The sequence below is a fragment of the Plectrocnemia conspersa genome, unplaced genomic scaffold (genome assembly GCF_051122295.1).
Source record: "Plectrocnemia conspersa isolate PC_06_02 unplaced genomic scaffold, ASM5112229v1 ptg000013l, whole genome shotgun sequence".
In the NCBI taxonomy this organism is placed as follows: Eukaryota; Metazoa; Arthropoda; class Insecta; order Trichoptera; family Polycentropodidae; genus Plectrocnemia; species Plectrocnemia conspersa.
Window position 1 is genome coordinate 26,913,876 of NW_028277177.1, and position 63,767 is coordinate 26,977,642.

Below are 63,767 nucleotides of genomic sequence, written 5' to 3' on the forward strand. Positions count from 1 at the left end.
AATTGAGGGCTTATGATTAAAGTGAAATCTAACAAAAATCTAGCAAGCAACGTTCTGCTATATTTTTTTATCCATGCTTCCTAAATATTTGTTAATATAACCCAAAAGAAAATGAATATAATATATAACCCCGAAATATTTATTTAGTTTTTAAAAAGTAAAGGGACTTTTGGCCCAAACTGTACATATATATTTTTGCATTGTTACACTAATATTTAAACTTATATTATAGCGCCATTGCGCTTTTGTAATTAATCAAAGGCACTATGGGTATTCACCGAAAACCCATGGCCATGGAATATAAATCAATATCTGCTGTTTTTTATAAACTTATTTAAAGTTTCTAATTCAGAGGCATGCCAGATTAACAAAAGTCTTCAGGCTCGTTTATGAGTCAGTTTTATGCGAGCGCAGATGAAATAATAAAATTGCGCCCGCCACCCTTCTATCCATAGTTCAGTGGTGGGTCGTTAAAGTGGATGTTTCTGCATCGATGACAACAATATCCACTGGCGGGGCGGCAGGGGAATGACCGCATCGGGCCCTCCTCTGTCTCTTTAACGACGTAATGGTTTATTTATTGCTTAGGAAGACTCTGACTTCGACCCTTCCGTCTATCTGCAGTGCGATTTTCAATCACGATCGTCTGCTCGTGTGTCTGAATGATTTGGGTATATGGGTATATGATAAATGGTATTTTTTTTAAATTTTATTTGAATGTACGTATGGAACTGCGTAGCGAAAAAATATTCTATTATATATATTTTTCAAAAAATAACGCAATAAATCTCGATTTTTATTTTCATTAAATGGTCTGAATCATTAAGTAATACCAGACTTATTTATATAATAAAAACAAAACGAAAATTAATTATTTCAAATAACAAAAACAAAAGGAGTAGAGTTTAAAGTTTTAAATGAAAAGATGGAAAGGATGAGAATTATGTCAAGTATGAATACAAAAAAATCTACAATTGTATTATATTGCCCCACTTCAATTATTGTCCAACAATAATTGAAGTGGGGCAATAAATATAAACTATTATTACACCTATTTATATTTTATTTTAAATATTTATCACAATATTTATATGTAAGATTAGGAAAATCTAGGAAAACAAAATCTGTGATGATCGTGTGGAATTATAATTATAAAATAATTACTAATTCTGATCTCTCAGACATGATACAAGTCGAAAACCAATAAGGTCCATATAATAATTGGTTCCAGGTATGTTATGTATTAGTCCCCGACGTATACTACAAAATTGTATTTATTATAACTTTAGTTAATTTTTTATTTATTATAACTTTAGTTAATTTTATGCCGCCCCCAAGCAAGTGCTGCCCCGGGCGGCACTTGCTTGGGGGCGGCATATTCGCGATGGAATCGTTTAAAAAATCTACAATTGTATTATATTGCCCCACTTCAATTATTGTCCAACAATATTATATATGCTTAATAAATTAAATATAATGATGTTGTAATAATTACAAAATAGACCAATGAGAATAGTTTTAAATAAAAATAGACGTTTGTTAAGTTTTCATTAGGATGTAGGCATTCCGTATTGTGCGGTAATGTCTTTCCTCGTCGAGGTCTAAAACTTTCACTGTCCGACCGGATATGGCAGGGGGAATTGTATTCTTAAAACAGAAAATTTCCATAGACGGGTCACAATTTTCTTTTATACTATATATATTTATTTAAAGCTGTAATAATAGTTTATACTTAATTAAATATTGTAGATGCCACTCAATTTCATACACTGATTACAGTTAATTATGTATACCCTGTTGAAACACATTGGGCAAACGTCTGTCATCAAAGGGTTAATAAATTTAATGTCTAAATGATTTTTTATTATAAATATGCGACTTTGTTTCTTGTAAAAAATGTATGTATATTCCACACTTCAAAATCTCAGTCCATTTTGAAAATTTTAATGCTATAGAAAATATGATTCTGTATTGAAAACTCTATTTTAAAGAGGACAAAAAACGTTCCCTAATTTAATAATGTGTTTGTTTGCTTTTAATTAACGAAAAGCATTAATAATTCAAGCATGAGTTGTTATTGAATACATTTTTTGTTCCAGTGTCACGTTCAAAATAATTAAAATGACAATCGTTCATGCGAACCCCTGGCAAAAACTAGCGATTTTCGCTCGAAGAAATAGAAGACTCGGAGGGTTGATATTCGGAGTAATAAATCATCTTTTACTACTGTGAAAAATAAGAATTTTCATCGTAGACATGTTAAAAACTTGATATATCGCCCTCCGTCCTGCGAAAGTCTCTTTTGACATTTTATTTTTCTTACAGATACTATAGATTTATTAAATTATATCCAATTGGGGTTGGAATCTGTGTATGGTCACCGTCAAAATAACTTGTGGTATTCTTCAATTATGGAATATCATTCGCGTTCAATTAATGCTTCTCGTCTGCAATATAAAACGTCCCGCCGGAAAATACATGAAAAAACGCATTCAATTTATCAATCAAAAAGGGAAGCTTAATGGTAAAGGGATACGGCTCAGAGGACATGGCTTGCATTTCCGTTTCCAGACAAATGCTGACGCATTTCCGTTTTCCGTCTTGCGCTTTTCATCCACGAGTCACTTGTGCACATTGCCAAAACTCATCTGTCATTCATTGTCTTCGAAGCCGAGTTCATCTGCTCGCAAAAGAGAATGAGCATAATGAACAATTATGATTAATGGCGAACGGGGCGAAAAATAAAGCACGCCATAAAATCATCCCTCGACGAATTCAACCGCTCGGCGACTATTACTTTTTTGTTTTTATTTATTTAAACACAGATCTAGTTTTGAGGGGGTGCAGAGAGGGCGTTCAAGGGTTAACTCAAATGAGGGGAAACGTTAAGTACTGCCAACAGTGGCCCGCTAAGTGTATGGGCGAACAAATTAAGAGTTACGATGCCCGAAACGTCGACAGAGTGGACTTTCCCTTCGACAGAATAGGTCCATAAAGCAGATTACTTAATCCAATAAGCAGCAAAGATTTACTGACGACTATCGTGACGTTTGCGTGCATAAAGATTTACGCTTAATGTTTTCAGAAACGGTGGATACGGGGGAGGCGATTTTAATTTGCAACATTTATGAAATTAATAATAAACATATAATTTTTGCAAGATTCGACGCTAAGATAGACGGTAATTCGAAAATCCTCCCCTCGGTAGCGATATGACCTCAACTTTATGCAATTCATCCCCATTTCAACCCCAAACTGTATCTAAAATACGTTGTTACAATTTATTGATATTTTTCCCTATGCATTACATAGAGATGTTTATCTATTTATTGCGCAGAAGAATACCCTCAATTTTTGCCGAGAAACAATTTATCATGTTTTTACGAATAAAAATAATGGTGCATAAAATAACTGTTAAGATTGTATATATATTTAAAAAGCATATACAGTTTGATAAGCAGTAGTGCCAACATAACATTGCGATTCGAATGTTCTAATGAAGTTTATTATTCGACTGTAGCAAAGGAATGCGCATGCGTAGCACGCGATATACGCATACCGCAAAATGACATCGCGAGTCTTTACCATAAAAGGAAACTTCTCCGTTACTTCTACTTATAATAAAAATTCAATCAAAATTCGACCATAAACATGACAGGACTTTTTAAATTTAATAACTAGGCCAAAGCACAAAATTTAACGAGCTTGGCTTTATTCTATAAATACTATATTCATTATTTTTATATTTGCTTTTTTTACTCAAAGGAAAAACTTTTTTGTGTAGGCGAATGAAATTTATTCTGAATTCCAAAGGTGAACGCGAATACATAATTATAATTTGTAAATGTATTAAAAATACAATCATTGGAATTGTTGAATCGCCATTCTTAAATTAACTCATACTTCATAATATTTGGAAAGGATAAATTGTCGTATTCGTATTTACGGGTTTTTTAAACCACATCCTTTCAATATACATACATATCAATGCATATCGACAGTATTTACTTTGTGTAAGCTAATTATGTGTGAAATGATAATATAAAAATGGTAAAAAAATTCAATATTATATTTTATTAATTATGAGTAATCAAGGCGGACATTATAGTAGTAGATACAATATACAATACTTACACACAGCAATTTTTTTGCTTAAAATTACAAATGTGTTAGTTGTCGAAGATATAATATAAAATTCTAAGCATTTCGCAGTCGTATTAAATAACACGCTAATGGAATTTCACGACCAAATACAGTATAAAAATAATAAGCTTTAGTTGTTTTGAGAATGTGATGTATTTTCTCAATTTTATTATGAGTTAATAAGAGTTGCAGAGTCATTCACTTTACTTAACTTTATGTTCAAAGCGATACATTATTTAATTAACCAGAGTATGTATCACATTATATCGTATTGTATATATTTAAATAGTATTTTAACTATTCTGTCTCTTGTGTCACAGTCGTATTACACCTAAAAATATATGAATGTGTATCATTTACGATTTTACAATAAAGAAACCTTAGTGCATTCGTTACAAACATTGTTAAATATTTTTTTAAATTAGCCGTCAGTTACTTAAAGAAATATTTTATGTTCTTGAATAATAATTATAAGGTATATATTATTTAAAGTCGCGCTTGCGTATTTATGAAATAAAGGGCGAAAAGCACGCACTGTGGGGTCAGTGTCAGTGTTTTTATTAATAAACATCAGTGTTTGCAACAACAACAAAAAATAATTATACCTTCTATGCAGATTTTTTTAAATTGTTCTTATTAATGTTGGCAAGTACTTTTTATGAATTTAAGCTGATATTTATATTTTAAAGTAAAATATTTTATATCCCAAAAAAAGTCACATCAAAAGCAATAAACCGTGCCTTTGCCGCCATAATATGAACGACCTGCTAGTACAATACCGAATTGCATTCACAATTCCTATGGTGAAGGATTTCTTAAAACTTTTTATTTTATTTTCTGATATTAACATCAAACTCTGCATTTTCCATGTATTTTTTTATTACAGTTCAAGGCTAGAATTAGACAGAAACATGCTTTATAATATATACATACATGCTTTATAATATATACATACATGTAAACACGAACTCTCTGGACTTTAATGGTAAAATTCATACAACTTCCAGGGAATGTATTTCATAACATTAAGAGTAAATTTTTTTTCTGTTCAATTAATTTATTTTTGGTTGACGACAAAATTTATCAGATGCAAATTGGAGTGACAAAGTATTCACTAATTTTATTCTAATTAAATGTTAAAAGATTATCTAATAATATTGCATTTAATAATTAAAATAGTGGAATTTTAACCCGATATAAAATTATTTTTAACGTCTTGAAATGCTGCGAGTGTTGAGAACGTTGAAAGGGGTGCTGTATAAACCAAGCAAATGGTACGAATATAATGACAATTTCCTCACTATTGCTTAACGATTTTGTCGAAACATAGTTTTTGTTAAATTTTTGTGAATACCATGTCAAGTTTTGAAAAGTAAAGACTTTCGATCGATTCTCAATTTTTTCAACGAATTGATTTTATTATAATTGATTAAACTTTATTTTTATATTTCAGGAAATACATAATTCCCTAAAACGTGTAAAGAAACATGTAGAATTAATGATCTTCGTCCGAGAATAAATTTGTCGTGTGATTGGTGATGTGAGCGAGTGTTACATCTTTTATAATGGTTCTTGAAGGAAGTTTTGACTAATGGAAGATAATGCAAATTAAGAGCAAATCACGTTAGTGTTTGTGTTAGACTCCGCCACCGATACATAAGATAGTGAAAGCTTTACTTAAAAAATGACCATTCGTGGGTGACCGTTCGATAATTACAAATGGTACATACAACAATGATTATGTGCTTTTTCAGTTGAGTTTCGAAGCTTATGAAGAAGAGAGTTAAATACAATAAGTCTCGGGATTTATAATTCCCGGGACTCGAGACTTTAATTGTTTTCCATTTGAATCATAGAAAAAAAGACGTATTTTTTTTGTGGGATAATTATTTGGAGAAAATACCTATTATTTCTGGAAAAACATGGGAACATATTTATTAATTATACTTATTTAATATTTCGTTGTAATCTGACAGGCGTAAACCCAATGCATTACAGCGGGGTAAATCTGTACCAAACGAGTGAGTCAATCAGAAATAATGAATATCTACAAGTATTAACCACCAGATAAAGTCTGAGAAGCCGTGACATCTATATTAATAATATTTATGAATTATTATATTTAATATAATTTATAACAAACAGATGTCACTGTAACTGGGTCCGCTTTTTTAAATTATAACGCATTTTTTTATAAATAAAAATTATAATTTCAGTTACTAGTCTGTAACAACGATATTCCGCCCTAAATGTACATATTTTTATATTCCCGGGACAGCGAAAATTTCGAATTCCCTGGAATAAATTTTTAGATTGTCTCACTACAGACTTCTTAAATACAATACATTAGCAAATGAGACCACATTATAAGTATCAAAATTAAAACGTTTTTTAAACAACACTAGGCAGTTTTGATGAATTTGCGTAGTGAATAAAAGTATTGAAAAATTGTTGATTTTACTTTAGATTTAATTTCTACTAACTCCTACTCCGCAGCCTTGACTCACGTATCTGAAAACATTTTCGACTCTTATGTAAATGTTCTCATTTTTGTTAAATATTTTTTTATATAAATAATAATTTTAAAGTAAAATAGTGTATTTACTCACAAAAAACCGAATTGACGATCATATAAATATAAATATAATCATATTTATTTTAACATAAAAAAACATTGCGTATTGTACGTTCGATATTACCCCCCGATCGTTTGGTTGTGCAAGTTGTCGAAACTGATTATACTTACAGCTTTGGCCGCCAGAGGCGCCAGTGTTGGGAGGCGGCTGTCACGGGGTGGGATCCCGCTGACTTCGCCGCTCTGGCGATCGCGACTGATCGCCATTATCTCATCGGTGAGTTTAACAATCTAATACGAAAGATAGTGTCAGTCTATTACCATTCTCCGCACTGATTTTGGCACGCCATCTTTATCTTTGGCTTCAAGCCCCTCTCCCTTCCCCGCGCCCACTGAAAGAATATCCTGTCTCGAGACGCCGATGGAGGGCGTAGCGCCCCACGGAGTCGTTTTATGCTCCGTGCGAATAAAATGCTAGCGTTCTGTTGAATCGATTTTGGTTAAAAGCTGCGTTTACGCTTGATACCGAATTATCGATTCGGTCGTACGTACCCCCTTTTTCTTAGCGTCTCTCCAACCCTTATTGGCATGAGCTTAGATTTGATCCGCGTTTGGTCGGTGACTCGGAAGCTGCTTTCGAGGTCGCGGCTTTACTATTTAATTTAGTCTCCGAAGATGCTCGACTGCTTGCGGCCGCATGTCGCTCGCACCGCTCCTATCAACGCCCCCCTTTAATAAATCGAACTAATTTCGATCGATTCTGCAAGAGTAACGAAGAAATTCTCACGTGAGTAAAAATCGCCGTTCAAATCCGCATAAAACGAGTCTAAAGGTTAGACGATCGATCGCGATGCGATTTGCGCAGGGTGACCGAAATTGATGCCCGAAAAAAATATCATTAAGGCCAAAATTTTTAATCGCTCTAAATTAAACGGTAGGTGCTGATTATTTTTAAACGTTGGCAATACTGTGCGAATGTCGTTTGTTTTTATTGGACTTCATGGTTGTTATGGTTTTATTTTTCGGTAACATCACTCCTGAAATGAAAAAATAATTGAGGTTATGTAGCGTCAGATGTTCCCGAAAGACCACGCCCTCTTTGTTGTCATTTCTCAGTACGTAAATATATTATGAAAATGTTTCTCGTCTGAGCAGTGTTTATTTGTGAACGCATGACGCTCGTTAGTTAGTAATCAATTCAACGGCAAGAGTGACGGATCAGACTTATTACGGAACAAATAATAATGAATCACTAAAGGATTTTATGACGTGACTCATTCGATGCCAGGAACTGAGCCAAAAAGTATTAAAAACAGAAAAAAATATTAAACATATAAAAACCAGTGCTGCAAAGTCTGTACTATGTAAATTATTTCATAGATGGATTTCCATGGGCCATATGATGCAAAACAGCATATAGTGATAACAGAGGTTAATGATATACGTTTGTATATAATACAAGGCAGAGAGAGAGAGAAAGTGAGATGTTAGCAAAAGACAGCATTTTACTGGCATTTCACATGAAAGAAGTGTCAAAGTTCAATTGGTCACGCAGAGTGCAGAAATAACCAACAAAATTATGAAAAATATGTGGAAACAATAGAAATTGCGTTATTTTTTTTAATGGCATTTCTTTAATTGAGTATTACATTTTTTTGCGCTGCATAGACAGGTCAACGTCGATATATACCCTATATTCTTTAATTATTATGTAATTAGCTAAATATATTAATAATAAAAAATAAATAATATGCTATATTAGCTAAATAAATTAATAAAATAAATAAATATTTTGTAATTAGTTTCATAACATTTCATACAATATTATTGTTATAATTTAGCATCGTTACTTGGATCAAAGTATTAACAAAAATGGAGATAAGTAAACGCTAAACAATTATTTACCACTTATATTATAGCATTTTTTTTATAGTAATGATATTGCAGTTGTTGCATTTTTAACTCCCACCAAATCATAAATTCTTAAGTCACTTTAATTCAAGGCAAAAATGCCAATTGTAAAATCAGTAAAACATATAGTTTCTATACATTTTTATTGTAGAGATTTACAGCTGATATAATAACGCCCTGCTAAAAATAGCACATTTTTTTTATTAAAATAGGATAGTTTTGATGAAATTCCATATTTTTTTTAAATCAAACTTAAGGCCTTACAAATTTCTATGCTAATAAATTAACTCACAACGCAAAGGGTTAAAGCTAAACATTTTGTTCATTTGCATTTAAACAGCGATGCGGCGACAACGCTCCTTAATGAACTCCCAGTGAAAAATAGATTTTTTACAAGTGACGTCATTGGGGGGGGGGGGGCATCCTCTCTTGAATTTGCCCAGAAAATGCATGTCATTTAATGAAATCGGAATATTAAACAAAAAACACCACTGTCTATTTTTGCCCCCCCCCCCCCCCCCAAAAAAAAAGCTAAAATGACGTTCCTGATTCTAAACAAGTAATTAATATAATCTAAAATAAACTATCTAATCTATTCAGAAAATATTTTTTTATGTCATTTTAGTGAAATCATATAGGAATACATTTTCACAGTTAGATATATATTTTTACCAGTGAAAATATAATTTATCTGGCGGGTGCTAATAAAATTATATGATTTCATCTTTTATTAATATTTACATGTAATGTATAAATGTTACAGTGAATATGTATTTTTCGGTAATTTTATATTTTCACTAGCTAAGTCCAAATACATTTTCACCCGTAGATATATATTTATACTAGCAAAAATATAATTTAACTGATAAGTTCTAGTGAAATTATATGCTGTTTTAACATGTCTAATTGTTGGTATTTGAAGGCTAATATGCATTTTTTTTATATAGATTAGTATAAAAATGATGTATATTATTTTTATAGCTTTGTTTTGAATGACTTGAAATTCTGAAAAAAATAGTATTACTGGTGTTAATCCACACCGGAAAGGCATATGTTAAAATGGGTCTAATTAATTTATTATATATTAAAATTTTATTTTTTATAGCTAGCGCGCTTTTTCTTTTATTAAATATTGGTCTAAGAGCCGCAATAGCGGCAAATCCTTTAATAAAAATATGAACGCTATACAACCGAGCGTTTCCGCTGCGACGACGATGGCACGTTTTTTATTGCTTTTGTCGTGGATTCTAAACAGGGACATAATTTTGGTGTATTTGCCCCCCCCCCCCTTGAATTTGGCTACAAATATACAAGTCATTTAACCACTTTATGCTTGGGTTTTTTTTTTACAAAAGAGTCAAAAAACCTCCTTTTTTGTGTTTTATTTAAAGTTTATATACTTAATAAATACTGTGAATCTTTATGAAATCGAAATAGACTGGCCAACTTTTGCCCCCTCTCTTTTCCTTGGAAAAATCTGAAATACACTTTCGTTACATGTCTTCTAGCTCTAGCAATTCCAATTAATTTTGATAATGAAAGTTAATTATTTTCTGCACCACTCACAATTAATTGCCAATTGTGCAGTGTCATAGAATCGAATAGTATCGTGTAAACAATATGTTGCTATATTGTGTATGTTTTATTTTTTTCTAAATTAACTCGAGGATTCAACATCCCTGCTTTAGTAGGTAGAGAGCTCGCATTACGTAATGGGTTTGGCGACCACATATCTAAATTGATATGTCCAAACATGTCTTAATTTTTAGATTCAGTACATTTCTACAGTCTCCGACTTTGATTAAAACGACAGTAGCGCCCCAAAACATCTGTGATAACAATCTGCGAAATGTCTCAAAGCAGTAGGAGAACGAGCTTGTGCTGCGTGCTAATTTGCATTTATGTTGTTTGAGGCGAAAGATAGCGGATGTGCGGAATGTCAGCTGAATTACGCTGTTCGACGCAGGCATTCTCAATCTGCGCGACGCGGCCTTTGATTACTCACCTGCAGTAGTTGTCAGACGTCAGCTAAATCAACCGTGTCCTTTTATGGACACATTAGGACGCCTACTACTCGGAATGCTTCATTCATAAATCGGAAACTGTAATCACACTAACCATTAGATACTATAAAAAATAATTAATTTTATTACTTAGCTTATTTTAAGTATAAATAATTGTACTTAGTACTTTATGTTTTGTTATGTTTTCTGGATTTAAGTAGTTTTTGGTTTAGATGAGATCCGTCTATTTAGAATATACAAAAATAAAAATGTGTAGGCAACGATGTAAAAATTATCATTTTTTTTTAATATCTGAGTTACAGTATTTATGTGCATTTAAATTTCTGCTTGTGCTCTTTTCTCGTTTCGCTGCGTTTTATCCGATCACCAGAAAAAATAATGTATCATTAGACTTGGCTACCGCTAAAGTATTAATATATTCCCGAAAAACCCACTAAAGTTGAATTTAGATTTTCATTTCGGATGACCGATTTTCTACTCCTGCTATTTCCCACTAAGGTTTTATTTTAATCCTATAAAAATAAACAAGACAGCGGACATATCCAAATACAAGTAGAAATCACGTAAACAACAACAAACCAGTGCCTATTTTTTTACATTGCATCAAACCAATGTTGCATTACCTTCGCCGGTGCATCATTTCCATCGAACAACCAATCACAAGGTAGAATATAAAAATAAATCCGATTTTTACTATATGACTTTTTAACCAGTACGATAGACCAATGTTAACATTCGAAAGACTTGGACTAGAATCTTATTTTTTTGTTTTTTTATTATGCCTTAGTATATAATTATAATTTCGATCGATCAACACAGGTTAGGTTTTCATAGATTTTCCTAATCTTGGTCTTTGAAAAAACTAAAATAAATGGTAAAGTAAAGCTCATTGAAATAGGAACAAATTAAACGATCAGAATTTAAATCAACTTTGGGTCAGAAGAAAAATCAAATCTTGGTCAGAATTTTATTAACAGCTTCGTCATAATTGTATTATTCAGGATCAGAATAAATATAAAATAGTTAAGAATAAAAATAGCATACGGTCAGAATAAAAATATGGGACGATCAGGTGAATTAAAAAAATATTATAACAGTTATAAATATAAATGGGCAATAAATTATTTATTTTAGAAACATCTCGCTTGTACCAAAACTATTGAACAGATTAGGTGCGAGTGAGCGAAAGCGTTGGTCAGAACATTAAACACCCCATTAATAACTTTCAACCATTTGTATGTAGGACACGAAGGTATTTAGAGCAACGAACGAAGCTGGAATAACGATAGAGCGGCGGAAGGGAGCACGCTTAGCCTCTTCAGTGTTAACATCTGGCAATGTTGCGAGCCTAACCAAACAAGTTTGTTCTAATACACCAAGACAATGACCATGTATTATTTTGCTGACCATCTGCCAATATAAAACTGCCATTTATGTTAAAATACAGATCATATAATATGAATACTGGCTATTCTTTATAATACTACCCAATAAATTGTAATAACTAATGACTAAAAATAATGATTATGACCATCTGTTAAAATAATTCTTACTATTTAATATAAATTCTGACCATCTAATATTTATTTTAGTCGCTTATATTCTGACCACAACCGTATTAAAAGTCTGACCCGTAAAATACGAGACATTGATGTAACACACATTTTTTCCACAACACCAATAATAATTATAAAATACTCGTATATTTTCGGGCCACTCTGTATATTATATATCGTGGAAATGCTGTTAAATCCTGACCTTTTGTAGTGTGATTGGCACAGTTCCCAAAACGTCCATTCGCTAACGAAAATATGAGTAATTAATTTCGTTACATGAATAGTGAAAGGGATATTAATGTACTATTTAAAAAAAAAAAATACGGTACAAGATCTGAAACCGATCTCGTGTTTACATTTGCAACTATTTATAGCTACTTCTATATTCCGCCATGAATCATTGTATACCATTATAAGTCGGTATGAAAGTTTTATGTTGACGATTATTTGTGTATTTTGATTTCTTGGTTTTATACGAGTTCCATATTTAACCAAGGGTCGCTTGTTTGTCAACACTTTATTTATAAAACAAACACAGCTGTCAAAGAAAAGCAATGATCGCCTTTTTTCGGTCGTGCTAAACTGGAAACCTTACACGAATTCTGATTTCGGAACGAAGGAATGTTATTTAATTAAGCAATTGTATAACCTCTGCGAATGTATATTTTCAATAGGAGTAAAAGTTATTTGCAACTTTACATTTCAACAAGCAGCTATTTTTGGCATTATGGTAATACAGTTGAATTAATGAATATTAAAACACGCTTTATGTTGCAATTCTTTCATTGGAGTTATTTTTACAAAAGGCAACAATGTAAAGAACAACTGAAATGAATTATGAATACTAAAATATTATGTGTATACATTCATCTCCATTACAATCGATCATGAGGCAAGAAATACTCGATCATTTCTCGCTCTTTACAAATATTTAAGTATTTTTGAGAGCTTTTCTCTTCTAATACAAACATTGATAAGAAAATTGCATAAGAGATTACATATTGTATATTTGCATTAATAATACAATTTGATTTATATGACCTTTTTAATGCTCAAGTTAGCAGTAATTTATTATTACCAGATCATAAAATAAATATTCGACATTCTAAAAAGAGTCTTGACACTTAGATAGATTTATTTATTATTTTTCTGGTACTGGTCGTTTTTATATCGGCCACCATGTATCAAATGTTTTGACGTATGGGTTCTACATATGTTTAAATTATTTTATCAGTGGTCTTCAGTCTGTGGATCGCATAAGATCAAAATTAAAATCATAGATTTGCTTTATTTCTAGTTAAAAAACATACTTACAAAGAAACTGAATATTTTGAAACTCTATAAATAAAATTAAAAAATGCTGGTTTTTATGGATTAGTTGATTCCACGAAAAATTATGTGTTGTGCGGTGGGTTCTGAAGGGAAAAAATAATATTTAAATTAAAACTTATGTTCATTTTTTAGTACTTTTATGTCTAGAGGGGTCTAGATTATTATAAAAAAATATTTATTCATTTGCTTAAACATTATATTTACAAGTATAAATGATATTTTTTAAGTAGATTCTTTGCAGGGTTATTCATGGGGTGTTCACTGTTCTGACCAACGCTACATAAATTCGTTTTAAAATTTAAGCCAGTTAGGTGCAAATGAGCGACAGCGAGTCAGCGTTGGTCAGAAAGTACCGAAAAATTAACTTAATAATTATTTTATTTAAACCAAATTTTACTACTTCTTTATTTTCACGGCATCACGCTCAAATTTGATAGATGCGAAACATTCATTTGCTGTTCAAACCCAAACCTAACCTAAAAATTACAATAATATTATATTATTCCATTTCAATTATTCAAGAATAATAAATATGTTTAATAAATTAGATAAAATGAAGTTGCAAAAATTACAGATTTACTAGTTTTATAAGTACGATTGATAGATTGGAATGATTGCATATTCAAGAAATATTGAAGATGCATGTTTTAGTATTTATATATAAGCTAGCAATTAATATGTTATTGGAGTATTTTTATCAGTATTTAACAAGAAATAAAGATGTACATAGATTTAATACTAGAAATAGAGACAAATGTAGGATAGCCAAGTATAAGAAAACGAGTACTATCAGGGGTATATTTTACGGAGATGTGAATTTGTATAATGTGGCGGGTTTCCTCAAAGAAATTAAGAAACACTCATCCACTAATAAATAAATTATAATATTAAAGTGTTTAAAGTCTGCTTTAAATAAAGTTGTTTAGTGTATGAACAATTAGCTATATTAGCTAAATAAATTATTAAAATAATAATAATATAACGTATGTAACTATACCAGTCAAAACGTTTGATCAATTTTTGTTTTTTTAATTCTTTTTAATTCAAAAGTTATCATCCTTTTGTTGTAAGTCTTGTGTTGCGCTAAGTTCTCACGAAACACATCACGCAATGAATAAGTTAATATGACTTTTGCGAATGCGCCAGATTGCATCATTATACGTGTGCAAACGCGGCGGTGGCCGGTATAAAATCGACCAGTACCATCTTTCATTGTTCCGTAAATCGCAATGAAAATATTTTTCTTTCTTCCTATTTATTTTACGTTCATAGTGACTTAATGCTCTTATAATGTTCTTCATTGGCTTTCTAAGAGACATTGCGATTCCTCCTTCGGTCTCATATTTTAAAACCTTGTATGTTTATAGTTCCTTTGGTCCTTATATTTAAAGAATCCGAATTAGTCATGTGCGCATGCAGGTTTTAACCGAATTAGTCGCTAAATGTAATTATTCGATTAGCAGAATCTTATCATTTAAAGCGCATCGTTTGTCTTGTACGCGCGTGCCACAATCGTCTTCGATTCTACGATCGTGTGCCGATAGGCAGCGCTCTCTTGAGATTTATGATTGCAATTCCCCAGCACGCGCGTGCTGGAGACGGTCAAATGACAAATGGGTCCGTCGTTCGAAAAAAGTCGCGGAAAATCGATTTTGCGGCGCGAAAAGACACGGTGCGCATGCGCACGACCGTTTTTCTTTCCCGACATGCGAAACTTGATCCGCGCGCTTCCGAAAAGCTGTTAGCGTATATACACCGTACGGGCACTTGTCCCTATCGTTGACCAGGCAGGCGGAAGACAGCTCTAGCTATGGACAGTTGTTCTGGGAAGACAGGCGTCTTCGATCTCGCGCCCACATTCGCACACGGAGGACCGGTCGCATTGTGACCGTTGTTCGATTATAAAAGTGAACCAAGGTTGTGGCATGATGGCATCCCACGCCGCGACACGTTGGTGTATCGCACTTAGATCGTTTTCTGATCGAATCTGTCTTAACTAGGCCCGTCATAATGTCCGGGTTTAAGCCTAATACGTAGAAATACCAGTGATGACCACTAAGTTCCGAGCATAACTCAATTGCTTTCTTTATAAATCTTGATGGAAATTCGCGTTATATATTTAACCTTTAAACCAGTCATAATCAACCTTTTTCTTCTGGGCCAAATATAGATGTTTGCTATGTTACGCGGGCCGCAGCATAATATAATGATGTAAAAATAAAACTCAAATAATTTGGAGTATTATTTTTATTTCTCACACACATACATATTTTATATTTATATACAGAGCCGGCTCTTAATTTGCATTTTTTTATTATTTGTTTTTAGTTGATTACGTCTTAAAATTGTCATGGGTGCGATTTAGCAGAGAATTGTTTTAAGATATATGAGCATTTAAATAAATACTTTGGTCCATAAAACGAATTGTTTGTGCATTACAATAATAAAAAATGAACATGAAGTAAATATATATGACCGATACAAAATATTAGATTTAGCAACATTTTATTTGTAGTGTGACCTAAGACTAATAATATGTGCATTAAAATAAATAAGCAGCATTGGGCTTGGTCGGTACTTGGATGGGTGACCGCTTGGTGATACACTGGGTGCCGTTGGCCATAATACGATAAGTTACTAGTGAACTATAACGAGTCTTTCATTTAACTGTTGGATTGGTTAGTTCCGGACAAGCGGTAGCGAAGCAGTGAACACTCCATAAATAACTCTGCAACGAATTTAAAATATTGCAAGGTATTTTAAATCATTTGTGTTAGGTAAATCTTGTTGCCAATTTATGTAATTTTCCTTTTAAATAGGTTCGTTTCAGAACTTTTCATGGGTTGTTCACTATTCTGTTCAACGCTCGCTCGCACCTAACCTGTCCAATAGTTAATAAAAATGTTATAGTTAACTAGCAGCTAGTCGCGTTATGGCCAACGATACAATATTTTCTGATTTTTTTAGTCTCTCTTTAGACTTCATTCTTATTTACAAATAAAAAAGAACATCGTGTAAATTTTACTCATTCAATTAACAACAGAAAAATCTGTTCTGTTAAATCACCATCGATATCTTAGATCTGGTGTCTAAATCACTGTAGATAATCTTCAGCAATAGTAAGATGCCATCGATTATAAAACTCATAGAGCAAAATATATTAATAATTGAGTAAATACATATTTCATAAAATTAATAACGTTTTTGAAAAATAACTTATTTTGTATATTTCGTGTAACAAGCTCACGTCGGAGAGTTCACACATTTATTAGTTAAAGCATACATAATGCATGCATTATCTAGTGAAAATATACACAAAATGTAGCATTGTAAGTTTTAATTAAAACTGTAACATAGATGATCTATGTTCTATGTTGATGTACTTTTTAAGCTATTTTTTCCTAATAGCTTATTACCTATTCGCTTCAATGAGAAAAAAGTTATTTTGTTGAAACAGCATATACGAATACATTTTTAATTACAAGTAGTTATGATTTTTGCGTCTTTCATATGGCATATTTTCAGAGAAATAAATTGTGTTGTATTCCATATTGTGTATTGAACACGTTTATAGAGTGGATTGTGTGGCATTCACAGTGAAACTCATTGAATGATTTATAAACAATCCAACCCGAGACAAGGTCGCCTATGATCTAACGGGAAATTACTACTTTGTTGTGCAAGTTCTGGTTTATATGTCGCAATGAACTCGTTCACTCTTGGTTGATAGATTTATTGATAAGTAATCGATTATTTTGACGGCATACGATGGTAGTGTCAAAATTAAATTGACACCAATAATGACGCACCACTAATATACATAATAGTATACAATATGTTTCTGTCGTCGCGAGACAACATTGAGTGGCTAATGGAAATTGAAAGAAGAATTGGTCAAGTTTTCATTTAAAACAAATAGAGTTTTTAACATAATGCTGCTATTCAGATGTACTTTGGGGCCTTTTTTCTGTATTAACAAAAAAGTAATGAGTTACTTTTATTTAAATTTACATAGTGTTTTTCCAGACGGACTAGTGTGTTTGTAAGGTTATCAATTTCATGCTATCACTAGATAATAAAATGTCGATATACTTCACCCTTTAATAATCCGTTCTATTTCAATGTCGTTGGAAATTCTGTGTTAGCGTTTTGCTACTACTATCAAAATAAAAATAAATTAAAACATTTGCTATATTTATCGCTTATCAATGAATTATGTGAACGTGTTCACACAATTATTAATTCGCAAACAAAAATGATAAGCTACTGCAAGACGTGTCATCCAACAGTCTAGGCAGTTTATATAAAATAAAATAAAATATAAAAGATAAAGCATATCGTACGGAAACGCGCGATAATGACACAAAGAGTGCTACTGTATATACATATAAACTAGTACACTTCATTCTAAATTGTTTATTGGTGCCATATACACATTCGTCTATTTTACAAGTAAGCGAAAGTATGGTGAGGAGATTTCCAAAGCTGTTTTGTTAACCCTTTAATTGCCAAAATTTTGAGATTACTGATTAAATATCTATATTTTATGTTAAAATATTATTTTTATATGAAGCGATTACTATACAGTTCATTAAAAATATATCCGATTTTTATTCGATGATGACGCTGAAGTAGCTAAATCAAGATATATCGGATCTCGGCAACTAAAGGGTTAACCATTAAACGCCAGCGACTCTTAGTGAGTCACCTGCTATTTCTCTTCACGCTTCTGTATCTCTTTTTTTAAATAAATATAAAATACTTGGTTTACTGAAATTAATAAAAAATATTTTTTAAATAATTCATAAACTTGTTTTAAAAAAATAATCATCAAATAACGCACCGGTGAGTCGCTGGCGTTTAAATAAAAACAATTAATAATAAAGTTCCCACGAAAATTGAACATCTAATTTAAATGTACATGGGAGCTAAATTTAATTTAAACCAGAATAGAAAAAGTTTATGGATTTGCTTCAAGACACATATAACGCTTATCTAAGTTACCTCACCGAATAGTAAATAGTGTATTATCTCGTTTCACAATATTCAACTTTTTTTAGAAGTCTGAGATGACGAAACTGTAGAGCACATAATAGCGCCTGTCGTTCAATTCAAAGCATCGCCTTGCCTTTAGTCGTTTACGTATGCACGCGAATGTGTTTAGCGAAACGATCGTCCGTAGGAAGTATACGTGACGCATTCGGCGGATGTGGACAGGTTCTCGCAAACCACTGCAAACGCGATTACAATCGACCAAAATATTGAAATGTCATCTACTCCGAAAATACGTTCACTTTCGACGGGAATAGATTACAGTTAATAGCTGAGTTACAGACTTCCGTGTGTACTATTAGTTGAAAATTATTATGAAAGTAAAGAATAGTTCAAACCTGGTCTATGGAAGATTACTGTAGATAATCTCTCAAAGGGCTGCTAATTAGCGTATAACTATTTCGCGGTGGGCGGCCACGCCTTTGACTTCCGCCAAAAGTTTTCTACGAGCCAAGAACACGGGATGTTGATTTTGTGTCATTTTAGAGATGATTGTGTTATACAGGATGTTTATCGCGTGTTAGAATATCGCACGATATTTAAATGTATTTTTAAGCTGAACTAAGTTTGATTTTGCAATATCTCATCTATATATAATAAGAGATAATGCACAAAGATAAGATTAGATTGATTGATTGCTACATACATATATGTAAAACATTGCAGATAAAATTTAGCTATTTACTTATATTTAAAAAATATGATTAATATTTTTAAAATATCTAATATATTGGATTTTATATACCATATTTTTGTAATTCGTCTTTTTACAAATTTATTAAAATACACTGTTTAAATTAATTCTATAATATCCATATTTTGGTTGGAATAGCGTAGTTCATAAGATCACAGACTGGTAACCCAATGGCCGCGGGCTCGAGCCATGGCAGCAGACTCGAATTTTTTCAAAGTGACATCTATTGAATATTAATTATATAACACATACTAATTTATTATTAATCTGTCCAATGCATTGTTATGCACGCGTTTATTTTTGTAAATACAAAGCTAATTATAAAATATTTTTAAATCATAACGCCGTAAAAATTGTGCAATTATGTGTGCGTCACAAAGAATTTTATTCGTCTTTGAAGATCGGGTTAATCTCGTATGATTCCGGTGACTACTTAGCTGGACCTAGTTTGACGTGAAAGTGGAAAGCGTCTGCTTTTCGGTTTTTTAATGGTCGTCTCGGTCGAAACTCGGCGTAGCTCCGCTTAATGTGAGTTCATATGAACTCTTGTTTCGGAAAGTTCGGAAGTCGGAAGCGAAGTTATCAAGTTCTGACTGAAGTGTATTCCCGGCGGAATTTAATTCATTACGGCAGTGTTCAAGCTTATATACCCTTTTGGAATTAGGGGAAATTCAGTGCCTTATCAATTCTCGATTGTCTGACCAATATTCGGAGCGGAAACAGAATATGTGCTATTTTATTTTTCAGCTATTACCCCTAAACATATTTACTTAAACCGATATCACTCCCTGGAGTTAATAGTAAAATATTTATACATTTTTTTTATAAAATTAGGGGTAATTTATTCTTTATCGCCGAGCACTGAGTTAGACTATTATTCAAAAATCGATAGAATAGTTTAGGTGATTCGTTTAGTTTAAACATTAAATGGATGTTTCGCAACTGTCAACTTGAGTTTCAATGACAGTAGGGCGACACGTCACTTTTTAAAACCAAAATATGCGTTTCACTGGTATTGGAATTATAAATTAATTGGTTGATTCATTTTCACTGGTCCTAGTTAGTGAAATTATATTTTTACTGGTGAAAATATAATGTAGACAATAATAAAAAATGCGCATTAAATAATATATCTATGTTCAATAAAAAAATATTAGATTGAACAACTAATTATTTGTAGTGTGCATTAAAACGAATTATTTGTGCATTAAAATATTGAAAAAACAGCATTAATAAAAAATATTTTCAATATATTTTTCAATTGGTAGGTTTGGGTTTGAACAGGACGTTTCGCATCTGTTACAATGATGTTATATTTTCATAAGTATAAATATTTTATTAACTAATGCTTTTTTTTTAAATATTTCAATGCACAAATAATTCGTTTTAGTGCACACTACAAATAATTAAATGCGTTTATAAAAACATACATTATTTATTTAATGCTTATTTTTATTATAGTAATGAAAAAACAATTCGTTTTGTGGAATAAAATATTTATTTAAATGCACATACCTATCACACCCAAATATAATTTCACTAAAAATACTCACTGTAACATTTACAATATTCGACCACGTTCTTTTTTTTTAGTAAAAGTTTAAATTGTGAGTGATATCCAGTACAATATACGAGTTATAGAAGTCGCTGACTATTGACCTTTAAGACTTGGGTTCAAATCCCATATGCACCTTAGTGTTTTTCAAATTCTATCGTATCTGGGAGATCGGAATTAGTGATTATTATATAATTCTAATTCCGACCGATCATCACAAATTAAGTTTACCTATATTTTCATGATGATTAATTAAAGTCGTACTAGGTCGTACATATTATGTATTGATTTTTTTAATAATGAGCTACTTCAGCTCATAGAAAATATCCTATATGTATGCTACAACAAATCTGTTTACTTTCTTGAAAATGCCTGAAATAATAATTGTCCTCAATCCACCCGCGAATAATATGGAAACAATTTTTTCTAGTAGAAGGCTGGGGCGAAGGAAATCAAAAAAAAATTCAACGCAACAGATTTGTTAAATAAGATTATTATAAACTAATTAAAGTTAATATTACATTTTTAATTAAAGATAAAGTTGCGGTTCCCATACACTCAATATGCTTTTATAAATGCGCTCATCTTTCCTTATTGCTTCTACTATGATAATTCCATTGATACATAAACTATCCTCCGAAATAGAAATACGACCGAGTTCGATCAACACGAGCGTTTTCCTGCTTTCTTGGCAGTCTAGTGATCTCATCACACGATCTTCTAATTTTTAACACCGCAGATGCGATCCTCGATACGAAAGGTATAATCATACAGTTGCCTTTGGAAAAGCTGAGCGTCGGTCTGGACCCGGCGCCGGGTTCGGCGCTCGACCGCTCGTTCTTCTCGTTCATCTCGTTTTATGCGATGCATTCAAAGTACCGAGTCTGTAAAATAATTTTTACTGTCCGAACATATTTTAGTTGACGTCATCCGGCGATGACGTAAGGCGGCCATCGGACGCTCTGCGTTTTCCCACTCGCCGTGTTTGTTTCTCGTCAATTGTGCAATTTGGTGCTGCCGTGAAGTCACTGGTGGGCGAATGTTGAACACGTATGGCGGAGAGTTCTTGCCTAGGACAAGATTTCGTCCGTTCTCGTGTATGTGTTAACAAATATTGACTGAATTGAATCACGTTATTATATCAGTTTATGACTTGTAGTATACCTGCGAGAAATAACACACTGGCCTCGAGCTAGTCACTTAGAGTGACCAACTAGAAAATGACGCTACTCATGCTATACCCTCATATAAACTCACAAATAAATACAGTAGAATGTAAAATATATATCGCATTATTATACAAACCATATAATATAGTGTGAAGTTTGTTTTTCAATGGATTGACCAGCTACAATCGATTCGCTAATGTCACAATTTCGCCTCTTACTTCAAGCGTCTTTCTCTTGGGTAATATATGTATATATTTATGAGTAATTTGATGTGTTTTTTTCACGCAATAACGTAAAATGATATACGCTTAAGAAATTTATTTGATTACGCTATTAGATTATTAGTATTGACCAGAGGAGTGCTCGCTATCGCTCGCGCCGTATCTAGTCTGCCGGCTTATTTTGAAGCGAACCTAATTTCGTGTTTCACGCTTGTATTTTTTTATAATTTCCCATTAAAACACATTTTATGCGTGCTCATAATTACAACCTTCAGTTGATGAAGTATTAAATAACAGGTGTTTTATACAAAATTTATTTTCATACGCACACGCACCCGAGTTGCCGCGTATCGTCGTCGTACAACGAAGTATATTATTATTTGATTTGTTATTCAATAAAATTTAAAATGATTACTTGGTTCAATAATGAAAAGCCGAAATATATGTTCCAAATAGTTCATAATCCAACTCTAATTATCCCATTTGATGATGCTAAGAATATGGAAAAACTAATCTTAATTTATTGATTTCTCTAATGATCTATTTGTATGTTGTTATGTTAAATCTGTAGAATATAATATGCTGTATCAAACAGTTACTAATTATACTTACGTTCTAATTAAGTTTAATTATTATTATATTATTCATAGTTATTTGAGAATATGGTATGATGTGTAAATATTTTGTCAATGGTTTAAGATTTCATATATAAAAAAATTCAATGTATACTCTATAAATATAATAACATATAAATATTTTTCTATTGCGACCTCGTCGATTAGACGTTAAGGTACTATTTAAATGTAATTATAAATTATGAATAAATTTAGTTTTCCATAGTGAGAATACAGTACTGTGCAAAAGTTTTAGCCACCTGATCCAGTAACATTATTTTAATATTAAAATCACATTATTTCTGAGTGTTTATTATCAAACGGTAATTCTTCGTTTTTTTATGAGTTAGAAGACTTAATTGTTTAATTAAAAAAAAATTGTTATTTAAAATAAAAATTCATTTGTGTTTGTATCTTCATATATTCAACAATGCGTGAAGAGCTAAATCAGGGGTTCCAAAAAACCGTCTAAAAAATAAAAATGTTTTTTTACAAATCAAAAAACGGTTAACCGGTTTTAACTCTCCTCGGAAAATTAATGTATGTTTTAAATTTTTATTTAAAAAAATAAATATGTTAATATTTGTTTAAAATTATGTAAAAAATATATATAATTTTATTGCTTATAAATATAGTATTCCTGGTAAAATAACCAGAAATATATAAAAAAAAGTATGTATTATATTTGAGATTATATTATATATAGGTACATTGGTTATTTAAAAAAAATATTATATATTCGTCTGTATCTACATATATCGAATCGAGATGATTAGCTTGTAATTATATTTATAATATCATTTGCATAAGAAATTCTGGAAGCTTTGAAAATATATATTTGAGTTGAATTAACTACTGTTTTAGGAACAATCGCAGTTTGTAAATATTGTAACAAGTAAACTAAGTTTTCATTTCACAACTAATTGTATATTCATTATTTTTTAACTGTTCAAATAGAAAATCAATTACTTCTTCCGCCTGTAAAATTGTAATATCACTCTTACTTAATTCTTTAACGCAAATTTCTAATGGTTTTAGAACGTCTATCACGTTAACTTTTCGTTGTAAAATTAATTTCATTATACAAATTTTCCCAACTAAGATCTAGCAAAGCTTTTCTAATGCATTAATCTTAAGAATTTACTCATTGATTTTTGCGTTATTTGTAATTTTCTGTGTTTATTTTAAAATTAATTATAAAAAAAGGTTAACCGAATCAAAAAAGCCGGTTTTCTTTTTTCTTAAATTACTTTTAACCGCCTGGAACCCTTAGAGTTGTTATTTTTAAATAATTAGCTGCATTGTCGTCAATATTTCTTGGCCTTTCGTTTTTTTTTGTCTTTAAAAGAACATATTTCTGCAAATTTTTTGACTACGTTGCATTGCGTGTCTTGAAACTTTGACTTTTTTACAATTTGTCGTTGACTTGATCCTTCTTTATGATAGATTATTATTTGGCATCTTTGGAACATTGATATGCTTCCTATTTTTCTATAAAAATGTACAAAAAAACATACAATCAATTTAAATAATGAAATATATACATTCATTTTTTGTCAAAATATCTTATTTTTCTATACATTCGGCGATAATTAAACGATATTTAGCTCTCCACTCGTTGAATAGATGAGAACTCAAATACAAATTATTTTTCTCCAGAATAATTTTCATTTTTTTTAAAAACAAGCAATTGCAAGATTGGGCTCGGCCGGTCGTAAAGCGCATTTTTCGTATAATTTCTAAGAAAACACCAAAAGAATCCGAGATGCTGTGATGTTATTATTTAAATAATGTTACTGTATCAGGTGCCCATAACTTTTGCACAGTACTGTATACATATAATAGAAAGCTTAGTACATTTTCGACGAGCAATGATACTAACGATATATATTTTTCAGTTGATTATTTTAAAAGCAAACATAATCATCTAGCTTAACCGAATTTCTTCAGGAATTTGAAATGTAAACATTAAATTAAACTAGGATGTATTGTATATTTGCATTTAAACTTTTTGAATACTTGCCAATTTCTGTTTCAAAGCAAATATAAATACTCTTGCTTTTGAACCATTCTATTGTTTTCAATCCATTTTTCAAAGCTTAATGCTTATAATGTCATCGATCGTTCGAATACGGCTAAAAGTGTAATTGTTAAAGGAGGATCCGTCGAATCATTCAAATCAAAATTGACGTCTTCCGCCTTTACAACTTCATGTTAACAAACATGAAAATTTTGACTTGTTTTCGCGTTCAGTTGAAAAACGGAGACCGGGCGCGTGTATGCAAATTCCGCATCGGATCGGCCAGCGGTAATCGAGATGACATTATCTCATCGATCTCAGGGTGGCGGGATTAGATAAGAAGGACGCGCGTCCTGGCGGCTATCGGACGAAGGGCGTGGGAGGGTGGGCGGCGTCGTCGGAGGCTGCGAAGGCGCCGAGACGGCGGGCGCCGGCGGCCGGGCTGGCGCCGCGGCGCTCCCGACTCTCCCGGCGGCGAACATCTCCTACCTAACCTCCCCCTCGGCCCTGATGAACCTTTTCCTTCTCCCGTGTGTGCTCTATGAGGCGAAGAACCCCGAATTCGGGGATGATTTCAGGCTATATTAAGATTTTTCTATGGTTTTAATTATATGTTTACACGTTATTGACATTGAGAAATTAGTTAATACGACATATGTGACGTATGTTCTAATAAATTAGACAACCCCTAAATCCCATAGGCTCGAGAGACTACACGCTTTACTATTTACCTCCATGTGAGGCATATGCAAGTATTATTCGTGCAATTTCAATTTAAAGTCGATTGTCATCGTGTGACAATTTCAAAGAGAAAATAAAAAAACTTATTCAGTATTTATTTTCTTTTTCAGTAATAATGAAAAAGCTTTTTCACATAGGTATGTTGTCACATAAGATCATTCGATGACCTTTTTGATAGCTTTTTTAATTGTCAAATGTTGTTTGTTTTTTCAATTGTGAAATACTGCGATACTATTTTATATTTAATTCTACTGTAAAGGGGTTATTTTATCTAATGGGTAATCCAACTTCAGTTTCCGAACTTTTTTTAAATCAATTTTTTAATATCTTGAATATAAGCTGAAAATTTAAAAAAAATCCACAAATTTAAGGATATGTTCAAATTTTTTTTTATTAATCGAACATTTGATTTTAAAAATAGTTGGGTAAGTAAACTTGTGCACCCTTTAATACCAACCAATTCTTATCGAGCTACTAACATATATGTAATTGGACTTTTGTTACTCATTTCAAACTTTTTATGCGTGCAGATAATTAAAAAATTAACCAATTACCATAAATTTAAAAACAAAACACAGATTTTTATATAGACTTTTATCAATTTCTTTTTAATCCATGGATTCGGCTATAATTGCATCAAGATCGGGATTTTAATCGCACGAATCCATTTTTGAGTAGATATTTTTATTTATTTATTCACTTCCTGTCATTAAAAAATCGAAAAATGCCGCTTTGTATAAATTCTAACGAGCCTAATATATTGATATTTCATTGGTTGTAAAAAATCTTTCTAGCATAAAAACATGTTCATACATCAAAAACTGTTTTTAAACTTTTTTTTTTAAAAGTTTGTTATACAGAATTAAAATGTTTAATACATTTTCCTTTAAAAAAAGAAAAGAAACCGACATATGTTAAAGAAAACACCCAAGTGTAAATAATTATATGTTTTTTGTAATGAAGTTCACTAAGATCTACAATTACTATTAAAATCTTTCCGCGAGAAAGCCATTGTATTTCAGTTTAATACATTTTTACATATGTACTTGCTGTCATATAGTGGGACAAAGTTACAACATTATAACTTATTCCACAATTCAAAATGTTCATTTTTGACAAAATCCAATATCGTGTTATATATAATATATATATACTAGTTAAGTATGAAAAAACTTTCTGATGATAATATTATAAAAATCCTAAAATTAACGTATGTAAATTAATTTTTCACCTCCTGTAAAGTTGACTATTTACGTATTTAAGACTTACAACGTTGTTTACTTGTCACGAAGATTCGGATGCGAAGCAAAAAATTTTCTCATAAGTACTATTTCATTCAACACAAACGTAACCTAATATATCTTTACTGTTGACGTTTTGCCTAATTCTGATAAAGGTTAAACTGTATAAAATAAACCTAATGCTCGGTTATTATTCGGCATTAGTACTTTCCGGTTATTTGCATATACATATAAATCTATTCTGTTTATACTATGTATGATTTCATGTATTATTTTACCAGGCACAATGAATTAATGGTATTAAGTCATTGTTTGTCAATTAAAAAGCCATAATTTAAAATCTCTTCTTCGAAAAATAAATGTCTATCGCTTCAGATTAGTAAGTTTACTGTACTGCTGTTGCGACTTTTTCAACTAGTTACTAACTTGTGCCAGGTGTCGACACACTGAGAATAATATATTTACGTTAGCACCCTCGACATCCATCAAATATATATGTATTACAGTGAATGTGTATTACCAGTAAAGTCTTTTTTTTTACTAGTATAAATATAATTTTATTAACTCAGTGAATTAAAATGTATCTAATAATTGATTTACAATTTCACTGCTTAGTATCAGTAAAACTGTATTTGCTCACTAACGGATGATATGGGACGCGTATTTCTACAATTGCGACGTCACATTATAAGACAAAATACTGCAATATTTAAAATAACCAAATGAAAGTTCTATAACTATAGTTAGTTATTACGTTATTAGGTCAAATTTAGTTTATTTATTTTCATATTTAATTTCATTAGCGCATATCAATTAAATTATATTTTCGCTAGTAGAAATATATATGTACAGGCGGCCCTCGACTTTCGTACATAATTGGTTCCTGAAAATGTGTGCGAATGTTGAATGTACGAAAGTCGAGGGAAGTAAAAAAAATTGAAGTTGTGTGTATTTTAAAATATTTATTTATCAAGTAAATATAATATGTTTAAGAGGCGTTTAAGAGACAGGTTAAAGTGGGGTTTGCGGGTATTTCCTTTGAAAAGTTATCAAGAGTTAACTGTTTTCCACTATTCTTTTTCTTTTCTTCATATAGTATTTTATAACATGCTATGTTTTTATTGATCGCCCCACGCACTTGAGATATGCGTTCTCCATTGGGATCATAATCTTCCATAATATTTAAAAATTTGTCAAGGTGCGTGAAGGCTTCATTCATATTTTTCATTGTTAAAGAGTTTTCCAAAATAAACCTGTCTCATCTACATTAAATATTTGGCTAGAGGAATATTCTAAATCTTCAATAATTTTGGATAACTAGGAAATAAATACTTTTGCAGCATCTTTATCTGCATCAGCCGATTCTCCAGAAAATTTAATATTATAAAAAGAATACCTCATTTTAAAATTATAAAACCAACCGTTACTTGCTTGAAAAACCGTGTTAAAATATTTTTTTAATCTATCCTTCCAATCTTTGTGCAAACTAAGAGATTGGAAGGATAGATTAAAGCAAAAGATTCACCGCTATCAAAACGTTTTTTTTTTAAAAAAAATTTAAAACAACTGTTTTTTTTAATGTGCGAAATAGCGAATTGTGCGAAAGTCGAGAGCCGCCTTTATGTATATCTATCAGTAAAAATGTATTCGGAATATGATTTCACTGAAACGCCAGTGAATATATAACTTCTCACTGTAACATGGTACATATTATCCAACACAGGCGCACGCCTGTGTTGGATAACATGAACCATGCTTAATAAAAAGGTAACCATTGATACACACACACGACAGAGGTCAAGCGAAAAATGAAACAATTGTTTACGACTCGGATCGTAAACAATAATAATTATTGTTCCTACCTTCTGAGACCTTCGCTTTATTTTGGTCCCATACGAGAAGTCTTATTGATCCGAGTACAATTTTGTCGAGTTATAAGATCCATTCATATTTTTCAATGCAAGATTAAGAAAACTCCCACCAAATAATTAGCAGCGCGTCCCTTATTATGCTCGCGTGTTTTTTCTTCATCCCCTCCAATCGGTCCATCCTCCCGTTGATGTGCCGCTGCACCCCACTTTTCCGGGCGTCGTCCCGGCGGGGGGCCCTCCCCGCTACCCCGACAAGGACCCTCGGGGTGTTTTTCCCGCTCGGCTCTCTGGTGGGGGTAGCAAGTCCCGAAAGACCGTTCCGCTGGAAGGCTTCGCTCATTCGACGTTCGACCTCCGAGGATCGCGGACCCGTTCTCTCTCACCCTTCCGGACCTTCCCGGATCGGCGGCGTAGGAGACATGGGGCGAAAGCGCGGTAAGTCCCGCGGAGATTACCGAACCTTACCTCGCCCATCTATTACCATTTTATCTCCTCTCTGTGTTAATCCGGATATTTATCTGTCGGGATTAACGGTATCGGCGTCGATTATGCGAGCGTGGGAAAGCGGGCCTTTAAAACTTTTCCGGGGGAAAACTCTTAAGGGAGGACTTGAAAGTTTTTTCGACGATTGGTGGCGAGTCGCGTGAACTTTTCGATGCTTTAATATAATATATATTATATAACGCATGCTTAAGGTAAAATTTAGATTCAATTTGAATATACACGGTTTGATAAATTATTTAAATTCGCTTTTAATTCAACTAGAATCATAACCGTGCGTAAAAGTAATACAAATAACCTATTTACATTATCTATAATATATATATAACAATAATAAAATACCGAAACAAAATTTCAGGGTATCATAAAATATTTTCAAAGCATATCAATTTTGATTCGGACGACCTTTAAGCTCCCTAATCGGAGACCAGATTTTTTAATGTAATAAAATGCATATTTAAAAAGATACAATTTATTTTCAAGAGTTAAGTAAATATATTTGCTCCGAAATAAATGTGACTAAATTTTTGGTAAAGTTTAAAAAAATGGTTTAGCTTTAACGTATGATATCTTGTTCAAATATTTGATTAAGTTTGTTGTTCAGTGGCTGATAATGCGATATTTTATTTACTATCTCGGTGTATTGACTAGTGCAAACTAATTTTTATACAATATTTGCGATTCTGTAACTGAATCCAAGAAGTACTTACCATTTTGCCTCTTATGATATCAATGTAAGTTTTCATATCTATTTTTACTATATAAATTGCTACATGCAAAAATTGTTCTAAAATATATATTAAATGTAATTTTAAAGAGCTTAGAAAGATTGACAATAATCTAATAAAATAGTTCGTGTAAAGTTTGATAATATAACGTATCGACGCACAAACAACTCAATGTTTATATAATTCGCCTGCACTTGGTTTACTGTATACTTCATACGCATGTTTGATTTTTTCGTATACCTCAACTCGAATCTAACACGGCCCGAATTGCATCATCGTAAGATGCTATAATTATACAAATCTGACCTTGTGGGAGCCAGTAAAAGGTGATGTTCATTGTCATATTACTATTTTTAACAAAAAATACTATCGTCTTCACTCGATTGCCAGCTTATCATATCGCTCGACACAATTCGTCCTCGGTCGTCTTTCAAATAATGCAATCACTCGATTTTTTGGCCTGGCAGAGCCCACGCATTCATTTTATTTCTGAGAATGACAGAAATTGGCCACGTGGGCAACCAGCGAGCGAACTAGCGATTTCGGTTTTCCGATGTGTATATTATGTATCGCCCACGTTCGGGCTTTCGTTTTTAAAGGCAATCCGTTATGCAACCGGCAGTCGGTCTAGCTCTCGTTCTCTTTCCGAGACGCCACCTATATAACTTAACTTATAATAATAAATGGAAAACAGGTCTATTTCGGTGGCGCTGAGACGGGCGGGGCGCCGTTCTGGCGTCGTTTCGTCAAAACTGGCGCGATTTTCTTTGCGTAGAATGACGCTCGATGAGCTATGTTAGGTGATGCAGTTCACATAGACATCTTTCTAATGTCGTATAGTATAAATCAACTTGGCATTATGTATAAAATGTGATGAAGTCGACGATTATAACATAGCTACGTAACCACACTAAAGCCCCCTCCGTTTTTTTTTCGGGTCCCCTTGAAGAAGATAATCACCGACATTAAAATGACGATGAATATAATCTTTAATTCATATTCATTATTTTTGTATTTTTTTTTACAATAACCATGATAACATTACATAAATTAAATAGATGCATTTCTTTTGGTCTTATAAAATGGATAGTTACAGCTTAAATCTCTGCCTTTATCCGTGATCCATTTATTAAAACGACGAAATTGTATTTTTATTTATTTTTAATTATTGAATAAATCTTGCTTTTTGAAAAAAAAATGCTACGGTGCAGTATTTAAACTTTAAAAATCATTACATATACTGACAAAGCTTACCAATGGAAAATACTTTTGAACTGCTCGAAAATCAGAGTGTATGTTATTATATACTTACATATACACAGAGCTACTCTCAATATGAAGTAAAATTACTTTATCATATTTACATATATCTGTATTTTTTAATTGTGGCTGAGAAAAAGATTCAGGAGTTTAAATTTTAAATTCTGTCAAATCTCTAATATAATAGTATCATTAATAATAGAATAGAATGCGATATATAGACAAACAACTTTAATATTTATTATTTCACTCTCGACTAATATAACCCTTTGGTTGCCGAGCCTTTTTTGTTGATAACTAATAATATCAATGTATTGCATTTTTATAAAAATGTCATTTATACGCCTGAAGCAAATACCTTACAGCCCATTAAAACGTATCTGATTCACAAATTTTCGTTAAAGTAGCGAAAGCCGATGTATTTGATTTTGGCAACTAAAGGGTTAACACAGCATGCTACAATAATTTGAGTATTTTCTATACCATATTTTGTCTTTAATACGATTTAAAAGACGCGTTATTTTATTACACGGAAATAATGGTAAATTTCTCCCTGATCAAGTTGTATCCGAGTCTAAACTCATATTCAGAAAATTTCAATAAAATTTTAAAGTATCTCATTATATTTGCTCACATTTTAAAACTTTTAGCAATCAACTTTGGCGACCAATGTACAGTTTCTTTTTCTGTATATATACATAGTAAATCTGATTCATATTTAATTTCACTTTCAAGATATTTTAAAATATACTTAAGAAAAAAAATATGCAGTTTTAAAAATACAATTTAATAAACTACAGCATAAGCTTGCTTATGTTATTTTTTAACGATTATATATATAGATCAAACTACTTGTAGATTTACGAATATGGAATTAACCGATTGATAATCGCAGGAAAATCATCATTATCATTAGAATTTCATCTATTGCTAGACCGTCCGTATTCCACTCGTTCCATCCACCTCATATTGGGTCTACCAATTCTACTTTTCTATATAATAATGTCGGATAAGCTCGTTTAAGCTCCAAAATAATTAATTTCGCTGTTGATTTTGACCAAGATCCTTGATGTTTTAATTATCTATAAATATATTTAATTTTATAAATTATAAAATACATTTTATTTATTTTGACTTTACATAAGTATTTAAAGCTATTTTAATGCGCTTTTTATTTATTTTATTGTGTTATTTAGTTAATATAACTAATTGTTTATACATACAAACATAAACATAGTAAAAAAAGACAAATATTATAATTTATTTCCTAATGCACGAATGTATTTCTTTATTTCATTGTAGAAACCCGCTACATTTTTATTTTTGCGGATTGTCATAGAATCATACAAATTTACACCTTCGTACAATGTTTCCCTGGCCGTACTCGTTTTTTTTATTATACATATCTATCCTTAAATTATCTTAATTTCTAGTATAAAATCTATGTACTATTATTAAATACTTATTAAAATACTCTGATAACAAATTATTTTCTAATTTATATATAAATACTAAAATATTAATCTTCAACATTTCTTGAATTTACAACTATTCAGGTTTATCAAGCATATTTCTACAGCTAGTAAATCTATTTTTATTTAAAACTACTCTCATTGCCCTATTTCGTTATTTTTATAACATCATTTTACCTAATTTATTAAGGATATATAATATTGTTGCACAATAATTGAAGTGGGGCAATATAATAATATTGTAGATTATTTATTTTTGTATTTATATTTAAAATATTTCTCATCTTAGATAATATACATATTTTTCTACTATTTTATTTGATGATGTAATTACAATGTTTTATCTACAAATACTAAATATTTTATATTATCAACTTTTTCTATAATAGAGTTATCTATAGCTATTTTTATATTATTATCTAACATATCTTTATAATTAATAAACATACATTTAGTTTTATTCTTGTTCAGCTTAAGTTCTTTCTATTCTATTATATTTTAGTAATATAGTTTGCCTGACAAGGTAACTAAGCGTTCATGTTTCAATATTGTAAGATTAAATGGTTTTAAGTAATGCTTCTTCTTGAGAATTTCTTGACGAAAAATGTAGAAGTTTAATATAGCATTTTATGTTAAAAATTCAATTTGTACGATTATTTTTAAATGTTTTATAAACGCTGCATAAAAAGGGTGGGTCCGTGCCAGATGTTTGTAAGTGAAAATGTGGTTGGTCTGTGGCAGATTTGCGTGCATTGTATTAACGACAGCAAATGTTTATGCTATTGCCGTATTTATACGGATATTGGAAACTAGGTTTAATACATAAGGTACTGTATTAATAAGACGTAGCCGGGGGATTCAATTTTCGTAGTTGAATATCGATTGATGATTTTGCCAGCTATATTACAAAATAGTTGTTAAATAATTAAATATTTATTTTCCCTTACTTAAGTTTCACTCTAGATTTTTGTTAAAAATAGGACTGCTTATTTGAGAGTTCAAAGCAAGTTGGATCTATAAGGCTGAAGCTATTTCCGAAAAAAAATTCTTGTCAGATAAAAAGTTGTAGGATATTTTTCATTAAAATGTAGCATTTTGTATATTATATATAGTCATTTGGCTGCACAGTGAGTTATTCTAAGAAAATGACACAACTTATTTAGTCGCGTAGCGAGAAATCTTACGAAATTTAATCAAACTGCGATTTTATTTTATTAAAATGTTGACGGAAATTTTTGTACTGACTCCGCAGTCCTGGTTACAGTGCTTACTTTACTACTCATATTTGTTTGTTACCCCGTTGTAACGCATTATACTAGCGTTTTTATAAAACACATTTCCAATATACTCTCCGTTGATTTTCAACGGGTACGATACTCTAATAATATTAATCATAAATAACTCATTCTTCACACTCAAATCTTTCAATCACGCAGAATTAACGTCTGGCGTAGTTTATTATTATTTTCAATGTACGTAAAGTCCGACCCCGTGTGCGATATTTAAATTTTATGAGCGGCGAGGGTGAGAGTGCGAGCGGGATGCGCACCAGGGGCGCTCAACCGCCGCTCCCGAGCGCTCTCGCGAATACTTTTTCTCATCCAGATCGATCTGCCTTTCGAGCGGGCCGCCGCCCCCCGACCGATCGATTTAGCCGGCCAGACACTCTGGCGCCGCGTTTCTGCGATAATGCGGCAAAAATTTGCGCGTGAATCTGCGCAATGGACCGACGCGCAGGCGGGGTCGCCCTTTCCCCCCCGGACGCCCTTTCTCGGAGGGCGCGACCGCGCCTTAAATCATTCGATCATCCCGGAACTGCGGGATCACTCGCTCTCGCCGTCGAGCCGATGAACTCTGCCCTGATTCTAAATATAAATCTGGTGCATCTGGCCCGGTGCGCCTGCTTCTGTTTTTAACTTTTTGTACGCTCGGTAGAAAAAGATTTGCGACACCTGGCCAGCTATGACCGCGCGCATGCTAATGCGAATTGGCGACGCTTAAAAATTCTTATTTGGTAGTAGGGTGACTGAAGGCATTAAGTTGTCTAGGAGGGCGTTCGCAGTGCTCTCGTCGCACGTAGAGCGTTTTAATTGTGATCAAATTGCTTTATTAGAATTTTCGAGGCTTGTATGTCTCGCGACTTTCATCATAAAAGCACCGGACGTTTATCCTGAATCGATGCGTGAATAATAACACATCTTTTTTATATTGACGACGATGAACCTGAAAAAACGGTCCGAGATTATCTCAATGCCATTGAGTTTTGAAGAGTAAAGAAGGTTTTAAAAAGCCTATCGACCAAAAACTTTCTTTCACGTATGCATTGCTTAAAATTATATGCAGAATAAACATAACCGTTTAAGAAAAAGTGCACATCTTCGTTAAAATAGGACAGCATCGTGGAAGACCTTTTAACAGCTTAAGTTGCAAAGTACGCACACCATAACCCAGAAAGGATTCAAAATATCCGTCGCCTTGAAAAAATATTACGCGTGCATTCGGGTTTGCCCTTGAAACGGCCGTTGCTAATCTATTCTAAATTTAGTTAAAAAAATTCGCAACCCTTTTGTATTTGGTCATTCTACCAAAAGAGGCGGAAAACAAAATCCCCTATGGAGGGGGCTATGGATATAAATACGTGAACGCAGGCAACCAAGAATCACTTCCCTTCAGACACTTCAGAGCTCATGAGCTCTCCAACTTGGACTAGAGCCAACTTCAGAACAGCGAAGATCGCAGACGCCGCCGCTTCTCTCTTCGCATCTTCTAATCCAGCTCGACTTCCGAAATCCAGAGTTCAATCCGCTTCGGAAACGCCTGGAGCATATGGACACACCCATGGAAAACATATTATTATGTTGCACAACATTGATAATTGTTGTGAAACATAATAACAATACTGTCTTAACAAAATTAAATATATTCGAGAGACACTTACGCTCCGCTATTTTCGCGAAATTTTAAATGTTTTGACAAAGTGTGACTTTTATCAAAATAGTAATAAATATATATATTTATTACCAGCTTAAATCTTCTTTACCTTCATACAATATTTTTACAAGCATAAGTTTGATTATTTGTGAAATTGTTGTTGATGAATCAATTGTCAATTATATTTTTTATTATTACATACAATCCTAAAAATACATATATTTATTATATTGTGCCCTATTATGGATCTATATTATAGATACATAATAGGGCATAGTGACATTATAGTTTTACTTTAATTTGGAATATTCATATAGTTGTATAGATTGTTGCGATACATTGTTCATGCAATTCAACACGATTATATTACTTGCTGATAATTAACTTTTACAAAAATGATATTTAACATAGTAGGCAAAAAATTACGCAAGGGAGAAGATGTAACCTATAGATTAATGAATATTATAATATTTGCATGGAAGGAAACTTAAATTATCATGATGTGCACTACGCCTGACTTATCATATACATATGTACTATTCCTATATAACCTTGTGAAAGAAAAACAAAGAGGAGAATTTTTAAAACTTTGAAAATTGCTTCGAGAAATATATGGTGGACATATAAAACCATATATTAAGTATGTGAATATATGGAAGTAATTGTAATGCACATTGAATAGTTTTTTGCTGAATTATTTTCATCTACCACCACAGGTTTGGATGTTCCATTCCATAATCTTGACATAAATTGATCATGAGAGAAGCATTCATCTCACATTGAGCGACTTATTTATTGTCATGGCGAATTTTGAATTGAATCAGATTGAAGCAAATGAGCAATTCGCTAAGAATAAATATATTTTCGTCTTTAAATGTGCTAATCTTATTTATTTATATATTTATATGGGCAATATATAAAATAATTGTTTGTGCATTACTGTTGGACAGATTAGGTGCGAGTGATTATCTGCAACGAATCCTTTTTCGAAGATTTACCTTATATAAATGCGCAAATAATTTATTTTATGGAACAAAGTATTTATTTTAATGCACATATCTCTCAAAATAATTCCCTGCTAAAAGTAGTATATTTCGTTCCAAATAAAGTTCATATTGCTTGAAGTTTTTAAGAATTGTGATATAGTTAAATTAATATTCTTTTACTGATACACTACTGAAGCCATAAATAGCAGATCATTAAACTAATAATTGTTTTTATTTACTCCACAGATACACGTTTGAATACAAGACGGCAATATGGCGACCCTATCACTCAAGATATCGCTGGACGACAGGGCCGTGATGAAGACGATGCAATTCGACCCGTCCACCACCGTTTTCGACGCTTGCAAGATCATAAGAGAGAAGACATTGGATACCAACTTGGGAGAACGTTAGTATTATGCTATATTACATATTTAGAAAATCGTGTAAAAAATACTTTTAACACCAGACAATTTTTTAAATATAATGCAAATATTGTAGATGATTTAAATTTTTGTATTTTTGGACTTGAGATCCTCATGTATTGAATATTAATTACAGCGAAAGACTACGGACTTTTTTTGTCATCTGACGAAGATAATAAAAAAGGCGTGTGGCTCGAGCCGGTGAGAAGTTTGGAGTATTATATTTTGAGAAACGGAGATGTAGTCGAGTACAAGAAGAAGATGAGGACGCTTCGCGTCAGAATGTTGGATGGTATGTTTCTGCTTTACGGATCGTTATTTCTTTCTGCGAATGGAAACTAATCTAATTTTTTGATTCAGGTTCTTTAAAAACTATGCTGGTTGACGACAGTCAGAACGTCGCCAATCTCATGGTGGTGATATGCACGAAGATTGGAATTACAAATTATGACGAGTACAGTTTGGTAAGAGAGGATATCAAAGAAGAGATTGACAATGTGGACAACAAATCGAATTACAGTACGTTGACGCTGAAACGAAGACAAGCCGATAAAGAGCGAGATCCCAAGATGGATCAATTGAGGAAAAAATTAAAAACGGACGATGAAGGTATTATTTTAATTTTTTATGAATTGTTTTTTAGTTAGTTTGTTAATCACATTTTTTATTACAGTTAATTGGATAGATCCATCTAAGACTTTGAGAGAACAGGGAGTAGACGAGAGCGAGATTGTTCTACTGAAGAGAAAGTTTTTCTTCTCGGATCAAAATATAGATTCCAGAGATCCAGTTCAATTGAATTTGCTGTACGTTCAAGCGAGAGATGCAATCTTGGACGGTACTCATCCCGTAACAGTTGAAAAAGCTTGTGAATTCGCCGGTATTCAATGTCAAATACAATTCGGAGATCACAAAGAAGACAAGCACACTACGGGATTCTTAGAGTTAGTATTGATTAAATCGATAAAAACTATTTACATTCTTCAAATCATAATTATTGAATTGAAATTTACAGTTTGAAGGAGTTTTTGCCCCAGTCATACATGAAAGTTAAGGGCATCGAAAAGAAAGTGTTCAAGGAGCACAAGCAACACATTGGTCTTTCAGAACTGGAAGCAAAAGTACAGTATACGAAAACGGCGCGAGCTTTGAGAACTTACGGAGTCGCGTTCTTTTTGGTTAAAGAGAAAATGAAGGGAAGAAATAAGTTGGTGCCCCGTCTTTTGGGAGTGACTAAAGATTCTGTCTTGCGACTCGATGAGAGAACCAAAGAAATTTTGCAAACGTGGCCTCTTACAACGGTCAGAAGATGGTGTGCCAGTCCGAACACTTTCACACTAGATTTCGGCGATTACAGGTACGATAATAATATAAATACATTTTTTATAAACGAGAAATCGTGATGATGACAGTATATCTATTTCAGCGATCATTACTATTCGGTACAAACCACAGAAGCCGAACAGATCCTTCAAGTAATCGCTGGTTACATTGACATCATTCTCAAGAAGCAGAAAGCCAAAGATCATTTCGGAATCGAAGGCGATGAAGGTTCAACGATGGTCGAAGATTCAGTGGCACCTTTAAAGTATGTTTATTACATCTATTTATATCATTATTTTAATATGATAATTAATTGATTTATCTTTCAGAGCGACCATATTCCAACACGAGACGTCCAAGTTCGACAAAGTGAACACCGAGTCTCTCGCCAAACCGGCCGTCATGAGAGCAGGCCCCGAAGGTGAGTTTTTAACCGCATTATTATCATAACTCAGGGATCAGGTGTTATTTTTTGGTTTATTTTATTTTATTTTATTTTATTTTATCCTTTATATTTTATCCATAACTTCAATATAGGCGCAAAAGTATACAGCCAAGGACACATGGCAAGTGCTCAATTCACGACAGTGTCAGGCCAAGTCAATAAGGGTCATGCTCCACAGACGGTAATTTTGTTTCTGATATATATTCAACTAGGAGGGCCTATGTTACTAATTAAATCTAATATTATAAAAACTGCTTTTATCAAGCCTGAATAATAACTAAAAGCATAACTTTTTTATTTATTTAATATATTATATATTTTATAACAATATTAATAAGTAACTTGTGTTATATATGTATTTTTTATATTCTTTTCACGCTTTCCTTACGCTCAGATTGGAATTCCAGATGCAGACGTGTAGGTACATATGTTATATTGCGCATGTGTAAGTTTTTATAGTAGAAACATTTTACTAACAATATAATAGTACTAACATGCAAGTTATATACTATTGAATATATCAATGCAGAAAGGGCTTTATCACAGTTTTTCATATTGATTTACAGTGAAAAATACGGAGTAATCACTTTGCTCTTTAAATGTTGAACTACAATAATTTTACATTTTTTTGGCCAGAGATAATATGCAAAATTACACTGATTTTATCAATATCATTAATTATAGTCTCATATAAGCACTCGTTTTTTATATATTATTAAATAAGATACATAAAATATTGCAATTTTTTATACCAATTTTTAAATTAAAACGTTTAAAAAATCATAACATTAATCATAAGAAAGCCATGAAAGTATTTCATTAAAGCAAAAGTGTTTCAAAACCATAAATTTTACTGTAAATTAAAAAAAATAAAAATCGAGGTCTTACAAGAGAAAACTGATATAATTGAAATCAGCATATAATTTCACAATCAATTTATCTCAAAAATCTCATACAGAGATCTTAAAGACTTTTCTGCATAGGAGATACTTATCATATTTATATAAACTACATTGACGGCATGAATTTTTTAGACCCAACAAACCAAAGTATCGTCAGTGATTAGCGAGCCTCAAAGAGCTCTTCTTTCGACTATATCGTCCGGGCAAGAAGTCATCAGACTGACTGAGAGAGAATTAGTTAGAGCACAACTACCAGAACTAGGATCTGATCCAGCTTCCATAAAATGGAAAGAAGTTACTCTCGACACGAACAAGCAGAACGTATCGTCGCAAATCGCCGCGATGAACGCCGCTACGGCTCAAGTCGTCACTTTAACGTCCGGTAAGTTTAGCAATATAAAATTACATATTAACCTTTATCCGCAAACGCACTGCCCAAACATTTTTTTGGATTATCGATGTTGAAAATTGGTCAGTTATAAAAATAACTATATTTAGGGAAAATAACAAGCATTATAAAAAAAAATTGTTTCGAATTTATAACAATATTACTTTATTACAAACACAAATATTAATTTTTTTATATAAAAAATTATATATTTACATATTTTTTCGGGTGTACCAATTCTAGAAACATTTAATCAATTTGTAAACTTAGCACATGTAGTCGTTTTTCTCTCAATATACCCTAGTGACACTTCTTCTCAACAAAAAATGCATTTATGCCTTCGAAAAACATTTGTGAATAAAATGTTTATCGGTGTCTACTATGACCGAAATTCGCAGAATTTGAACGAAACAAAATGTTGAAAAGGACCACTTTTTATTACTGTTCAACGCTTATCTCAAAAACAGGTGTGCTTTGCAAATTTTTGTGGAGTTCCTGCTACATTTTTGTATTTGTTGTTTCAAGACTCAAAGATTTTATTTCTAATTTAAATATAAAAAAAAATTCAATTAATTGAATCGCAGCTGATCTTAATTTTGGTGATTTTAAAAAGCTGAAATGATGTTCCTGTTCCAAAATTATGTAACAATAAATTAAACATTTCCTTTTGACACCCTCATTGATCAGTAATTTGCACAGGATTGTACTATGCATATTTTATAAAATTCAAGAAGTTTAACGATTATGAAATTAATTAATGATTAATTAAAATAATTATTTTTAATTAAATAATATTTTACAGGCAATTTATTGATTTTATTTGTACTAATAAATTAAAAATAAATTAGTATATATTCAAATGCTTCATCCATTTTTATTCAATATTCAAATAGCTGAATAAAAATGGAACCGAATAATTGAGAACCAACCCTAAGCACAACCCTCGAGTACCAAAAAACATCCCTTTTGGTAAATGTGTTTTACCATGCCCAACAATTGTTACGCCAGCCTTGGTCTACATGCTTTCTAATTCTCAAAACTAAAATTTCAATCACAGCTACATTGACAAAATAAATTCATCCCGAGAATGAAAAGAATAGGTATCCCCATCATCAATATATGGTGCAAAAAAAACCTGATTTATTAGGTTCTGGCAATAAAGCACAACACTACGAAGTGAGTAGTCAACCTTGAAACACAACGTAAACATACTCATTTTAAATGAGTCATTTAGACGTAAATAGTTATTGAAATCTAAAATAAAATTATGATTCGTTATGTTGTCTAATATATATATATATATATATATATATATATATATATATATATATATATATATATATATATATATATATATATATATATATATATTTTATACTATTATTGTAAATCAATGTAATCTGATCTTGAAATTTACCATATTCGCTGGTCCTTCAGGGACCATTGGGCAGCGAACAATGAAAATCCGCAGTCCTTACACCTGGACTACTAAGCATTTAAAACTCAAATACTGATTTTTATTATAATTTCAGGCCCGACTGACGAAGTCGATCACAATGCCGTCGGAGCTGCTATTACCACGATCGCTAGCAACTTACCGGAAGTGACTAAAGGAGTTAAGATGATTGCCGCTCTGATGGACGATAACGATAACGGCGATAAGCTACTCGACGCAACTAGGCATCTTTGCAGTGCTTTCAGCGATTTGTTGAAGGCTGCGGAGCCTGAGACTAAAGAAGTATATTTTTATAATATATACATTTATTCTAATACATATAGTCAATTTTATATGCTTATTATGATTATCTTCAACAGCCGCGTCAAAATCTCCTCAACGCCGCCTCTCGAGTGGGAGAAGCCTCGACTCAAGTCCTACACACGATCGGAGAAGATACGGACGAGAACAGAGAGATACAGGTAAATCAAAATAAGCCTGATTCGACTAATGATTACGAGATCATTTCCGGTGGTGGTGGAGGTAGTAGATCATCGACAAAAACCGTTAAAAAATCACAGTTTTATAGAAAGTTCAATTATTGTTATGAAAACTTTTATAATGCATTTTTTAATATGAATCATGTGAAGCGAATCGGTTCAGTTTTTAAAGGATCCGATATCGATTTGAGCGTCGGTGATGACGATATAAAATCTGGTGATCAAGCTAATAGCATATTTTATGACGATGTTTACGAACCTATATTGCAGAGATGCAACGAAGCTAAGAATCATTGTCCATTAGCAAGCGAAGATTTTAGTGATGATTTTATTGATGATGTAAATCCTAGTCAAGCTGAATATGAAAAATTTGTTTATAAAGTCAATTTCGGCGATCTAGATCTGGATAATTTAGAAACGTACGATGATGATAATTTATATGAAGAAGTTGATACAAACGCTTGGAAAAACGATCCGTATAATATTAAAAAGAGAAGTCTTGATGTTATCTTGGAGGATGGAGAGAGTGAATATTACAGAAACTATGAATCAGTCACTCTGAAATCTGATCAAATACCAGAAGTGAAAAAAGATAATGTGAATGATGATGATTATGAGTTGTTAAAGTATACGATTGATAACGATGCTGTGTGCAATGAAAGTAGCTCTATGTTCAAGTTGTTTAAGACTAAAATGAAAAATTTAATTAGAAGATCGGATTCACCGAAGATTGAATGTTACTGTATTAAAAATAAGGTCTATAAGACAGATTCGAACGTGGAAGTATTGGGGAGCTTGGATATGAAAGTTTTAAATAATCAACTTGTCGATAACGTTAAAGTGAAGTGTCAGAAGAAGAAGTTTGAAAACTTCATCAAGAAAAGTGAGTCGTTTTATGGTAAATCTAAAGTGAATCTTGAGCATGATAGTAATTTGAAAAAGGTGACAGAAGTTCGGATATTTTACAATCCGACTTTCGATTCTAAGAACGTTAAAGTCGATAATAGAAGGAGAGCTGATGAAGCTTTTGGAAATGTTCAATGTTGTAGTTGTGGTGGAAGGAAAGATAATGTGGAACAGAATAACACTTGGATATTCATATTTTGCATTGCAATAGTATTTTTTTCCGTTTTATTCAATAACTTCTCACAAGGATTGAAGAAGTAAACGATAATTTATATTTGAAGACATTTTTCATTATTTAAAACGTTACTAAAAAGTCACTATTTTTAAATACACTAAATTTAGGCATACAAAGATAAAATAACTCAATTTAAAATTGAAAGTCGATGCATTCTTTTTCTAGAAATATTATTATATTAGACAAGATTATAACAAAAAAATATTAATACTGATATACTGGTATTTCCATTTAATCAATAATCTTTGTCTCAAAATCCTGTTGTAAAGTGTTATTATTATTATATACAGGAGTTTAATATATTAATTATAAATAACATTATTAATCTAGTCTTATATTTATTACTGATGTATTATATAAATTGTTTTTGTTTGTAAAAGTAGTAGTGTTTGTTGATTTTATACACTGAAATGTTTGGTTTTTTTAATAAACACGTTGAGTTAATACAATCTTTGTATTTATTCAACTAACATGTACTAAAAATAAATTGTATATATACATTTTTTATAAATATGCATCAATACTAAAATTACCCCAAAATCACATGAAACGTTGGCTCTTTTCAGGATATGTTGCTCGCATTAGCAAAGGCAGTTGCCAACACCACAGCCGCACTTGTCCTTAAAGCCAAAAACATTGCGGCTACTTGTAAAGACGATCAGCAAGCTCAAAACAGGGTTATCGGAGCCGCTACTCAATGCGCTTTGGCCACTAGCCAATTAGTGGCATGCGCTAAGGTAAAAAATATAACAAATTACCACATATTTTTACGAAAAATATTAATAATAAACAACATAGGTTGTTGCACCGACGTTGTCGAGTCCGGCGTGCAGAGAGCAGATCGGCGGAGCCGCTAAGCAAGTAGCGGCAGCGGTTCGGAAACTGGTCAACGAATGCGAAAAGGTAGCTCCGTCTCCGAATCCAGCGTTAACTGATTTGGCAACAGCCGCTGCTGATGTAACTCGCGCTTTAGACGATTTGTTACACCACGTCAATGCCGGTATATAATTCATTTTTATAATATTTTTAAGATCGTATCATGTATAAAAAATATATTCTGTGATAGATCGTCGTCAAGTCAAAGAAACGATACACGAAACATCAGTGGAATGCATCATGACGGCCACCGATCGTCTCTGTTCATCATCTGGGAACACGGTCGAGATGGTCAGACAGGCTAGATTACTCGGACAGGCAACGGCTCAATTGATACAGAACATCAAGGTACAGTTGCTACGATACGAATATACTCATGCAGATATTGATTTGTATATTTTAAATAGATGGAAGCCGAAAAGCAACCTGATTCTGAGACTCAAAGACGGTTATTAGCAGCCGCCAAGCTTCTGGCCGACGCCACGGCTAAAATGGTCGAAGCTGCCAGGCAATGCGCTAGCTCTCCGCAAGATAAAATGAAACAAGAAGCTTTGTGTCACGCTGCAGAAGAGATCCGCTACGTAACCACTGATTACGCTGCTTCAGCTCCCGACGTCAAGAGACAGCTCTTCATAAGATTGACCGTAAGTATTAATTTCATTATTTATTTCATACAATGTTATAGAGTCGAAATCATATTGATTTTTTTTAGTCTGCTGCCAAGCAAGCTGCTTCAACTGGCACTCAATTGATCGCATCAGCTCAGAACGCCGGAGTCCACAACACCAATAAGCACTCGCAAGAAACGCTCATTCAAGAATGTAGAGTATTAGCAGAGCACATACCGCGACTCATCGAAGGTGTCAAAGTAACTTCTATGCATCCAGACGATTCAAACGCCCAACTTCATTTGATCAATGCTTCCGAAGCATTCTTGCAAGTGAGTTATTTTCTATTATAACAATACAATTTTTGCTCGTCATTGTTTATAATACATTTAATCTATATAGCCTGCCGCTCATGTCGCTCAAGCCGCACGAGCCGTATTACCGACTGTCCAAGATCAAGCTTCAGCATTACAATTAAATAAGACGTCTCAGCAATTCGTCACTAGTTGCACCGATTTGAGGTATTGAAATTATTCTTATATTTACTTCATTTCATTTAAATCAATATTGATCAATTATATGTTATTATAAAACAGAACTGCAGTTGGAAGAGCTAGATCGTCTTGTACAGGTCTTGAATTAGACGCAGCTGCAGAGATAATCAGATCTTTGCAGCACGAACTCGAGGAAGTCGATCGAGCCGCTAGAGAGTTCCGTTTGAAGCCACTGCCTGGTGAAACTGTAAGTATTGATTTTTAATAAATAAGTTGCTCTCTATATTATTTTTTAATTAATTTGTCGTTGAAGGTTGAATCGACATCTCAAGAATTAACAGCAGCCGGTCGCGCTGTCGGAGGTGCCGCTGCTCGTTTGATCTCAGCGGCTCAACAAGGTAGCCACGATTATGCCGGACGAGCCGCTCAGGATACGGCGCAGGCTTTACGTTCTTATGCAGGAGCAACTAGAGGTCTCGTGGCTTCGGCTCCTTCCACCAGAGAAATGTAAGTGTCTTATTAAATAACTATCGTAGTATTTATTAGAATATACTTAACGACGTCTATTTTTAGTTCTATCAATTCAACCCAACAAATAATGTCGGAATCATTGCTGTTAATCGAAGAAGCTAAGAAATGCTTGGCCACCACCAGCACCACTGATATCACCCGATTGACGATCATCGCTAAAAATGTATCTCAAGCTTTAGATTACGGCGTTAACTCGCTCCCTGGTAATCAAGAAGTGGATAACACGATCGAAGTCATCAATGAGACTCTTCAAATCTTAACGATGGGTGAATTTCCAAGCAGCAATAAAAGCTACGGGTACGTGATCTTATTTTTAAATTTATTCTACAAAAATGAGGTTAAAAACATGTTAAATTCTATTCTAGACAACTTCAACAAGAGCTTAATGTGGCCGCTGCTGGTTTAACCGCCGCTGCCACTGAAACGGTACAAGCTGTAGAATCACCAGCTCAATTGAGCGACACAAGCAAGCAATTCGGTAGAGCTTTCAACGAACTACTCGGCGTATCGATGGAGATGGCTGGACAAGCAACAGTAGGATCAACTCTTTGATTTATCATATTTTATATATGTATATTAACATTTATTTATATTTTAAGGATTACGACGTTCAAACTCAAATGGTGATGTCGATGAAGAACGTTTCGGTAGAATCGTCAAAACTCTTGACTACTGCAAAATCAGTATCAAACGATCCGATGCAACCCAATTCTAAAAATAAGCTATCGGCCGCCGCTAGAGCAGTCACCGATAGCATCAATTATTTGGTCGACGTGTGCACATCAGCTGCGCCAGGTCAAAAAGAATGCGACAGCGCTGTCAGGAGCATCCATAGTGTGCGACCTCTATTGCAGCATCCCTCGGAACCTGTGAACGATCTCGGTTACTTCCAATGCGTCGATTCCATCATCGAACAATCTAAAACTCTCGGTATTATATTGAAACTAGATGAATATATATTTTAAAAATATCTTTATTAAACTTATGTATAATAATAATAGGCGACGGCATGTCTGGAATGGGCACTCATGCTAAAATATCCGACCACGAACAGTTCGGCATTTCGGTTAAGACTGTCTCTGATTCAGTTTGCGGCTTGATTGAATACACGGCACAAGCTGGTTATTTGGTAGCAGTATCCGATCCTTCAAGCATCGCGGGAAGACCAGGTTTGGTCGATCAGAGTCAATTTGCAAGAGCTTCTCAAGTCATCCAGCAGGCTTGTACTATATTGGTGAATCCTGCAAGCAACGAACAACAAGTATGTTAATGTATTTTAATTTAAATTTATCATTCTTCTTATATAATTATTTTTACGTTACATAGGTCTTAGCTGCTGCCACTTCAATCGCTAAACACACAAGCTCTCTATGCAACGCGTGCCGCATAGCCTCATCCAAGACTACCAATCCGGTGGCTAAGAGACACTTTGTCCAATCCGCTAAAGATGTGGCTAACGCTACTGCCGAATTGGTCAAAGAGATCAAGAAGCTCGATAACAATTATTCGGAAGCTAATCGCGCTAAATGCGCATCGGCGACAGTGCCACTGTTGGACGCTGTGAAGAGCTTATGCCAGTTTGCCAATAGTCCTGAATTCGTGTCAGTTCCAGCTCGTATTTCAACTCAAGCAAGAAGGGCGCAAGAACCGATCTTGGAAAGTGGAAGGTATTGTACTTATCAAATCATACAATATTAAAAAATATTAGGAATAATAAATCCCTGTCACATGAATTTACAATAAAATAATATTTCTATATTATAGAAACATCATCCAAGCTTCATGTTCAATGATTGAATCAGCTAAATTCTTGGCCGTCGAACCTAACGATAAGGGACAGTGGCATAATTTAGCCACTCACAGCAGGAGTGTATCGGAAAATATCAAATCGCTTGTCAATAACATTAGGTATGTTTTCAAAATATGATATATAGATAATAATAAAATACTTTTAAATTTCTATGTTAATTATTATCAATTTATAGAGATAAAGCTCCAGGGCAGAGCGAGTGTTTGGCCGCCATTGACATTCTTCGATCTCAATTGCGCGAGATCGATCAGGCATCACTCATGGCAGTGTCTCAGACTTTGCCCGCGAGAAAAGGCAACTCTTTGCAAGGATACACTCAACAAATGGAGAGTTCAGTTACTGAAATGTTAGATAAATTGGAGCCGCTCAGGGCTGCTGCTAAATTTGAAGCCGAAAATCTGGGCCATTCTGTCAATCAAATGGTATTATTATTATATTATTATAATGATACTGTCGGATGTCAAATAAATGTTACTCAATATCTTGTTTTGTTTTAGATATCATACGTAGAACCGCTCGTGACGGCTGCAATCGGAACAGCTTCCAACATGGTGGATACGCAACAGCAATCGACCATTCTCGATCAAGCCAAAACTGTCGTCGAAGGCTGCAATATGCTCATTTTAGCAGCCAAGGAAGCAGGCGGAAATCCAAGAGCAACTGGGGCCCACTCGGATGTCAATGAACACAGTCAAAACATACGCGATTCAGCGTCGGAGCTTTTAGCTAGTGCTGAAACATTATCGGCACAAAGAGGAATAGTCTCCGGTCTCTTGGATTCTCTGACTCGTTCTGTGACTCGCATCACAGATCATAGAATGTCTTTGATCGGAGCGTTCAATGAATCAGATTCATTTGTCGATTATCAAACTCGCATGGTCGGCGCTGCTAAAGAAATAGCCAGATTGGCGACAGAAATGACTGCCAAATCTGGCACCGATGTTTCTAAGCTTGCTACTTTAGCCGGAGACCTCACTCACCGATACAATCAACTTGCTCAAGATTCAATCGGAGCTGCCGCTACAACCAGCAACAATGACATAGCGCAAAAGTAAGTATTTTTATATAAAATAGGAGAGTCTAATTAAAACTTACGATTTATTAATGTATTAGGATAAGAACGTCTGTCGTTGAATTGGGAGGATCAGTGATCAATTTGGTGAACGCTGGTGGCATTTGCCAATCGTCCAGAGACTCGAAAGCTCAGCATCAAGTCGCTGAAAGTTCAAAGCACGTCTCCGAGAAAGTCGGAGTGGTATTAGGAGCTTTACAGGCCGGATCGCGCGGAACTCAAGCTTGCATCGACGCCGCGGCTACTGTTGGGGCCATTATTGGTGACTTAGACACGACCATCTTGTTTGCTAGTGCTGGAACTCTTCACGCCGAAGACGAAAATGACGTGTTCGCTGATCATAGAGAATCTATATTGAAGACGGCTAAGAGTCTTGTCGAGGATACGAAGACATTGGTGGCAGGCGCTGCTAACAGTCAAGAAGAGTTGGCAAAAGCAGCTCAAAATGCTGTCACTACAATTGGTAATTGATATTTTGTAATAAATGTATTAGTATTAAACTACAGACTAAATGTAACTGGATTTAACTAAAATTCTAGTTCAATTATCCGAAGTCGTCAAACAAGGAGCCATGTCATTGGGAAGCAGCAATCCTGATTCACAAGTCATGCTAATACACGCAGTTCGCGATGTTGCAGCTGCTCTCAAAGATCTAATTCAAGCCACCAAAGACGCCAGCGGCAAGCACATCGGAGATCCGGCCATGTCTCGCCTCAAGGATTCGGCAAAGGTTTGTCTCATCTGTGACTTATTTGTATATATTTTATATTCCAAACATCGTCTTCATCATCATGTGAATATGTTGCCGGAGTCTTATGATCAATATTGGACTGTTTCACAATGTTCTTATTTACATACTTGTTATATATGATACTAACGTAAGATTTTGATGCTGTATAGATGGAAAGTGTAAGTAATTCCGATGATAAGAGAAGATGGAGCTTGCCTGTCAAAGCTGAGAAACCTTACGTCTCAGATTTTAGAAGTACATCCTTAGGACCTGATAACAGGAAAAACAGCATATCAAATTATGACTCCGAAACCGATTGGTTTATTTCCGATCAAGAAGAAGAATTGATTAAAATATTAGAAGATTCTAGTCAAGACGAAATAGAAAATTATGAAAAGCAAGTCGAAGATCTGTGCGGAAACGCCAAAGTAGATTCCGTCGTCAGCTTGAACAGTAGTCACACTCAGTGGAGTTATAAAAAACCGGAATCTAAATTTGATATAGAGCTTCGTATTCTGAAATACGCCGAGATGATAGTTTTTAACGAGATTAAGAAACTAGAACAGGTTGTCGCTAAGCTTGATGAAAACGAAAGGAATAAATTGAAAATAGATTCCGTTGAGAAATTCGATATTTTGAAGAACTTAGATATTGAAATGAAATATATGGTGAGCATAGTTAATGATATCGATGTAGAAACGGAACCTTCAGATAAGCCGAAAACATTGCCAAAAGTCAGTAGTTTAAGAAAACAGACGCCCTCTCCAATACCCGCCGATATTCCTCCCAATTCATGCAACTATTTAGATATTATAACGACTAATGAAGAATATTGGCAGATCTTCAATATGGAAGCGGAAATTTGGAGAGCGTTATTTTTGAAAAATTATGAAAAATCTTTAGAAACTAAAGAGAAGTTGAATCAGTTTAGCGGCGAGCTTAAAATTGGCGATATAACCGAAGATGCGAAGAATAAGCAAGTTTCAATAGTTGAACCTCTTGATAGTATCAAAGAAGTTAAAAAATTAATGGTCAATCGCGAATTTGACAATGTGATTACTGATCTCGAAGGCTTTTCTAAATTACATTTCAATTACAAAGGATTCGATCCGATCATAGATAAACTTCAAGAGTTGTATAAGATTCAAATGCTGAGGAAGCAAACTAAAGAAGAATCGTTAGTAGAAGCTTTCGATAATATCTACGCAGATATATCTGACATTGAAAATGTCGAGTTTTCATTTAAAGATCTCTGTAAGATGGAACAGCATTATGAAGAAATAGAAAAATTGTATAAAAGATATTACGAAGAAGAGATGAGCAAGAAGAGCACTAGTAGCACTTTAAAATGTCGTTCTTGCAAAGTTAATAAGACTTTGGATAAAAACAATACTCTTCCTAGAACAACTTCTGTTAAATATCAACCGAGTCATACATATTCAAACTCGATGACTTTGGAGGATCTAAAGAAATTAACGTCGATGATGCGTCCGAAGAGCATCGTTAAAAATATTGAAACAAACACGAACATCATCAAAAACATCATGGACTCGGAGACTACGAGCAAAGAATGGTCAACTGTGCGCATGATTCCGATCGAGTCTGAGACCAAAGTGCAAGACTTGAGCTTGAATTATCCGATGCAGTTTTACGCAAACAACTGGTGGTCCATTTACGAAGACGTCGTAACGAATAGAGCGAAGCAGTTCGGCTCGATGGATCGATGGTGGAAGTTTTACGAACAGATACCCAAAGAGGGGCAGAGAACAGAACGGCACCAATCGGACAAACCGGTTTGCATACTTTCAGGATTATTCAAGCTTGTTGATGGGTGTTTTTCTTCCATTCACACATTTATCTTCCTATATTTATTTATTTATATATATATATAATCACAACAACCAATATATGGGGGTACCCAATTACTCCGACCATCGAAATTCTACTATTCTTTCAGATAAGTGACGCTATTTTGAAGACTTGGGTACCCTTGTTATAATTCTCTGTTTGTGATCTTTTTGCATTTAATTTAATTGAAATTATATGAATCGATCCTTTACGAAAAAAATATTTTATTAAAAATACACACTTAAGTCACAAATCATTTAAAATATATAAATATTTTCTTAGAATTGTGTCTCAACATATATTTTTCTTATTTTTGCACAAAGATTGAATAAGGGAAAGATGCATGTTAAATGTTATAAACACAAATACTCATTCGCTATTACAATGGCATAACTCGAAAAATAATTCCTATATTTTGATTCATTATAATTACTGATTGGAGTGAAGTAAATGAATCATTAGCTCTTCATTCACTGTACTGAATTCTCAAGCAACTTTTTTGACTTATGACACTATGCAAAATCCTGTTTTTATTTTTAAAAACAGGATATTTACTATTATGACATTGTTCTTAAAAAACTATTTTATCAAGAAAGTGACACATTAAAATATGTAGGCTTTACACAAAAATTATATTAACATGATGATGCAATACTGACACAACTGTACTCTTTCATCAATTCAATGATGCATCCTTAACGACTTTTCGCATATTAGTTTATATCAGTAAAAATAACGCAGATTGATTTTATGCAAATATTTTTGAGTAATGTCATTACGTGTGTATAACTTTTCCATAATGATCTGCTATATAACAACTGCGATAAAACTGTTGTATCAAACTAAGTAAACAAGATATGAAGAAACAATTATTTCCTATGTAGTCTTAAAACACTTTGTTTTACAAATATTTTTTCAGTTACGTCATTATATGAGCATATTAAAATCACTAGCTTTTTGTTATTTTTATTTTATTATATCACGATTGTCTGATAGTAACATTAGAGTGTGACGTTATTTATCAATATATTTTAATAAGGACTTTTTAGGAACCGTTCATATACTTTTCCTTATTTTAAGAATGCAAAAAGGTCAACAATTATTATATATTTAACTTTAAAAACAAGGGATTTTGATGTCAATGTTTTACCGTAAACAATTTTGTTATATAAATATTACTGAGGCATGTGTATGTTTTTATTTTCCAAATTTATAAAAAAAAATTATATGTACATATTTCATACTTAATGTATATAAATGTAAATATTTTTTTTCAGAGTTATACTAATGCGATTTAAATGACCTTGACCTTAATATGTTATATAATTTAACATATGACAACGTTTCAATTAATTAAACTGGATATTCTTCAGCGTTGACTTACAACAATTTTAGTAACAAAAAAAATACTGATCGGCGATCATAATCCCTTGTTTAGATTAACATCACCATTAATAACGAACTTAATTTTGCTTTTTTTCTATTTTTCATCAGTGCAGTTTGTTAATGTTATAAATCTATAACTATAGGATGTTTTGGTTTCCAGCTTGACTTACTAAAAACATACTCGGCTGATGTAGAAGCGGCGAGCGTCTCTGATCAAAGTATAAACGAGATCTTCCTCACTGTTTTTATATGCGAGCTTAGCTTTTATAACTGACTTAACTCATCGATACTAACCGGCACTTAAAATCACATTTTTTCCAGCATTGTGTTTGTGAAGTCCAATATTGATTACAGTTGTCACACTCCCGCATCACACGTATCTCGTAGTTTAGATTATAACGAAGACGAATCTAAATGTTTGTCTTTGCTAGACTGTCTATTAACAACGATAAAAACATCAATTCATAGCTTGAATCTTTGGTACTGGGGACAGCGAGGTTTCCGAAACGTGCGGCGCAAGCTTTGAATGAGCATAAATGCATTGTTTTATCAGTTTTATTAACAATTGTCAGACGTGTTATATATAAAAAAATGTTTGCAAATCGCATGGATTTTGATCGATGCAATTTGTAAAAATACATACAGAGAAATAATCAAATGCCTTTTTAAGCGAGCTAAATTAAGATCACAAATCTATCATACACTGGTATTTGCATCTTTCTACTGTCCCACTGTGCTCTTTTGAGGTCTTGGTATATCACAGGATTTGGAATGGAAATATGTACGAAACTAGAGTTGACTGAGTTAATTTTTATTTTAGGTGATGGTCACGAATGTTACGTCACTATTGAAGACCGTGAAGGCCGTCGAAGATGAACATACACGCGGAACGAGAGCTTTAGAAGCAACCATTGAAGCCATCGCTCAAGAAGTCAAGGTATTGTTTTTTGAGTCTTATCTTTTAACTATATGAATATTCGAATAATTGATCAATATTGTGGTTTCTACTATGACCGAAATTCATAGAATTCGTTCGTTGAACGAAACAAAATATTGAAAAGGCCCACCCTTTATGGTCGTTTAATACTTATCTCTAAAACAGGTGTGCGTCGCAAATTTTTGTGAAGTTCTTGTTACGTTTTTGTATTTGTTGTTTCAAAATGCAAAGATTATATTTCAATCTTTTTCTGATTTTTAAAATATTTTATTTGTACATTTGATAATATGTTCATATTTTATAGCTACTTCTTTCACCCGGTGCTCCAAAACTCACCGCCACTCCCGAAGAATTAGTTCGTTGCACTAAAGCCATCACAGTCGCCACTGCCAAAGCCGTGGCTGCCGGAAACTCGGCTAAACAAGATGATATCATTGCGGCCGCTAACATTGGACGGCGAGCAATCGGCGATATGCTCACAATTTGCAAAGTACGCTATCAGTACGTTTAATATATGTTTCATTATTTAACTATCGTTTTAATATGTAGGGAGCTGCTTATAAGTGTGCCGAAACTGAAGAACTTCGCAATCGCACATTGAAAGCTGGACACGATGCTGCAAATTCTTATCGCAATCTTTTACTAGCTGTCCTTAAAGCCGTTCAAGGACAATCGGGTGTCAAACAGACTTTCCCGGAGCACGGATTAGCAGTCGCTCAAGCTGCTGCTGAAATTGTCGCCGCCGCAGAAGCATTGAAAGGTCGAACAATTGCTCTTATCAATATATCACCTCATTTATACATTTATATTCATATATATTTTATCTACAGGTTCCGATTGGGTCGATCCAGATGATCCTACTGTGATCGCTGAAAATGAGCTACTCGGCGCTGCTGCGTCCATTGACGCCGCCGCTAATAAACTGGCCGCTTTGAGACCTCGCAGAGGAGTTATAGTATGTATCGCGATCGCATCGCTTATATATCTTATTTCTGATCCATTAACGCCAGTCCAGAAGAAACAAATCAGCTTTCTACTGTTAGATATGTTTGATATTCTTGGTTGTTTCAATTTATTATAATCACCCAGGAATCAAACATATTCATACAGTGGAATAGCGCACCTGTGAGGAAGTAATTTCAATTGTTAATCGACTCAATCAGATCTTTTTATGCTAATATTTTTACGTATCCACTTATAGGAAACGGATATGAATCTCAATTTCGACGAGATGATCCTTGAAGCTGCTAAGTCGATCATTGCGGCGACTTCCGCTTTGGTGAGAGCCGCTAGCGCCGCTCAGAGAGAGTTGATTGATCAGGTAATATATCTTGATAAGTTTTTATTATGACAAATGCATGAATAATATTATTTTTTTCTTAAATTTAGGGTAAAGTCGCTCGCAGACCTTTACATTCATCCGACGACGGACAATGGTCTGAAGGTTTGGTATCAGCCGCTCGTTTAACAGCAGCGGCAGCTCATTCTCTCGCCGAAAGCGCTAACGCTTTAGTGCAAGGCTTAGGATCCGAAGAACGACTCGTATCGGCTGCTAAGCAAGTGGCTGGATCCACCGCTCAGCTCCTCGTCGCCTGCAAAGTAAAAGCTGATCCGAATTCCGAATCGACGAGACGTCTACAATCAGCCGGAAACGCCGTCATCAAATCGACCGATAACTTAGTGAGGGCGGCTCAGAAGGCCATATCACACGAAGAGGAGCGTTGCCTCGTTTTGAACCGACGAATGGTCGGAGGCATCGCTCAAGAGATCAACGCTCGGTCGGAAGTTCTCAGAATCGAGCGACAATTGGACGAAGCCAGAGGCAGATTGACAGCCATTAGACAGGCCAAATATAAGCTTAAAGGCGGCGACACTTCGGGCGACGAAACCGATAATGAAGTTACCCTTCATTCTGGCGGTTATCCCCTAAACGATTCACGAGGAAGTCCGTATGGATACTCCCTGAACAGCACCAGACAGGAGGGATATATGTCGGATACGTCGGCCAAAAACGCTTCTTTCAATCAATCTATGAGTTTCAACAAATCGACTGACTTCACCCCAGCCAGTCCCGGATACAATCAAAGAGTCAGCCAAGAGTATTCGACTGTCAACAAATCGTCCATATTCTCGTCGAACATCGACAAAATGGTGAAGCAGCCGTCTCCGCCGCCTCCCAATCCTCCTCCTCCGATGACGACCAACCTATCGACCTTTTCGAGGACTATAAACACGTCGATGGGCAACGAAGATAAGATGTCGAAACCGGTGCAAAACTACGAGGGATTTACGACCCGGTAAGAATAAATTTTTAATATCGCTAATCATTTAATTGAAATTATTGTACATCATGGAATGGTTGAGTGTATGTATCCATAATCACTATGTAATTTATTAGATAATTTTAAAATGTAAGTAATGGATAAATAAAGGTTCTGTATAATCTCAGCCATATAGACAAGAGCATTCATTTAAGTCCCAATTAGGTATCAGTTTCGATACTAACCCTTTGCACTCCAAAGACATTTTCAACAGTTTTCGGTGAATTTTTAATAATTATGTTTGAAGCAGGTTTAAAGTATATATAAAAATAAATTTAAATTAAAATGTCTTCAATGTGTATATTGGACATTTATTTGACAGTTTGAAAAAAATATCGAGTCCACCGACATAGGAGTTCAAAGGGTTAATGCATATTAAAATAAGAAATAAAATAGGGGAAGCTTATAGAATTTCTACTGAGCTTTGAGAAATATAACGTATATAATAATCATAATTAAGATGGCCTTTGCATATGAAATTATCTAATATATTATTTAATTTTTTAATAATTTATTCCATGAATTGTCTTACATTTTTTAACTAACGCTAATACAACTATTAATATCATCTTTTTCTTGGCATGCTGCTCTGGATTGGATCCTTAAATGAACATCTGATCGTTCATTGCGGTTCATTAATCAGATATTAAAGACAACGAGGAATACTTATTTTCTAGTTAAGCCGCTTAACAATACTAATGCTTCATTACTAACATCATAACGCCGACATTCAGAACCTTTGTGATGGTACGTTTATATGAAATGTTACATGTTGTGCTTTCGACATTCGACACCATTTATATGTGCTTTTGCTGTATTTTTTATGTTTACTATTATGTTTTTCGTTGCATTTTATTACTGTTACATATTGACGTTAATTGTTGTGATACGTAGGAGGTATGATGCTGTATTTTATTTTTATTTTATTTTCTTATTTCATTATTGCAGATCATTTAACACGTCTAACACAGAGTAAGTGTTACACATCTTATCGCACATTATCTGGAATGAAACTTTCCAGACTTTCATTTTACATTTTTTTTTAAGCTTTCTCGAGTTATAAAAATAAAATAAAATGTTGTAAATATTTTACGATCACATTTTATTTTTATAACTGCATTTATCCATTGTGTGTGTATTTTTTTTAGTATAAGTAGAATAATATAAATTAATTTTATACGTAGAATATGCATGTATTGATGTGAATGTATATGATTTTTGGGTTATGTATTATTATTTGTAGTGATGAGTAGTGCATGCAGTATTCGCTGATTTGTAACTATTATATCTAATGCGTTTGTTTATTTTTTTCTTTCGCTTTGTCTCTTCTTCCGACTTCTTAACCAACCTAACATCAGAATGTTAACAACCGAGGAACAAAACACTGAAGAGTTTCATAAAGTGATCTATAAAACGACAACCGCTTACACGGTTAAAAAACCACAGCACACTATGCTACCGTCGATAGTAGACGTTCAGAGAAAGAACGTGGAGGTGACGAAAATCGAAGAGATTCAAAGTAACCTACAACACAAGCTTAAGCTGACTCCTCCGCCTCCTCCGACGAGGGATTCCAGCATGAAGCGTGATTCTCTAATCCAAAAAAAAACATAGTTTTACAAAGTAATGTATTTCTTCAATTGATATAATCAAAGTTGAGATCTATTTATTTTTATTATATCTATACAAAGAATCTAAATCTTTTGACTAATCGCTCTATTAAGCTTATTCTATGTTTTTGAGTAGTATTTTTTTGGCATGTATTTTAAATTGCATGGCTTTTTATGATTAGAATTTTTCGAATCAATTTAAATCGTATTTGCTAATCAATAAGCCCCGGATCGCCGATGCTTTTTGGAGCTAACGGTGCAATGAACCTTTATATATGGATACTAGAATTACAAATTCTTCGTTCAACTAGATCCATAATATACTTTTTTTATGATATTACTTTTGAAATTATTGCGAAAGACAGTGATATGCAAAAACCCTATTTTTGATAAATGAAATGGACGAATAAAATTTTTAGCCAAGGCGAGATAAGGGGTGACTCATCGATTTGAAGTGCTTATCATTATTTGCTTCGTCAAATTGTACTTATGAAATTGTCATTGCATTGATAGTTTTAAGATCTTTAATAGAGAAGAAGTAGCGAAATTGTTTTTAAGTCATTTTTACATTGGATTTGTTGGTTTGTTGGTTCAGAAACATATTAAGACCATTGTGAAGTAATAGGTTATGCGTCGCAATGGTCAAATATGTGACTATTAACATCATTGATAGCTTATTCTTCTTGAAGTATCCTTCCTTGCTATTTTGTAGGATTTTGTGGTGCGCGTAATATTGCAACAGATTATCATTTTGATTAGATTGAAATCATTTTTATGTTTTGAAGAATTTATTTTTTTCGTAAAGACTACATATCAATAAATATCATTTCATTTATGTTTTTCACGAGTAAAAAATATATTATTTATAGGTTATGTTACATTTTATTTAAATATATGTAAATGAAAAACAATAATTATTGAAGCCATGAATTTTCCGTTAATGAGTCATCCCTTATCTCGCTATTTTTTTGACTGTATGGTAATTTTTTATTCAATCTTAAAACTGAATTTTATCTGGGTTTTAGACCATATAAATGTAGGTGAAAAGAAAAAGTAAAAAACATTTAGCTTATCATCGTCTTCCGCACATTACATAGCAACGATAAGTACTATTATATAATCAGATTAGTTATTCTAGCACCCAGGTATGAGGGTACTTGTATTGTTAACACCTTAAAGCATCTGCAATCCAAGGCTTACTAATCAAAAAACTGTATTATATTTACTCACAAAAATAACATTTTCAGTTACGAGACAAGGTGCTACGAGACACCTCGTTCTCTCAACGTCGCATCACCGGAGTACTACAGCAAATCCGAAGAAGAAAAATCGTATAACGAAAACAGCGCTTTTACTGCATATTCAAACGTTAGAGAGCAAAAGTTAGAATCTCCGAGAGTCGCTAGCATGATCGACAAGCCCAGCAAACCTTTAGGCTCGCCACTCAGTCCCAAATTCAACGCCAAATTCGATCTCAAGCGCGAATTCGAATCTTCAGATCTATCGCACAACAATTACAGTCAAAATGTCTTATCGTCAGTGCACGACTTCAAATCGGAACAATACAGCAAAAACAACTTATCTTCTCCCACTTCGTATCTGTACGGAGCTAAAAGTCCGACGTCTCCGATTCAAAAGCTCGAAGAACGATCTCCGTTTTCTACTCTAGGTTCGAACAAATCCAGCAACTTCGGCAGTTACGATTACAAACCGCAATTGTCGGGTTATTCTGAAACCAATCAATCGTATTCGTTCGCGTCCGACGTAAAAAATAAACCATCTACAGAAGTAATCAGCAGGATTAAATCACCGAATCACGAAACCGTTCAAATGTTCGGCAAAGAATCATACAATTACGGTGGACCGAATTTTTCACAAGAGACGATGACGGAAGTCAAAGATATACCGAATGGCACTCAAAAGATAACCACCACCAAAATTTACAGCTCGACTCCCATGAAGATTACTAGTACTAATATGAAGTATGAAAATTCTAACGTACAACCTACGTATGATTCGATGAACGATTTCAATAGAGAGTTTGGACAGAGCGCGATCCATAACACGGACACCATGAAGAGCTACACGTCACAGAGCAGCGGTGATTCAAGATCCGCTTTTATGAGGCCGTCGGACTTCCAACAATCTGACTATCAAGCAATGGTTACCAAAGTGCCTAAGTCTCCCGCGGAGCTCGCCAAGGAGTTGGACTCGATGGAGAGGAAGTTTATGAAGCAGTCAATGTCTTCGGAAGTCGTCGAGAAGAAGACGGTGATGACGACTTCGAGTAAGTCCGAGACCAGCTCCACCACCATGAAGAAGTTTGGGAATTTTTAACTTGACGTATCTGTATTATTTACGCATATTTTGTATCTTGTATTATACATAAATTATATTATATACATGTTTGATCGTTGATACGATTAGTGCCACTTCAGTAGCCAATATGGTGCCTTGTAAAACTACTGCCTTCTATATACATCTTTTTAGCGATTAGTGGAAGAAAAATGTGCCATTTATATTTTTTTTTGTGTAATGAAAAACATATACTAAACATGATAAAGTAGGGATACTTTGCCTTATTGATGAGCATTTTAAATGTTACTTCTAATATTATATGGCCAAAGTCACCCCCATATTATTGTATGCGTTTTTTAGTCAATACGATTTTATTTTATTTTGATGAATATATAACTTTATTGTATAAATAATCGCTTATAATCTGCCATATTTTTGTAAAATTTAAATTGATAGCTATAAGCAATTTTAAAAATATATTTATATTATACATTGTACGGTAGTCATTATATGAAGTGTTTGAAATTGAAAGCCTTACAATTTTGCATTTATTAACTAAAATAAAAACAGGTTTATTATGATGATAAAAGGTGCCTTAATTAACTTCTTACAATAACAGTAATTTATTTAAAAAAATGTATATTGACACCATAAAATTTGACTAAAAATAATTTAACTAAAAAGTCAATAAAATCTTAATTTTAACACCTTCTAATCATTTTTTAACCAAAAATAATAATTAGTTTAGTCTAGTAAGGTATATTTAGTTTATTATTATTTTTTAAATAATTATTATTATTATATGACCGTGAAAATAATTTATTTTTCAGGAAAGTGTGGAAAACGACACTGTCTAAATTGACATAAGTAAATATTTTGCAATTTAAAATGAAATAATGCTAAATATTATTATTATTAACAATATTTTTAATATATTTTTTATATATTATATTATTTTACGAAATAATTTCGTCCACTGTAAAAGGTAAACGAACGCCAAGCTTTTTTAATTAATTATCGTTTCTACGTAAACACTAATTTTACTAAATTTTATATTGTATTAATCATCGCCATAAATATATATTTTTATGTTTTATACACTTAATAATTAAAAATGAATATAGATATTTATTTAATCGTTTCATCAGAGAAAGCTCGAATATATTTGTATTTAGACTAATTGTTAATAAAAACATTTGTAAAATTTATTATCTTTAATAAAAAAAATATTTACTATATTGTTTTGTTATTTATTATACTTTTTGTTGTTTATTAATAATTTTTCAAAATAATCTGGATGGAATTTTAATTTAAATGTACAGTTAGTTCTCGAGTTACGACGGAGTTCCGTTCCACCACCTTGGTCGTAACTCGAAAAGGTCGTAAATCGAAAATCATACAAAAAATAATTAAAAACAATGCATACATGCGAAATACAAAAACCACTTTTATTGCTGACTTCAAGTTGTTAACTAAATACTTTTTAGCAAATATCTACATAAATAATTTATTTATAAGAATTGATCTCGAGTATTTTTATCATCTGTGCTACTGATATCCATTGTTAATTCTTGAGATTTTTCAGCGAGTGCAGTAATAGTGCTTGTTTTTCTTAAAAAAAACGTCCAGGCTTGTTTGTACAGTTTGTTGTTTCTTTTCTCTATAAATTTCATAATAACACGCAAGTGCTTGCTGAATAAGGCCGTGTACCCTCGAAGATCTATCGATGTCTTTGCCCATATTTTCAAATTTTTTAATAGCATCATTGATTTGGCTAAAAGCTGCAGCCATGTCTTTTAACACAAATTTTTTTGGTGGTTCTTCGAGTTCATCTAATTCTTTTAGCTCCATTACATTTTTTCTGCAACTTGTTCCTCAATCTCAATCAAATCTTGGTTTGTGAGTTCCTCAACATCATTTTCCAAAAGATGAATTACATCTTCATTATCAACTTCCAGATTAAGTTGTTGAGCACATTTTACAATAATATTTGCTATCTCATCTATTTCTCCTTCTTTATTAAAATACATGTTGTCATTATATATTTTTAAGAGTTTGTTCCATATGCCGTTCATACAATTCATCGTTACTTTGGACCATCCTTTTGAGATATTATTTATTGCATGAAAGATGTTGTAATTTTTCCAAAATTCTCTCAATGTCTGATGTTTGTCTGTTTCTGCAATTGCTTGGGCAAAAGTGATTCTTAAATAATGGGCTTTGAAGTTAGCAATACCCCCTTGATCCATCGGCTGTATAATACTGGTGGTGTTTGGAGGTAAATAAACCACTTTTATATTTGGATGTGATTCCCCTAAGTGTGGAGGATGGCTTGGAGCATTGTCAAGAATCAATAAATTTTTAAGGCTATGTCGTTTTCGCAGTTCTTCTTTACTTCTGGAATGAAACAGTTATCAAACCAGTCTTGAAATTATGTATATGACATAAAAAAAAAATTTTTTTACAACTTTTTTTTTCGTCGTAACTCCGAATGGTCGTAACTCGAGAACTGCCTGTACCAGCTAAATTGTGCAGCTTTTTAACATATTTAAAAAATAGAAAAATCGCAATTAAGTCAATGTAATCAAATTACAGTTTGACCAATGCAGTTTCGGCATAGACTGGTTTTGAAATAAGAATTGTTCAGGTAACAGGTAATTTAATGCAGCGGAAACATGAAATAAGTCTGGTATTGTTTTGACTGCGTACAGGATACAGGTTAGCTAGTAGTAAGCGCCCATATTACGTTGATCTGTAGGCGGTTAATAAGACTGGTAAAATATATAAAAGTTCAATACAGCAGTTTTCAACCTATCTAAAAATATATATAATATGCAGTATGGTTCTGTGGTTTTTAATTTTATTCATTAAAATAAAAACATTTTAAATAGTAAAATGGACTTTCGAAAACTATTAGAGCCAATTACCACAACAAAAACTACTTAACCACTCTAAATACCTTTATTTATTTATGATCTTGGATTCACGCCTAGAAAACAATTGGCATTGTTTCGCTCACCGAATAGTTTTGTCATCATATACTTTTACTTTTGCTTAATTAAATGGATTGTACATTAATAGGCGATGTTTAGTTGTACGGTCATTATTTTTAAACCTAATAAGCATTTTTTCTATTCGTCTATAAATGGCTTGTCACTTAATCATATCAACACTCCGAGAGCACCACTTGACTAAGACTCCGACCCATACTATTTTTTAAGAACGCCGTTGCACTTTAATTTCTACCACTTATGTCATTACATATACCAAAAAGTCTGATAAAATATGTATTAGATAAAAACAAAGAGTCTGGTTCTACCTCGATTCATCTGCATTGGTCAAAAGATCGACGACTGGAAGGAACGTTGGACTTTCCACCTATTCCTCGATGGTATATAAACCAGAACACTTCAATTCAAGACTTCTTACCTAGAAATTGACCGAATAACCATGGCCTCGAGAAAATATTATATGCAAATTTAGTGAAATTATTTATTTACTTACGTATAGATACAAATTCATTATTTACACATGTAGCTTTTGAATGAAAATATGTGTAGCGATTTTCAATCCTTAACAGATTGCATATATGAAAACATTCTTAATTATCTAAAATGTAATTTTGTACGAAAGCAATATTTTTAAAAATTTGCTCTCACCGTATGTAAATATATTATTATAAATGTATAACTTTCACGGATGCTGGTATACACAAATACAAATAATTTAAGAAGCTTTGAAGGATCAATCGTCATCGAACTGTTTGAAGAGATGCAACCTTACGGCAGTATATGGGGCCTACCTTGGGAAAAAATCGCTAAATCTTGACATCTGAGCAGCCTTGCATATAACTATTACGTTTCTGACTTAGAATAACAAGAGTTCAGTCGAACTCATACCAAGCGGAGCTACGTCGAATCGACCGAAACGATCTTTAGAAAACTAGCAGCTATCACTTTAACTGTGCGATCTGATACAATCGAGCTCTCCGAGGATTCAACTCAATGTAGTACAACGGTGAGAACAGATACATGTAATATGTTTATTTCTTTTAATATAGCTAATTGTTTATTCACTAATCAAACCATAC

At 33.1% G+C, this 63,767-nt stretch overlaps 1 protein-coding gene across 10 annotated transcripts; it reads left to right on the forward strand.

Moving 5' to 3' along the window:
- The first annotated feature begins 6,911 nt into the window (after positions 1-6,911).
- On the forward strand, positions 6,912-60,685 carry rhea (Talin_middle and talin-RS domain-containing protein rhea). 10 transcript variants are annotated; one of them, XR_015811926.1, is made up of 39 exons: positions 6,912-6,995; positions 36,844-37,006; positions 37,159-37,314; positions 37,383-37,631; positions 37,696-37,966; positions 38,038-38,379; positions 38,449-38,610; positions 38,675-38,766; positions 38,883-38,971; positions 39,825-40,074; positions 41,613-41,818; positions 41,896-41,997; positions 43,723-43,893; positions 43,955-44,156; positions 44,223-44,380; positions 44,440-44,676; positions 44,745-44,972; positions 45,043-45,161; positions 45,237-45,381; positions 45,448-45,641; positions 45,708-45,962; positions 46,031-46,199; positions 46,265-46,595; positions 46,667-46,926; positions 46,992-47,332; positions 47,430-47,573; positions 47,651-47,897; positions 47,973-48,526; positions 48,589-49,010; positions 49,087-49,277; positions 49,448-51,070; positions 53,332-53,448; positions 53,753-53,938; positions 53,998-54,208; positions 54,279-54,403; positions 54,650-54,769; positions 54,838-55,745; positions 56,413-56,516; positions 58,627-58,708. XR_015811926.1 is itself a non-coding variant. In XM_088201637.1 (39 exons), the coding sequence occupies exons 2-39, from the start codon at positions 36,871-36,873 to the stop codon at positions 59,714-59,716; spliced, it is 10,827 nt and encodes a 3,608-aa protein (XP_088057763.1). In that variant the 5' UTR covers positions 6,912-6,995; positions 36,844-36,870; the 3' UTR covers positions 59,717-60,333. The 10 variants fall into 10 exon arrangements, 8 of the variants coding, with proteins under 8 accessions (XP_088057763.1, XP_088057766.1, XP_088057767.1 ...); XM_088201637.1 differs by lacking the exon at positions 56,413-56,516 and adding an exon at positions 56,718-56,741 and having other exon boundaries at positions 58,627-60,333; XM_088201640.1 differs by lacking the exon at positions 56,413-56,516 and adding an exon at positions 57,128-57,392.
- The last annotated feature ends 3,082 nt before the right edge of the window (positions 60,686-63,767 follow it).

What these genes read in the sequence shown, in the direction of transcription:
- rhea (XM_088201637.1), top strand. Translation starts at nt 36,871, where the DNA reads ATGGCGACCCTATCACTCAAGATATCGCTGGACGACAGGGCCGTGATG. An exon ending in GGATACCAACTTGGGAGAAC is followed by an intron (nt 37,007 to 37,158) that starts GTTAGTATTATG and finishes TATTAATTACAG; the next exon opens with CGAAAGACTACGGACTTTTT. An exon ending in CGGAGCCTGAGACTAAAGAA is followed by an intron (nt 41,819 to 41,895) that starts GTATATTTTTAT and finishes TATCTTCAACAG; the next exon opens with CCGCGTCAAAATCTCCTCAA.